General features: G+C 40.1%; 4 protein-coding genes across 6 annotated transcripts in view; 2 read left to right on the top strand and 2 right to left on the bottom strand.

Annotated features, from left to right (window-relative positions):
* Positions 1-1,379, bottom strand: part of LOC142367440 (major histocompatibility complex class I-related protein 1-like) — a 15,272-nt gene extending 13,893 nt beyond the window's left edge. The window contains exon 1 of the mRNA XM_075449410.1: positions 1,229-1,379. Coding sequence (XP_075305525.1) covers positions 1,229-1,280 — 52 coding nt within the window. The 5' untranslated portion in view covers positions 1,281-1,379. The remainder of the gene's footprint in view (positions 1-1,228) is intronic.
* Positions 1,380-31,947: 30,568 nt separating this feature from the next.
* LOC142368293 (major histocompatibility complex class I-related protein 1-like) lies at positions 31,948-37,335 on the bottom strand. 2 transcript variants are annotated; one of them, XM_075450422.1, is made up of 6 exons: positions 37,130-37,335; positions 34,429-34,695; positions 33,412-33,693; positions 32,761-33,060; positions 32,545-32,558; positions 31,948-32,172 (listed from the first exon to the last, which is right to left on the bottom strand). In XM_075450422.1, exons 1-5 carry the CDS (start codon positions 37,176-37,178, stop codon positions 32,554-32,556), a joined length of 903 nt encoding a protein of 300 aa, XP_075306537.1. In that variant the 5' UTR covers positions 37,179-37,335; the 3' UTR covers positions 31,948-32,172; positions 32,545-32,553. The 2 variants fall into 2 exon arrangements, with proteins under 2 accessions (XP_075306537.1, XP_075306536.1); XM_075450421.1 differs by lacking the exons at positions 31,948-32,172; positions 32,545-32,558 and having other exon boundaries at positions 32,750-33,060.
* A 1,579-nt stretch (positions 37,336-38,914) lies between these two features.
* tapbp.1 (TAP binding protein (tapasin), tandem duplicate 1) lies at positions 38,915-44,169 on the top strand. Its single transcript, XM_075449579.1, has 8 exons — positions 38,915-39,227; positions 40,330-40,521; positions 41,478-41,726; positions 41,808-42,167; positions 42,270-42,593; positions 43,012-43,113; positions 43,269-43,297; positions 43,417-44,169. Exons 1-8 carry the CDS (start codon positions 39,167-39,169, stop codon positions 43,426-43,428), a joined length of 1,329 nt encoding a protein of 442 aa, XP_075305694.1. The 5' UTR covers positions 38,915-39,166; the 3' UTR covers positions 43,429-44,169.
* A 1,063-nt stretch (positions 44,170-45,232) lies between these two features.
* On the top strand, positions 45,233-58,168 carry daxx (death-domain associated protein). Of its 2 annotated transcripts, none has more exons than XM_075449793.1 (11): positions 45,233-45,538; positions 47,200-47,457; positions 48,114-48,551; positions 50,070-50,201; positions 50,317-50,433; positions 50,578-50,809; positions 52,366-52,535; positions 52,937-53,093; positions 53,170-53,722; positions 53,953-54,079; positions 56,446-58,168. In XM_075449793.1, exons 2-11 carry the CDS (start codon positions 47,218-47,220, stop codon positions 56,503-56,505), a joined length of 2,226 nt encoding a protein of 741 aa, XP_075305908.1. In that variant the 5' UTR covers positions 45,233-45,538; positions 47,200-47,217; the 3' UTR covers positions 56,506-58,168. The 2 variants fall into 2 exon arrangements, with proteins under 2 accessions (XP_075305908.1, XP_075305909.1); XM_075449794.1 differs by lacking the exon at positions 45,233-45,538 and adding an exon at positions 45,762-46,328.
* Positions 58,169-60,948: the final 2,780 nt, after the last annotated feature.

Below are 60,948 nucleotides of genomic sequence, written 5' to 3' on the forward strand. Positions count from 1 at the left end.
CATACTGTAAAATTCTACCATACATTTATTTTCCATACTTTATTTAGACTTTCACACAAAATTCAAGACTTTTCAAGGTCTGGGAAACAGTGCTTCAAAATTCCATACTTATTAAGACTTTCAAGACTTGCGCAAGCACCCTGTAATGGTTAATCTGTTTCTCTGCACTTCTCCCACGTGGGTTAAAAAGTGGGTTATTTTACATATTTTATTGTGATTAGAATTTTCCATACAACACAATGATAAAATTATTGGATATTTCTCTTTTTTTTGCTTCCTTTTATGTGAACATGGCATTAAATTACACAGTTAATCACTTTGTTACTCGTTAATGATTTCAGACAGATAATCTGACAGAGTTACAGTTTCTAATTAACTTCAAACATATTTGGACTTTTCTGAAGAATAATTTCTTGTTACGTATATACTGATACCAAAATGAACCCAACCTTGATTTAATCACCAAATTATTGATCTAGATATAAAACAATGTTCATATTTTTAATTGATAGCTTTCAGGGTTGTGTAATTAGACAACACGAGTAAATCAAACTCTACATTTATCTAATCCTAACAATGTGCAACTGTGGTCAAATAAGAAAACATTTAAATTCATTAGAGAACGATGTTACAGCCCATCTTTACCAAGAAGGAAGCTGATTTCCTCTGGGAGGTCACAGTGTCTTTGAAAACAACTCTATAGATGTGAAATGTGTTTAACAGGAACAAAAATATAAATGTGGCAGCCTCCTGTGGACAGGTTTTCATACTGTGGAAATGTCTATAATTATTAGTGACGTAATCAATTAACTTCTAAACTGAACAGAAAATGATGATTTTCAGTTACAAATCATATTTACAATTATCAACCGATGAGATTTGATGAGAAAAGAGTAATTTTATTCTCGCGTTCTTCCCTTTGTCTCCCTTTTATCTTTATTTACAGCCATGTACAGTGAGGGGGACCCAGAGCGCCATTTCGATGCCATCTTGGACCATTTCCGAGTCGGAAACGTAAAGACTTCATAAAGACACATAAAGATATGAGCAAAAAACATTCTATAGTCTAAACTTTTAGGATAATTGATTTGTCAGCCGTTTAGTTTTTCAAAAACTAGTCGGTTTGACACAATAAATGGAAACGTCTGTTGGATCTCTCTCTATTTATATATGTAGAAAATATAATGAGAATATAAATAATATAATAAAATAAAACTCCTAAACTCACCAGCGGCCGCGCTGTGCATTCCAAGGAGGAAGAAGAAGATAAAACTCTTCATGTTGTCCGTAAATATCAGAACTTCTATCAACTTCTGCGCTTCGTAGTCCAATTTTAGTCCGTCTGTGCCTCCATTTTCAGAGTCAAAGCTAAAGTTTGATAGAAGGAAGGATAAAACAGAGAGAAGTCAACACCTACACTCTGTCTGAGCCAATAGGAATTTACAATGAGCCTCAACGTCACTTAAATCTGGGTCAAACTGACCAACATAGGTTTTATTCACGAAAGTGAAACTAAAATCCGTTTTTTTTTCTGCCTTTATGTAACCAGATGGAGAAACTTATGGGTTTCATCTGTAAAGCCCACATTTCTTCTTATAACAGGAGTGTTTAATCTTTGCTTCTTCCACCTTCTGTGTCAGATTTATTTCAGGTTAATGGGATCTAAAGTGCAGAAATGTTGTTTTCTCAGGGGTCACCAGTCCCTCTAAGCTGAACATTAACCTGTGCAGCTGATGATATCTTTGTGTTTGATAATGGCTGATGTGAGGAGACTGAAAACAGTTCAAATCATCAACAAATAAAGTTGTGTTTTGCTTCATGTCACAGTGACTCTCTGAGGTGAGGTGCTCCCTCCTGTGGTTCAAACTTTCAGTTCACTTTCTGTGTTTGGAGTCTAAAAAGTGTTGTTTCAGTTGTTTCTGCTCAAGATAGAGATCATACAGCAGCCTCACTTCAGTTTTACTACTGATATTACAAAAATATCACATTTCTACCCTGAAATAGAATGAAACAGCTTGTTAAACACAAACAGTTCTGTCAAACAGGCTAAATGCAGCTGAGGAGCCATGTGCACTGAAACCTGCCTGAAGGGAAATTTAACACCAGAGTGGATGTTTCAACACTTGATGCTGTTTTAAGTTTTCCTTCTGGTTGGAACTGTTAATATTTCTGAATTAATAACTCCTTAATGGACTTTATATGTATGATAAAATTCAGGTTTAAATGTTTTTAAAACATTGTAAAAATCACATTTTTTTATACAAACAAAGGTAGAACTGTATTCTGATTTTAATTCAAATCTCATTTTCTGTTTATTTTCTTGACACTGAAGCTCAAACCAGAAAATGACACTTCCTGGTCATTGCTGATAAGCACCATGGTCTAAATCAGCTGCATAAATAAAATGTGTATCTACTATTAAACTGTTTGGAAGGGCGTCATTGTAAGGACATGCTGTATTCTGAAATCATCATACCTTTAAAATATCCAATATATTTATGAAAAATGTTTCCTTTATGAAGCAATAAGATTAAAATAAACAATAAATAAATGTAAAAATAGTCGCTTTATTTTATAAAACCACCAAAGACATCCATCCATCCAACCATTTTCTGTAGCGCTGAATCCGTCGGTCGGGTCGCGGGGGGGCTGGAGCCTATCCCAGCAGTCAATGGGCGAGAGGCGGAGTACACCCTGGACAGGCCGCCAGTACCACCAAAGACAGAAAGTGTTTATTTTCCTTCACTTAAAAAAATATTTCACTGAACATTAACTACAAATAACCAATTCCTGTCTGTACATGAACCTTAAATCCATCCATCCATCCACCATCTTCCGCTGGTCCGGGGATCGGGTCGCGGGGGCAGCAGCTTGAGCAAAGGGACCCAGACGTCCCTGTCCCCGGCCACTTCCTCCAGCTCTTCTGGGGGGACCCCGAGGCGTTCCCAGGCCAGCCAAGAAACATAGTCTCTCCAACGTGTCCTGGGTCTTCCCCGGGGCCTCCTCTTGAACCTTAAATCTTCAACTTAAAATGGTCCCAGATTGTTGAAAGAGCGAAGCCAAACTCTGTCACATCCAGAAGTTTGCAGACGATACAGCCATCATGGGGTGTATCAGGGACGACCAAGAGGAGGAGGACAGGAGTCTGCTGAGGAGCTTCTTTCTCTGGTGCCACATGAACAACCTGCAGCTCAACACCTCAAAGACCAAGGAACTGACCTGTTGGCTTGATTGAGGGAGAGGAGGTGGAGGTGGAGGTTGTGGACACCTGCAAATATCTCGGGCTGCAAGCTGGACTGGGCAAGCAGCACAAGGCAGCTGTATAAGAAGGCCCAGAGCAGACTGTATTTCCTGAGGAGGCTGCAGGAAGCTCCTGTGGGTGTTTAACCAGACTGTGGTTCCCAACATCCTCTCCTGCGCTGCGGTGGCAGGGAGACCTCTGTTGGACTGTTCAAAATGCCAAAACAACACTTAATGTATACTATTAATAGAGCATATTACACAATACCATAATATGCTTTCTAATGTTTACTGTTCTCAGTGTTTATATAATTTTTTTATGGTGCTGCACTGCTGCTGGAGCCTTAATTTCCCAGAGGAGGCCTCCTGACCGATTGATGTGCCCTTAAAATAGGCAGAGTAATGAGGGAAGATGAATGAAAACGCACCACACTCGTTCTCCACTTCATTCATATGTAAATAAGTGAGGTAGAGAGGCCTAACCCTAAAGCCTGGTTAGTCGGTAACGCAAGACGCAAAGCAAGAAGAAACGCAAGCCCTTGCGCGGTTGCAAGCCCCCCCCCCCCTTGCGTGCTTGCGTGTGTCACCTCAATTTTCTAAACTTCACGCAAGACAAGACGCAAGCAGAGCTATAGAGTTGCCACTCTTTTTTTTTATTTTTTTTTATTTTATTTTTTTTTTTATTTTTATTTTTTTTATTTGTAACAACACATCAAAAACAAACATTGTAAAGGCGGGGTACAGTGCAACAACTAATCAAAAGAGGAAAAAAAATTATAAGTTGCCATTGAATCAATAGTCCTTTCGGCATTTCGGCTGTTCAGTCCTTCTAAAGAGTTCAAATAAAATTTGAGTTCGTTTTTGAAAGCAACAAAAGATGGTTTCCTTCCTCCCCATTTACATTTATGAATATGGTATTTTCCCAAGATTATAAAAAGATTTAAAATAAAGATATACGGTACACAAAAATCATCTCTTTCAAAGAAAAGTAAAATATCTTTCATACTTAAAGAAACATGACAAGACCATACCTCACAACACAGACGCTCAACCTCAATCCAAAAAAATCTTGAGTAAAAACATTCGTAAAATAAATGACAAATAGATTCAGACGTAATACCACAGAAAACACATAAATCTGGCAGATCAATTTTGAATCTTTGTAAAAGTGTGTTTGTGGGGTAAATTAAATGTAATATTTTAAATGAAACTTCCTTGACTTTATTATTTAGTACATATTTATTAAGGCCAGGCCAAATCTTATCCCAATCAACATAGGCAAACAAGCCATTCCAATAACTTTTACACCTTGGAGTAACAGGTATTTGTATCATCTGTCTTAACCATTTATTATTACATTTTCTATCTCTAATGTTTACACCATTAAGAAATAGATTACTGTAAATGTGTGGATTAGACTGCTCGCAGGGAGCTTGAGATAGTATTCTCATAAAACCATTAGGAATAGCATCAAATACAATACTGTACTCTCTAGGCTGAATTGGGACAGCAAATTTATTTAAAAATTCTGAATATGTAAGGAACAAACCTTGATTGTTAATTAATTGAGAAATAAACAAGATGTCATTACTAATCCAATTTTAAAAAAAAAATAGATTTCTTTTTAAAAGTAATGAGATGATTGTTCCAAATAATCTGTTTGTGAGGTGAGAAGTTGTGTGTGTAGGTCAAAAGCCAACAGAGGAGGACTTGTTTATGAAAATTAGACAACTTTATGGGGAGCTTATTGACCTGAAAATTACAGTGAAGAAGGAATTCTAAACCACCAACTTTTTGGAAGATCAGGTTTGGAATAAGGTACCATATCTTGTTCTTGTTTTTTATATAGTCTTTGATCCAATTTACTTTGAACATTATATTAGAGGAGTGAAAATCTAGTGCATTTAGTCCACCACGATCATAAGGATTACTTAGTATTTGTCTGTTTAGATAATGTGGTTTATTTTTCCAGATAAAGTTAAATAAGGATGAGTCTACTTCTTTGACAAAAGATTTTGGGGCATCGAGAACCCTAGCAGGATAAACTAATCGAGACAGACCTTCCGTTTTAGAAAGTAATATGCGTCCTTTAATAGAAAGGTCTCTCATTAACCATAAATTAAATCGTTTTTTAATTTTAGGGACGAGAGGATGAAAATTGCAGTTAACTCTTTCTGTCTGATCTTTACAGATGTTAATACCCAGATAGGTGACCTTATCTGATACGGGAATGCCTTCAAGTTCAGTAACAGTATAATTGTCTTTTAGTGGGAAGAGAGCACATTTTTTAATATTTAGGTGCAGTCCAGATATATTTGAAAATTCCTTGATACAATTAATGACCTTTTTTATCTGCATTTCATCCTTGAGGAAAATAGCTGTGTCATCAGCTAATTGGCAACATTTTATTTCTTTACCAGAGATATTAATGCCCTGAAAAGGGTTGTTAAATAAATGCATGGTCAACATTTCCATTACTAAAATAAATAAAAATGGTGCAGCAGGGTCACCTTGCTTTATACCTCTAGATATGCTGAATCTGTGAGTGGTACCACCTGGGAGTTTCACTGAGCTATTACAATTACTATATAAAGTTTTGATAGCCTTCTTAAAGAAATGACCAAACCCTGACAAATCTAAAACATCAAATAACGTGTTATGTCTTACTGTATCAAAAGCTTTATATATATCAATAAATAAAATAAAACTGTTGTCAGTCAAAAGTTCTCGATAATCAATTAAATCCAAAATTAATCTAATATTATTACTAATATGTCTACCTTTCATAAACCCAGATTGGCATTCATCTATAATTGAAGGAAGACAAAGCTTAAGACGTTGTGCAAAAATATGTGCAAATATTTTTGCATCATTGTTAATTAAAGTGATTGGCCTCCAGTTTTCAATCAATAAGCAATCTTTATTAGGCTTAGGTATCAGAGTAATTAGACCTTGGCACATAGATGTAGGGAGTTTTCCTATCTCTATAGCTTCTTTAAATACTTGCAACAGAAATTCAACAATGTTATCTTGTAATGCTTTGTAAAATTCACCTGTAATACCATCATTACCAGGGGATTTATTGTTTTTAAGTTGACTAATACTTTTCTTAATTTCATTCAAAGATATATTCTGGTCACATATATTTTTTTGTATCTGGTTTATTTGCCTAACATTCCTCAAGGACGACAAGAAGGGGAGTGCATTACACGTTGGGTCTGGCTCTGTGTATAATTTACTGAAAAATTCTTCAACAAAGACAGATATTTCCTGGGGATTTTCAGAAATAGAATCATTAATTTTTAATTGGTGTATGTTGTTAATGCTGGCATTTCTTTTTTCTAAATTATGAAAGTATTTAGTGTTCTTTTCACCTTGTTCTAGCCATTTACGCCTGGAGCGAACAAAGGCACCTTGCGCCAAGTTTTCATATATATTGTCTAATTGCAACTGCAGATCTGATAGCTTCTCAACATCCATTTGACACATAGAGTCTTTTTCATAAATGGCCATTATCTCCTTAAGAATGTTATCCTGTTGACTTCTTTTTATTCTGGCCATTTCCTTTCCTCTCATAATTGCAATGTTTCGAATCTGGAATTGAGTATATTCCCAGTGTTTTCCAAAAACTTGCTCTTCTTGAGCCTTGTTCCAGTTATCAGTGACAATATCTTTTACTGTTTCCATAAACACCGGATTTTTCAATAGGGTATTATTAAATTTCCATATGTTGAACTTTTGTGCAGTTGTAGAATCATCCATTTGTAAAGAAAGAGAGATAACCTTGTGGTCCGACAAAATTGATGGATTAATTTCTGTTTCGGTCACCTTGTCAATTAGTTCATTTGACACAAGCCAAAAATCAATCCTCGATTTTGTAGACATATCTTTGTTATTCCATGTGAACTTTGTTTGCCCTGGGTTTTTTGTTCTCCATATATCACAGCAGTTCAAGTGCAGACATATGTTTCTAAATTCACAGTAAGAACCTCCTATGGGTCTTGGTGGGAAACAGTCTTTAAGGGGGTCACTAATAGAATTCCAATCTCCTCCAAATATAAGTTTAGCATTAACAAAGGTATTAGTCAGAGCCAGAATCTGCTCCTCAAATTCTTCAAACAAATTCCTGTTTCTCACAGTACCATTGTAACCATAAATGTTACCCAAAATAAAAATATTGTTCATAAATTCGACTACAAGTATGATCCATCTTCCAAAGTTGTCACATATACTCTTACTGATGGTTCTCGTCACCGCCCACCGAAATTCTCGCGAGGGGAAACTGCTGTGCGTCCCGAGAAATTCCAGACCGAGGTTGCAGAACCATAACATGAAAAGTGGTTCGCGACCAGAGCAAAGCAACACGTCAAGACGATAGACGCAGAAGTATAATCCGCCCTTTACACATAGACATAATATAGGTAGACGTCTCATTGACTGCTTCAGCCCGTTGCCGTGACGTAAAACGTCGCCGCCATATTGCTTGGGGGGTCATTTGGACCAGAGGTCTGTCAAACAAGCGCAAGTTGCTGGGAGCATCGTTTTTTCTGGATAAAAATCACGATTGTCTTACATTTTGCAACCGATTTCACTGAGTCGTTTTTACATTCAATGGTGTATGATCTACGTGGAGTACCCCCCAAAAGATTTGTCTCAATGTTTGAATCTCGCTAATTAGGCTATAACCTCCATAGTAGACACATGTGCATATGTCTATAATAATCGCTGATACACGCTCACTTTTCTTGTACTCCCACAGCTCGTGCACAAATCTAAACTATCGAAATGGTGCTTCTTTAGCTACTACGTATTGACCATCATTAAGAGAAATGGCCTACAAATCAAATAGTGAGACACTGGCAGTCAGTCTGTTTTTTATAGTTGCGTTTCAAATATGTGCATTGAGAAACCACCTTGAACAGTGCAATTGACAATAAACAACATTACAAAAAAAGACAATGGTGAACAAACATCAAAACAGCTGCAGCTTTCTATATTTCTATAGCAGTAAAGTATGCATATCTCAAAATATTTAAATAGTCTAATATAAATACCATAATATATAATATAATATAATGACTCAGTATTATGTATTATGTGATGGAATAACATATGTGTATATATATATATATATATATATATATATATATATATATATATATATATATATATACAGTCAAGCCCGAAATTATTCATACCCCTGGCAAATTTTGACTTAAATGTACTTTTATTCAACCAGCAATTTTATTTTTGACCGGAAACGACACAGGCATCTCCCAGGAGATAAAATTTGCAAGGGGTATGAATAATTTCGGGCTTGACTGTATATATATACAATCATGCTCATAAGATTTTCACATCTAAGCAACAGTGCAATTGACAATAAAAAGTAATTTCCCAAACAAAAACTTCTGATACAGAAGACAAATGTAAACAAACATCAAAACACCTGCTGCTATTATAAATAAATACCATAATATTTCAATAGTTTAATTCTAATACACATATAGTAATATAAAATATAATATAATAATTTAAATATGTATGTATATATTTGTATATATAAGCTTGTATCTTGGAGCTAGAACCCTTTAAAAAGTATGGTTTTGCTAAGCCTTTTTCGGCTGTTGCCACTCTGTAATTCCAGTGTTTTGAGTTTGGCTATGTGGTGCAGCCTGAGTTTGTGAAATGTGGACACAACCAATGACAACAGTGAAAAGTGGTGGTTGTCTATACCAAACTGTGTGTCCTGAATGTGCTCCTTGAGCAGAAACACATCATCTGAGCCAATTTCAGCCCGGACAAACTGCTCTTTTACCGACACACTGACAGCTTGCCCCGATACAGACCGGCGATCTTGACGCAACTGACTCCCTAGCAAGATGGCGGCGACATTTAACGCGACCCAGAGGCGAAAGGGGCGTCTACCTATAATATGTCTATGGCCTTACATGGTATAATTTAGGGCGTGGAGTATGCAAATCTACTATCCTCGTGCACGTGAACTTAAGATACGCACGAGTGGGATTCATCATTTACGCAGGTCGTTTACACACTTTTTCCGAAGTTAAGAGCGCTTGTTGAATCTGACGTGGCGTGTTTGTACGAGACCTTCTTACGAGAAAAAAGTAAGAGAAATTTAGAATAAAAATACGAAAATGTTCTTGCATGAGGCCCATTGACTGCTGTACTCGCACCTTTCTTCCAACAGCCCAGAGCCACCTCTGCTTTATTGTTGCCTGTATTAGACATCCCATATTTTTCTTATATTAGCTTTATGAGATCTGCATTGTTGAGAATTTAATTCATGTTGTCTCATTAATCTTTCCACTAACACATGCCATCCTATCAGGGTGCAGAACAGCATTGACCCAGGGGAGGTATAGGTGGCGCCATGACAAGGTGTTGGCACAGCTCGCAGATATCCTGGAGCAAGAGAGGGGGAAGAAATGCCCAGCCAAAACAAAACCGCTGTTGAGTACCATCACCTTTGTAAAAGAGGGACAGAGACCAGGCGCCCAAGGCCAAGCCAAGCAGAATCTCCTGCAGACAGCCCAGGGATGGGGATTGGAGGTTGACTTAGGGAGGAAACTCCATTTCCCAGAGGCGGTGCCGTCAACAACTCTGAGACCAGATGTCATCATGTGGTCTCTAGAAGGTAAGAAGATCATCCTGGTGGAGTTAACAGTCCCGTGGGAAGAGAACTGTGAGGAGGCGGCAGAGAGAAAGAAGGAAAAGTACCAACAACTTGTCCAGGACTGCCGGGACAAGGGGTGGAGAACATGGCTGATGACAGTGGAAGTGGGTTGTCGAGGATTCCCAGCTCAATCAGCGTGGAATCTAATGACAAAGGTGGGATTGAGAGGCCACTTGAGGAAAGCAGCCGTTCGTAGGTTGGGAGAAGCGGCAGAGAAAGCCTCCTGTTGGCTCTGGCATAAGAGAGAGGACACTAGCTGGAAGCCTGGAGGAGGGGGGCAGTGACTTGGCCAAGCACTGCTGACCCGCCAACTGGAGAGTGTTGTGGTTAAGGGTCAAAACACTCTGAGAAGGTTGGGGACCACCTGATGACCCCTCCCCCAGGTCAAGGCTCGTCCATGAAAATGGATTGATAATAGCATCTTTGATGTATTACAGAACATTGGACCCCACTCTTCCTCTCCTGCTCCTTCTTATCTCATTCATCTGACCTCCCATCTGTCTGCAATCAGAACCTTCTTCATCCCTTTATTAGCAGTTTCTTATGTACAGATGTGTGTTAGCTTGGATGCACATGTGATGGGGTGCACTAGGTCATTTCCTGAACACACCCCTGTGTTCAGGCCACTCCCTTCCCCTGATTAGGCTGAGGGCATTTAAAGCACCTGTGGCCTCCTGACTTTGTCTGCCCAGAGTCAGGAAACCAGCCGGAGGGTCCTCAGCAGGACGTGCTGGAGAGCTAGCTGGTCGACGGACGTGACGTGGTGGGGATTTGAATTCGTAGTTCGGAGGAGTTGGAGGTTTGGAGTGACGTGGCGGTTGGCATAAACTGATTTGTGACTGGATTGTATGGCGTCTCAGGGTGAAGACGAGGGAGATGATGAAATGGATAATGGAGATTGGAGTCATGTATGTGGTAGTGGTAGGTCAGGAAAAGAGAGAAGGACGAAGGAAGATAATATGAGGGGAACGCAAAGTAGTAAGCGAAGTCTCGAAGGAAATAGCTCAGACGAAAATAATATAGTGTGTAAGAAGGTTGTCAGGGAGGAAACCAAAATAATTATAAAATTCAGGAAAGAAGATGAGGGTATTCAACTAAGTCCAATAAATTTATCGAGGGAACTAAAAAAGAAGTTTGGTGAGTTGATTCTGGCTAAGATTCTAAGAGATGGAAATCTGTTGATTATAGTGAGAGAGAGGTATAGGATACTTTGTGTCAAAAAAAAGATTTATGGGGGGTAATAAAAGTGTGATTTATGAGGGGGGTAATAAAACTGTCATTTATGAGAGGCAATAAATGACGTGTGACCTTTGATGTACGTATTCCCGGGCACATCAAAGGGTTAGCTAGGGGTAATAAAAGTGTTATTTATGAGGACGGTAATAAAAACGTCATTTATGAGAGGCAATAAATGACGTGTGACCTTTGACGTGTGACCTTTGATGTACTTTGATGTACGTATTTCCGGGTACGTCAAAGGGTTAGCTATATCATGTGGCAGAGGGGGTGGTTTAGGGGGGTTTGTATTCACAGTATTTGATTCTCACAGCGGGTGTCAGCGAATGGTCAGACATTTGGTTTTTCTACATTTGGCTTCAAAGGGGTCGTTATTAGTACAATGAGATAGAATGAAAAAACATAGTTATATGTAAATTGTCCCCATGACTTTAAGAACCAATGAGATGACAGGAGGGTGGGGTTTTGGTAATGGATAAAAACCCAGATGGGGTCTACGTGTAGAGAGCGACAACGTTGTGAAAGATAGCTGATTCACAATGAGTAGGACAAGGAGCCGTGCGGTTAAAGAAGAAGAAGAGAAATCTTCCCAAGCGGCGGAGCGTTTATTTACTCGGCGCTCTCTCATTTGTGAGACACCGGTAACGATATATCAAGATCCTCCACTGATACCAAATGCACCGAAAAGGAGTATGGTGTTCTTGTGCAGGACCCAGCAACCCCCGCCTGAATCTCTACATCAAGAATGGTCGTTGGAGTCCTATGGAATGCAGGGAAAATGGGGGTATGTGTTCAAGTATGAAACAGGCGACCTCTGTCTGTATCAGCTCGATGCGGATGATGAGAAGCTGGGACCCTTGACCAGTGTGGGCACGCTAACCTCCAACGACTGGGGAGTGTTGAAGCTAGCAACCCCCCGTTCTCCTGGAGGTTTGGATCCATCTGAGAATGCGACAACCGTGAAGGAAGACCCTGGAGAAATCAAGGGGGCGTCTGCAGCTAAACGCCCGAGATTGATGACACCTCTAAATGACATCGAGCTAGCCCAAAGAAGGATGGCTTTCAATGCGGTGTGGCAATCGAGAACAGCCGTCACTGGTCGCTGGTTCTTTCGTGCAAGCTACCGGAAACCTAATGAGAAGGATGACGCTGATCTTTTTGTTCTTGAGTGTTTTAACTCAGACTGTGGTGTGTTTAGGAGGGTGCTAGCAATACCTCGAGCTGCATGGGTGGACAAGATGAAAGAAATAGCGGATCGAATTTCCTTGCTCTTCCGGAGCTGTCAGAATTGGGTTGAAATTCTGGCAGTCAAGAAGACTCTGGCTCTATAGACACGCCTCCAATGAGGTGTTACCTCATCATCCTCCACCCCCCAAACATTAACCACACCCATTCCTCCAGGTTTATAAAAGAGACACTCCATCACACACTCTTACCCAGCGATCGAGACAAGGAACAGGATGAGAACTAATGCGCAGAAGACAATGTCAGGGGAGATCCCTGAATGCAGTTCACTGGAGACTTCTCCGACGATCTTGGTGCAGCCTGGGAGCCCGACAGCATCACCGCAGTCTGGATCACCAGACACTGGTAGATACAGCATGGAACCGTATCACCCTCCTTCACCGTCGCCTTCACCCGAAAACTTCTCCTCCTCCTCCTCTTCTCTCGAGATTGAGTTCTCCTCCACGGCACCTGATGACTGCGTCTTAACGCTCTACCGGGTAGGATCAAGCATCAACACCATGGCCATAACACCAGAGGAAGTTGAGTTTGACGAGCAGGAGGACTCCCAACTTCCATCAGGCCAGGGTGCATCGGCAGGCACTCAGGATGACCGTGGAGCGGAGGACGTGGATGGAAGAGGAGAGGGCGAGGATGAATTTGATGGGTGGGTGCACACAGGCTTCATCAAAGTTGTAAAAATTGCCGTGTTGCATCTCTTGAATGAGACCATCAAAAAATTCATGGTGGAGTGTTGCTACGGGTGCAGCGTGGACCATCCCAGTTTACGGCAACATCAGTGTAAGGATGTGGTGGAGGATGATTTCTTCCATACCAACTACTATAGACTGATGCGTGAACTTTATAATCAACGATTCGTTGCTTCTATTCAGCATCTTCTGACTGCGCGCAGGATTCGTGAAGACGATGGGAGAGTCAGGGCTGTGGCAGAAGCTTACTTGTATGAACTGACGCTGATGAAACAAATCTATACTCCTATTCAGGATATGTACGAGCAGTTGATTGGAGAGGATGCAGAGAAAATGCAGCAGCTTCAAACCATGACAAAGTTTTGGGAGGGTTGAAGGAGAGGGTTATAACTTCTTTTATTTTTTTCACTGACTCATTTTATAAATGTTTAGACTAGTGATGTAATCATGTGTGATGTTGTTATACCATCTAACTTTTTTTTTTTTTTTTTTTTTTTTTATGCTTTTTCATGAATATGTATATATGTGTGTGTGTGTGTGTGTGTAATAAAAAGATAACGTTGAAATATAGTTGCGTTTTATGTTTTTTATCAGTACATCTGTGAACCTGCATAAGACAAGATGACTGAAGAGAGATTAATGAAAAAGGTTTACTACGATCCCGGCTGCCCTGGTAGTTTTGGAGGAGTAGAGAGGTTACGTAAAACTGTACAGTATGAAAATGGTGAGAAAGTTACACGTGAAAAAGTTGAAGAGTTTTTATCAAAGCAGGACACGTATACTCTCCATAAACCCGCGAGAATACATTTTCCGAGAAATAGAGTTTTTGTCACTAGCCCTTTAAAGCAATTCCAGGCAGATCTCTGCGACATGCAGTCCCTGGCGGAACACAACGATGGTTATAATTACCTATTAACAGTTATTGATGTATTTTCAAAAAAGGCATACGTTCGCACTCTCAAGAGAAAAACCGCTGCAGAGGTGGTGAGGGGTTTTGAATCTGTTTTTAGAGAAAGTGAGACACCTAAAAAACTTCAAACAGATGCTGGTAAAGAATTTTTTAACAAGAAATTTAAGGCTTTATTAGAGCACCATAACATTAAACATTTCGCCACGCCTAGTGAAGTAAAAGCATCAGTGATTGAGAGGTTTAACCGGACTTTAAAATCGAGGATGTGGAGATTTTTTACTGCTAACAACACCCGTCGATACCTGGATGTCCTCCAGGATCTTGTGAAAAGTTACAACCATAGTTACCATTCAAGCATCAAAATGTTACCAGTGCAGGTGACTTTAGAAAATACCCTTCAAGTGTTTAAAAACCTGTACGGAAGTACTTCAGGTCAGCGACGTCCAGACACCAAGATGAGATTTAAAATAGGGGATAGTGTAAGAATATCTAAACTGCGAGGTGTGTTTGACAAAAAATATGAACAAAGTTATACAGATGAGGTGTTTACAGTGAGTGACCAGATTGCCCGATCTCCTCGTGTATACAAACTCAAAGATTTCGATGGAGAACCTATCGAGGGCTCCTTTTATGCGGAGGAGCTCCAGAAAGTCCAACTGAGTAAAGATAAGATGTACCAAGTGGAGGAGGTGTTAAAACGACGCACCGTCAGAGGTGTAAAACAGGTCTTTGTCCGCTGGAAAAACTGGCCCGAGAAATTCAACAGCTGGGTTAGAGCCGGCGACCTTTGCGGTATATAAGAGATGACTTCACCACCGCCCTCACCATTGACTTTACACCATGAACCGAACGGTAGAGGATGAAGGGTTTTATGTCACCCTGCCGTCTAATGCCAGTCTCAACGTTTTTAAGAATAATTCTAGCTCAAGCTTCCGTGTCGACTTGGCCCAACACATCGACTTACAGGGTTCGTGGCAGGTTGCCTTAACAGAGATTTCTTATCCACACACATGGCACAATGTTCCGAGGGGTCAGGCTTATTTTGAGTGGAGAAAGACGGGTGCGGAAAAGGTACACCGTCAGAATATAGGATGTGGGTACTTTAAAGATTTGTATCAACTCAGAGCAGAGATTGAGGGTCACCTTAGAAAAATAGATTCTGATATCTATCTCCAGCTAAATACGGTTGAAAATAGACTTATGTACCAGGCCGGCGGCCAGTATAATCTGCGTTTTTATCAACCAATGTGCTACATGTTAGGTGTAGAGCAGGGTAAATGGATCATGTTTGATACAAGGGTGGCACCTCACCCGATGGATTTAAAATCAGGTTTCTACCAGCTTTATTGTTACAGCGATGTGGTTGCCCCACAAATTGTTGGTGATGCGTACGCACCTCTCTTACGAACAGTTAGAGTAGAGGGGAAGTTTGGTGATATAATCACGCATACTTTTAACCCAGTCAACTATCTACCTGTAGCAAAGAGACACATTGAAAACATTCAGATCGAGATCAAAACAGATCAAAATGTTCCGGTAAATTTTACTTACGGGAAAACCATTGTGAGATTACATTTTCGACCGGTGAAAACGCAGCACGTTATGAAATGACGATCATTCAGTCGGATATCACAGAGAGAGTAAGACATCAAGCAAACGTTAAGCCAGAGGTGATACCTGTATCAGAAAAAACAAAACAAAAACAAAACGATAACGAGACACAGCAGCATGGTTAAAATGAACATGCGGGATGACCCGCACCGTTTTGTGAACTATTACCAAAACCAGGTCGGAGGAACTTTGCCAGGCTTTTACGGAGCACCTGTAATGTACGGTCGGGGGATAGGGTCTATTTTTTCAAAATTATTTCGCTTTGTTGCGCCCTTAGTTAAAAGAGGTTTCGCTATAGCTAAGCCGCATCTGAAAACAGCGGCTACAAATATTGCGTCAGATGTCGTGGGTAAAGCCATGAGGAAAATATCGGGTTCTACAGACACGGGTGGTCAGGAGGGGTCGGGGGTAATGGTTATGTCACGAAGACCTAGGAAGCGACCACCGGGTGAACGTGTGAGGAGAGTACAAATACAGAAGGCGGCTAAAAAGAAGAAGTCAGTTGGAAAAAACAGACCTAGGGGTAGGAAGTCAGCACGGAGGAGAGATATATTTCACTGAATCATAAAAAGAAAGAGCAGAGGGTGAGAATAAAACATGGCTCTTTTACATCACAAATCCCCTGAATGCACCCTGGCAGAACTGGACTTGTTTTCAGTACCCATGACCCAGCTATCTATCGAGGATAAGGTCTACACAGAAATTATGCCAATTTCCGCCATTACTGAGAACGGACCGATTGAGTTTTTTATACCTGGAGATGGTGAAAAATATCTTGATCTGAATGACACCTTGCTACATCTCCGTGTTAAGATTACCAATGCAGATGGAACTGACCTGGCGAACGATGCACCAGTGGGCCTCATCAATTATCCTCTCAATACACTTTTCAGTCAATGTGATGTTACTCTGGGGGATAGATTAATTTCACAATCCAGTGCCACACATCCTTATAGAGCCATGATTGAGACTTTACTCAACTTTTCTGAAGATACATTAAAGAGTCAGTTCAGCGCAGGTCTTTACTATAAAGATACAGCCGGTTCTGTTGACTCTGTAGTAACCAATAATGGTCCAAACAGAGGATTAAACCAGAGAGCGGCCTCTACAGCTAATTCCAGAGAAGTACATCTAATGGGGCCTCTCCACGGGGATGTCTTTTTCTGTGAGAGACTTCTGCTTAACTCTGTGGATATGAGAATTAAACTAACCAGGGCTAGTGAAGCCTTTTACCTCATGGGTGCTAGAGATTCAACTTTCCGATTGTTGATATTAGGTGCCTCTCTTTTTATCAAAAAAGTTGCAGTCTCCCCAGCGGTTCGTCTAGGTCATACATCAGCCTTAATGAGAGGAAATGCACTCTACCCTTTGTCACGTGTGAATGTGAAAACATACTCCATTCCTGAAAACTCGAGGATATGTAATCAGGAGAATCTCTTTTTGGGCACGATGCCTAAATATATAGTTTTAAGCATGGTGCATCACGAGGCATTCACGGGGAGACGTGACCTCTCACCTTTTAATTTTAAGCATATGGATATAGAATATCTAGCCCTCTGTCAAGATGGTAAACAAGTTCCCGCCAAGGCATTCCAGCCACAGTTCAACCAAGGCATTTCAGTCAGAGAATTTTACAACATGTTCACTGCTACCGGCCGTCATTTAAAAGACCTCCCTCTGAGTATCAGTCGTGACGAGTTTAACGATGGCTACACACTGTTTGTGTTCAATCTCAACCCTGCCGAAGATACAGAGGCGCTGTCACCTGTTTCCAACGGGAATTTAAGATTGGAAATGAGGTTTAGAATCCCTCTTCCTCATACCACTACTCTGATTGTTTACGCGTGTTACGATTCCATTTTGGAGATTAACTCAAGAAGACAGGTGCTGGTGGACTATTATTAAAAAAGAGTGAGCATGAATAACTATGAGATCGACACCCTGCTGCATCACCTACTGGGTGACCTGTTCTGCGGCGTGTGGGCGTGTGACCAGCTCCCCTTACTCACACAAACGTTTACAAAACCAGCCTACTTTATCGTGAACACGCCGCAGAACAGGTCACCCAGTAGGTGATGCAGCAGGGTGTCGATCTCATAGTTATTCATGCTCACTCTTTTTTAATAATAGTCCACCAGCACCTGTCTTCTTGAGTTAATCTCCAAAATGGAATCGTAACACGCGTAAACAATCAGAGTAGTGGTATGAGGAAGAGGGATTCTAAACCTCATTTCCAATCTTAAATTCCCGTTGGAAACAGGTGACAGCGCCTCTGTATCTTCGGCAGGGTTGAGATTGAACACAAACAGTGTGTAGCCATCGTTAAACTCGTCACGACTGATACTCAGAGGGAGGTCTTTTAAATGACGGCCGGTAGCAGTGAACATGTTGTAAAATTCTCTGACTGAAATGCCTTGGTTGAACTGTGGCTGGAATGCCTTGGCGGGAACTTGTTTACCATCTTGACAGAGGGCTAGATATTCTATATCCATATGCTTAAAATTAAAAGGTGAGAGGTCACGTCTCCCCGTGAATGCCTCCTGATGCACCATGCTTAAAACTATATATTTAGGCATCGTGCCCAAAAAGAGATTCTCCTGATTACATATCCTCGAGTTTTCAGGAATGGAGTATGTTTTCACATTCACTCGTGACAAAGGGTAGAGTGCATTTCCTCTCATTAAGGCTGATGTATGACCTAGACGAACCGCTGGGGAGACTGCAACTTTTTTGATAAAAAGAGAGGCACCTAATATCAACAATCGGAAAGTTGAATCTCTAGCACCCATGAGGTAAAAGGCTTCACTAGCCCTGGTTAGTTTAATTCTCATATCCACAGAGTTAAGCAGAAGTCTCTCACAGAAAAAGACATCCCCGTGGAGAGGCCCCATTAGATGTACTTCTCTGGAATTAGCTGTAGAGGCCGCTCTCTGGTTTAATCCTCTGTTTGGACCATTATTGGTTACTACAGAGTCAACAGAACCGGCTGTATCTTTATAGTAAAGACCTGCGCTGAACTGACTCTTTAATGTATCTTCAGAAAAGTTGAGTAAAGTCTCAATCATGGCTCTATAAGGATGTGTGGCACTGGATTGTGAAATTAATCTATCCCCCAGAGTAACATCACATTGACTGAAAAGTGTATTGAGAGGATAATTGATGAGGCCCACTGGTGCATCGTTCGCCAGGTCAGTTCCATCTGCATTGGTAATCTTAACACGGAGATGTAGCAAGGTGTCATTCAGATCAAGATATTTTTCACCATCTCCAGGTATAAAAAACTCAATCGGTCCGTTCTCAGTAATGGCGGAAATTGGCATAATTTCTGTGTAGACCTTATCCTCGATAGATAGCTGGGTCATGGGTACTGAAAACAAGTCCAGTTCTGCCAGGGTGCATTCAGGGGATTTGTGATGTAAAAGAGCCATGTTTTATTCTCACCCTCTGCTCTTTCTTTTTATGATTCAGTGAAATATATCTCTCCTCCGTGCTGACTTCCTACCCCTAGGTCTGTTTTTTCCAACTGACTTCTTCTTTTTAGCCGCCTTCTGTATTTGTACTCTCCTCACACGTTCACCCGGTGGTCGCTTCCTAGGTCTTCGTGACATAACCATTACCCCCGACCCCTCCTGACCACCCGTGTCTGTAGAACCCGATATTTTCCTCATGGCTTTACCTATGACATCTGACGCAATATTTGTAGCCGCTGTTTTCAGATGCGGCTTAGCTATAGCGAAACCTCTTTTAACTAAGGGCGCAACAAAGCGAAATAATTTTGAAAAAATAGACCCTATCCCCCGACCGTACATTACAGGTGCTCCGTAAAAGCCTGGCAAAGTTCCTCCGACCTGGTTTTGGTAATAGTTCACAAAACGGTGCGGGTCATCCCGCATGTTCATTTTAACCATGCTGCTGTGTCTCGTTATCGTTTTGTTTTTGTTTTGTTTTTTCTGATACAGGTATCACCTCTGGCTTAACGTTTGCTTGATGTCTTACTCTCTCTGTGATATCCGACTGAATGACCGTCATTTCATAACGCGCTGCGTTTTCACCGGTCGGAAATGTAATCTCACAATGGTTTTCCCGTAAGTAAAATTTACCGGAACATTTTGATCTGTTTTGATCTCGATCTGAATGTTTTCAATGTGTCTCTTTGCTACAGGTAGATAGTTGACTGGGTTAAAAGTATGCGTGATTATATCACCAAACTTCCCCTCTACTCTAACTGTTCGTAAGAGAGGTGCGTACGCATCACCAACAATTTGTGGGGCAACCACATCGCTGTAACAATAAAGCTGGTAGAAACCTGATTTTAAATCCATCGGGTGAGGTGCCACCCTTGTATCAAACATGATCCATTTACCCTGCTCTACACCTAACATGTAGCACATTGGTTGATAAAAACGCAGATTATACTGGCCGCCGGCCTGGTACATAAGTCTATTTTCAACCGTATTTAGCTGGAGATAGATATCAGAATCTATTTTTCTAAGGTGACCCTCAATCTCTGCCCTGAGTTGATACAAATCTTTAAAGTACCCACATCCTATATTCTGACGGTGTACCTTTTCCACACCCGTCTTTCTCCACTCAAAATAAGCCTGACCCCTCGGAACATTGTGCCATGTGTGTGGATAAGAAATCTCTGTTAAGGCAACCTGCCACGAACCCTGTAAGTCGATGTGTTGGGCCAAGTCGACACGGAAGCTTGAGCTAGAATTATTCTTAAAAACGTTGAGACTGGCATTAGACGGCAGGGTGACATAAAACCCTTCGTCCTCTACCGTTCGGTTCATGGTGTAAAGTCAATGGTGAGGGCGGTGGTGAAGTCATCTCTTATATACCGCAAAGGTCGCCGGCTCTAACCCAGCTGTTGAATTTCTCGGGCCAGTTTTTCCAGCGGACAAAGACCTGTTTTACACCTCTGACGGTGCGTCGTTTTAACACCTCCTCCACTTGGTACATCTTATCTTTACTCAGTTGGACTTTCTGGAGCTCCTCCGCATAAAAGGAGCCCTCGATAGGTTCTCCATCGAAATCTTTGAGTTTGTATACACGAGGAGATCGGGCAATCTGGTCACTCACTGTAAACACCTCATCTGTATAACTTTGTTCATATTTTTTGTCAAACACACCTCGCAGTTTAGATATTCTTACACTATCCCCTATTTTAAATCTCATCTTGGTGTCTGGACGTCGCTGACCTGAAGTACTTCCGTACAGGTTTTTAAACACTTGAAGGGTATTTTCTAAAGTCACCTGCACTGGTAACATTTTGATGCTTGAATGGTAACTATGGTTGTAACTTTTCACAAGATCCTGGAGGACATCCAGGTATCGACGGGTGTTGTTAGCAGTAAAAAATCTCCACATCCTCGATTTTAAAGTCCGGTTAAACCTCTCAATCACTGATGCTTTTACTTCACTAGGCGTGGCGAAATGTTTAATGTTATGGTGCTCTAATAAAGCCTTAAATTTCTTGTTAAAAAATTCTTTACCAGCATCTGTTTGAAGTTTTTTAGGTGTCTCACTTTCTCTAAAAACAGATTCAAAACCCCTCACCACCTCTGCAGCGGTTTTTCTCTTGAGAGTGCGAACGTATGCCTTTTTTGAAAATACATCAATAACTGTTAATAGGTAATTATAACCATCGTTGTGTTCCGCCAGGGACTGCATGTCGCAGAGATCTGCCTGGAATTGCTTTAAAGGGCTAGTGACAAAAACTCTATTTCTCGGAAAATGTATTCTCGCGGGTTTATGGAGAGTATACGTGTCCTGCTTTGATAAAAACTCTTCAACTTTTTCACGTGTAACTTTCTCACCATTTTCATACTGTACAGTTTTACGTAACCTCTCTACTCCTCCAAAACTACCAGGGCAGCCGGGATCGTAGTAAACCTTTTTCATTAATCTCTCTTCAGTCATCTTGTCTTATGCAGGTTCACAGATGTACTGATAAAAAACATAAAACGCAACTATATTTCAACGTTATCTTTTTATTACACACACACACACACACACACATATACATATTCATGAAAAAGCATAAAAAAAAAAAAAAAAAAAAAAAAAGTTAGATGGTATAACAACATCACACATGATTACATCACTAGTCTAAACATTTATAAAATGAGTCAGTGAAAAAAATAAAAGAAGTTATAACCCTCTCCTTCAACCCTCCCAAAACTTTGTCATGGTTTGAAGCTGCTGCATTTTCTCTGCATCCTCTCCAATCAACTGCTCGTACATATCCTGAATAGGAGTATAGATTTGTTTCATCAGCGTCAGTTCATACAAGTAAGCTTCTGCCACAGCCCTGACTCTCCCATCGTCTTCACGAATCCTGCGCGCAGTCAGAAGATGCTGAATAGAAGCAACGAATCGTTGATTATAAAGTTCACGCATCAGTCTATAGTAGTTGGTATGGAAGAAATCATCCTCCACCACATCCTTACACTGATGTTGCCGTAAACTGGGATGGTCCACGCTGCACCCGTAGCAACACTCCACCATGAATTTTTTGATGGTCTCATTCAAGAGATGCAACACGGCAATTTTTACAACTTTGATGAAGCCTGTGTGCACCCACCCATCAAATTCATCCTCGCCCTCTCCTCTTCCATCCACGTCCTCCGCTCCACGGTCATCCTGAGTGCCTGCCGATGCACCCTGGCCTGATGGAAGTTGGGAGTCCTCCTGCTCGTCAAACTCAACTTCCTCTGGTGTTATGGCCATGGTGTTGATGCTTGATCCTACCCGGTAGAGCGTTAAGACGCAGTCATCAGGTGCCGTGGAGGAGAACTCAATCTCGAGAGAAGAGGAGGAGGAGGAGAAGTTTTCGGGTGAAGGCGACGGTGAAGGAGGGTGATACGGTTCCATGCTGTATCTACCAGTGTCTGGTGATCCAGACTGCGGTGATGCTGTCGGGCTCCCAGGCTGCACCAAGATCGTCGGAGAAGTCTCCAGTGAACTGCATTCAGGGATCTCCCCTGACATTGTCTTCTGCGCATTAGTTCTCATCCTGTTCCTTGTCTCGATCGCTGGGTAAGAGTGTGTGATGGAGTGTCTCTTTTATAAACCTGGAGGAATGGGTGTGGTTAATGTTTGGGGGGTGGAGGATGATGAGGTAACACCTCATTGGAGGCGTGTCTATAGAGCCAGAGTCTTCTTGACTGCCAGAATTTCAACCCAATTCTGACAGCTCCGGAAGAGCAAGGAAATTCGATCCGCTATTTCTTTCATCTTGTCCACCCATGCAGCTCGAGGTATTGCTAGCACCCTCCTAAACACACCACAGTCTGAGTTAAAACACTCAAGAACAAAAAGATCAGCGTCATCCTTCTCATTAGGTTTCCGGTAGCTTGCACGAAAGAACCAGCGACCAGTGACGGCTGTTCTCGATTGCCACACCGCATTGAAAGCCATCCTTCTTTGGGCTAGCTCGATGTCATTTAGAGGTGTCATCAATCTCGGGCGTTTAGCTGCAGACGCCCCCTTGATTTCTCCAGGGTCTTCCTTCACGGTTGTCGCATTCTCAGATGGATCCAAACCTCCAGGAGAACGGGGGGTTGCTAGCTTCAACACTCCCCAGTCGTTGGAGGTTAGCGTGCCCACACTGGTCAAGGGTCCCAGCTTCTCATCATCCGCATCGAGCTGATACAGACAGAGGTCGCCTGTTTCATACTTGAACACATACCCCCATTTTCCTTGCATTCCATAGGACTCCAACGACCATTCTTGATGTAGAGATTCAGGCGGGGGTTGCTGGGTCCTGCACAAGAACACCATACTCCTTTTCGGTGCATTTGGTATCAGTGGAGGATCTTGATATATCGTTACCGGTGTCTCACAAATGAGAGAGCGCCGAGTAAATAACCGCTCCGTCGCTTGGGAAGATTTCTCTTCTTCTTTAACCGCACGGCTCCTTGTCCTACTCATTGTGAATCAGCTATCTTTCACAACGTTGTCGCTCTCTACACGTAGACCCCATCTGGGTTTTTATCCATTACCAAAACCCCACCCTCCTGTCATCTCATTGGTTCTTAAAGTCATGGGGACAATTTACATATAACTATGTTTTTTCATTCTATCTCATTGTACTAATAACGACCCCTTTGAAGCCAAATGTAGAAAAACCAAATGTCTGACCATTCGCTGACACCCGCTGTGAGAATCAAATACTGTGAATACAAACCCCCCTAAACCACCCCCTCTGCCACATGATATAGCTAACCCTTTGACGTACCCGGAAATACGTACATCAAAGTACATCAAAGGTCACACGTCAAAGGTCACACGTCATTTATTGCCTCTCATAAATGACGTTTTTATTACCGTCCTCATAAATAACACTTTTATTACCCCTAGCTAACCCTTTGATGTGCCCGGGAATACGTACATCAAAGGTCACACGTCATTTATTGCCTCTCATAAATGACAGTTTTATTACCCCCCTCATAAATCACACTTTTATTACCCCCCATAAATCTTTTTTTGACACAAAGTATCCTATACCTCTCTCTATAGTGGGGAGTGAAGAGCAGAAAAATAAAGTGATGAATAGTCAGAACATTTGCAAAAAAATGGTGAATGAGATAAAGATATTGGGAGAAGCTAAAATAGCTAGAGGAGTAATTTATGGAATACCGGTGGATGAAGATCTTGAAAAGTTAAAGCGTAGTATTAGTGGAAATGAGATAAGCAACATTAAAAGATTAATGAGAACAGTGGAAGGAAAGAGAGTGGAAAGCCTGTCAGTGATGGTAGAATTTCAAGGAGAAGTTCTTCCAGAAAAGATAAGAGTTGGATGTATGGTCTTTCCTGTTAGGCCATACAATTCTCCTCCGCTAAGATGTTATAAATGTCAGAGATATGGACATGTAGCAGCAGCATGTAAGGGGAAACAAAGATGTCCAAAGTGTGGAGGGGAGCATGGATATGAAGAGTGTAAAAATGAAAAGGATATTTGCTGTAACTGTGGAGGGCAACACAGGGTGACTTATGGAGGATGCGAAGTTAGAAGAAAAGCAGTGGAAATAGAACAGGTTAAAGTTACTCAAAATATAAGCTATGCAGAAGCTGCAAAGAGAATGAAGAAGCCAAGACAGGTGTCAGGGGAAACTATTATAAATACAACATCAGAACAAAGACAGATGAGAACAGATACAGTGATGACAGCTGAGATGAATACAACAGCAGAACAAAGACAGATAAGAACAGATACAGGGTTGACAGCTGAGAAGATTATGTTGTTCATTGCATATGTAATTAACTGTACAGAGCAAGTAAAATATAAAACAGAAAAAATCAAAATAATAGTGAAAGGAGCAGAGAAATTCTTTGGGATAAAGGACATATCTTGGGAGCACATAAATAAAAAGTTGGGGGGAGAAGGGAAGACAGGAGGACAGGTAGATAGAATATAATGTTCATCCTGCAGTGGAATGCCAGGAGTTTAATTGCTAATGGACAGGAGTTTAAGGGATTTCTTAAAGAATTTAAAAAAGAGTTGGATATTATATGTATTCAGGAAACTTGGCTTAAACCAAGTTTAGATTTTGTTATTAAAGGATATGAAAGTGTTAGAAGAGATAGAGAGGGAGGGTCTGGAGGAGGATGTATAATATTTATAAAAAATGGAGTTCAATTTAGAGTAGTAGCTAAAGGAAAAGAATTAGAATATATTATTATTGAAATTTGGACAATAAATGGGAACATTAAAATAATAAATTTTTATAATCCATGTAAAAAACTATCTTTAGAGGTAATGGAGGAACTTGGGAAGTATTTAGAGGGTAAAGTGATTTGGTGTGGGGACTTTAATGGGCATAACTCATTATGGGGTAGTTATAATGATTATAATGGGGAAGTAATTGAAGAAATAATGGATGTTAGAAATTTGGTAGTATTAAATGATGGGAGTGGAACAAGAATTAATTTTAGAAATAATACAGAGTCAGCCATTGATTTGACAATAGTGTCAAATTCTTTAGCAGGTAAAAGTTTATGGAAAGTACTTAATGAAACAACTATAGGAAGTGATCATTACCCTATTATGATAGAAGTTAAAATGCATATAGAGAAATATTGTGTAAATGAGATGAAAAAATGGTGTTTTAGATCTGCAAATTGGAAAATGTTTAGGAATAATAGTGAATTAAAAATACGAAAAGTGGATGTAAATAGTAGTATTGAGGATTTGAATTTTAATATATGTAATGCTATAGTAGAAGCGGCTCATCAAACTATAAGGATAAAAGGAGGGAAAAAGGAAAGGAAGTTGGTACCATGGTGGACAATGGAATGTACTGCAGCTATTAAGAAACGAAATAAAGCGTTTAAAGTATTAAAGAAAAATCAAAACCCTCAGAATTTGAATGAATACAAAAAATTACAGGCGATGGTAAGAAGAACTGTTAAAAATGTAAAAAGAGATTATTGGAGGAGTTTTTGTAACTCAATAGGGAGGGAGACAGAAATATCTAAGGTATGGACAATGATTAAAAGAATGAAAGGAATTAAAAGAGTGACTGGATATCCAGTATTAAATAATGGAGAAATAGCAGCAGTGACAGATAAAGATAAGGCAGAGATGTTAGCAAAAGTGTTTGTTAAAATTCATAGTTCTGAAAATATCAGTGTAGACGGGAAAAAAGGGAGAGAAAAAACAATTCTGGAAAATAAGGAGCTATTGGAAAAAATGGTAGAATCGGATGATGTATTGAATATGGCATTTACAATAATGGAATTAAATAGGGCACTTAAAAAATGTAAATTAACAGCACCAGGGAAAGATCAGATTTGTTATGTAATGGTAAGTAATTTAAGTGAATTTTCTAAAAACATATTATTGGAATTGTATAATCGAATTTGGGAGGAGGGAGAAATACCAAAAAGTTGGAAAGAAGCTGTGGTTATACCAATTAGAAAGCCAGGGAAAGATGAATCAAAACCAGAAAATTATAGACCAATAGCGTTAACATCGAATATATGTAAAATAATGGAGAGAATGATAAATGAAAGATTGATATATTATATAGAAAGTAAAGGACTTATAACAGAGGTTCAAAGTGGATTTAGAAAAGGGAGGAGTACAATGGATCCAATAATAGGTTTAGAGCATGAAATTAGGAAGGCTCAAGTAAATAAAGAGAGTGTAGTAGCAGTATTTTTTGATATTGAAAGAGCGTATGATATGATGTGGAGGGAAGGGTTATTAGTTAAAATTAGAAGAATGGGTATAAGTGGTAACATGTTTAAATGGATTAAAACATTTTTAGAAGAAAGAAAAATACAAGTGAGAATAGGGAAGGAATATTCTGAAAATTTGAATATAGAAAATGGGACACCACAAGGAAGCATAGTAAGTCCAGTATTATTTTCTGTGATAGTAAATGATATGTTTAAGGAATCAGAAGGAGGAATGGGTTGTTCACTGTTTGCTGATGATGGAGCAATGTGGAAAAGAGGAAGGAATTTAAAATTTATTGTAAAGAAGCTACAGGAAGCAATTTCAATGGTGGAAAAGTGGTCATATAAATGGGGATTTAGGTTTTCTGTGGAAAAAACTAAAATAATGTTTTTTACAAGGAAAAGAGTGGATGGAGAAATTAAGTTGAAAATATATGGTCAGGAATTGGAAAGAGTTAAGCAATTTAAATTTCTTGGGTTATGGTTGGATGAAAGAATGACTTGGGGTGTACACATTAAGAAAATAATAGATAAATGTAGGAAGGTTTTGAATATAATGAGATGTTTAGTTGGTACTGAGTGGGGGGCTGATAGAAGGTCATTGAAAGCTATTTATACAGGTTTAATTAGGTCAGTATTGGATTATGGGAGTATAGTGTATAATTCAGCTGCAGATACAAATCTAAAAAAGTTAAATACTATACAATATCAGGCTTTAAGAATATGTACAGGTGCCTTTAAAACATCTCCTATAGCAGCAATACAGGTGGAAATGGGTGAAATGCCTCTAAAAATGAGAAGGGAACAATTATCCTTAAACTACTGGTCAAAATTACAAGGTCAGAAAAAAGATAATCCAACAGTAAAAGTGTTAGAAACAGGGTGGGAAAAAGGAAAAATTAAAAGTTATGGAACAATAGTAAATGCTAAAAGTAGGGAAAAATATTTAGATAAAATAGATATAAGTCAAACGATTCCATTACATACAGTTCCACCATGGATAATACCTGAAGCAAAAGTAGATTTATCATTATTAGAAAAGAAGAATAGAAAAAATTTTAGTTTGAATAAATATATTGTACAGGAACATATAAATCAATATTATAATTATGTACATATATATACTGATGCATCCAAAACTGTAGATGATAGGATAGGGATAGGTATGATTGTACCGCAATTTAAAATTAAAGTGGGGAAAAGGGTAAGTGATGGAGTATCAGTATATACTGGAGAAATGATTGCGGTACTTTTAGCAGTTCAATGGATAGAAGAGGTTAAACCATTAAAGTCAATTATATGTTCAGATTCAAGTTCTTCATTAGTTAGTATTCAAAATAGTAAGTCAGAAAGTAGACCAGATGTATTAATAGAAATAGAACAAACACTATATAGAATTAATATGATGGGGCTTATAGTTCATTTTATATGGGTACCAGCGCATTATGGAGTTGAGGGAAATGAAATGGCAGATAGAATGGCAAAACAGAGTGTAAAAAGAGTAATGATTGATATTAATGTAAGAATGAGTGTAAAAGAGGTAAAGGGTATTATAAAACAAAAAATGGAAGAGAGATGGCAAAAGTTATGGGAGGAAGAAAGAAAAGGTCGTTGGTTGTTTAAAATACAAAGGAAAATAGGGAAAATGAGAAGAACAGAAAGAAGTAGGAGAGAGGAGATCATTATAACAAGACTTAGAATTGGACATAATGGATTAAATAAAAACTTATATATGATAGGAAAACATCAATCAGGGAAATGTGAGTGTGGGGAAGATGAGACAATAGAACATGTTATGATAAATTGTAGGAATTATCAGGTTCAGAGAAATAATTTAATTAGAAAGCTTAGTAGGATGAAAATGAAATTAGATATAGTAGATTTATTGCAAAAAGAATCAGGAAACAGATGTTATCAGGTAATTTTTTATTATTTAAAACGGTGTAGGTTATATAATAGAATATAGTATAGATAAAGTATATAAATGAGGGTATATGAGTAGGGAGTATGTAAAAGTGTAGGCATAAATAGATATATGGGTGTATAGATGAGTGTTGACGTATAGGTATATATATATATATAGGTGTGTGAATATATATGTATATATATATATATATATATATATATATATATATATGTATAAATAAATATATATTGAACGGGTATATATAGATATAGGGATATAGATAAATGTCATGTGATCCACACTCCATATCAGTAGGTGGCGGTACTAAAAGTTGTTTGCCAACCGCCAATATAAAATCTGAAAGAGAGAGAGAGAGACTTTGTCTGCCTCTTTCTCCTCTGGCTGTTGCTGGTCTTGGTTTCCTCTCCCTTTTGGCCTAGTCTTACTGGTGTCTGCATCTAGGTAGGAAGAAAGATATATATATGAACTGTGTGTTACAAGAAAGTGGTACTAATTTGAATTTTCCTTTTTCTTATAGTTGGAAGCACACCTTGCAGTGGCTTAGCCTGTGCACCTTTTTATCTAGGTTGTCGGCTGCTGTTTTGCCTGGGTTTTAGCTTGCTTTTAAGATTATTTCGGACCAACTGGCGTTTTTAATTGTTTAATATTGTGTTTTTCTCTTTTCTTTTAGTGGCATTAGTCGGCTTTAGCGGAGGCTAGGCACGGTAGTGTGGTTCCCCTTCACAAGTTTGTAGTGTTAAAGTTCACTGGGACACAGTTTGCAGTGCTGCACCATTTTGTTATGATTGCTGAGAGCACGCGTGGTGAGTAAGTTGTTGCACTCCTGGAACACACCCTTTGGTAGGCTGCCTCCCTATAGCTGGCTTCTGTTCACCCCTTTTGTTAATTTCAGCATAAGTGTTTTTCTTTTTTAAAGAATAAATTTTAGTGCTTGTAAAAGATATTTGTTAATAAATGTTATATTTTCATAAGTTGAGTTATTTTGTGCCATTAATTCCTTTTCTTTTCAGATCTTCATTTAGTAATTATTTTGATTGAAATTAATAAACATCTTATTTTGGAACCACGTTTCTGTCCTGTATATTTGGGTACTGAACTTGTGTTGTCCGCTTGTTGTAAGAGATTTCCTGGGCTGAAATCCCCCAGGTGGCGTTGTCCTTCACCTCCCCTCGCCACACACGCATAATAATTATACCCTTTCCTGTCATATGGTTTAACTGCACACAACTCCTCTTTTGGCAGACCCTGGCCTGCACGGTGGTGTGGTGGTTAGCACTATTACCTCAGAGCAAGAGGGTTGAAGGTTCAATTCCCAGCTGGGGCCTTTCTGTGTGGAGTTTGCATGTTCTCCCCATGTATGCTTGGGTTCTCTCCAGGTACTCCAGCTTCCTCCCACTGTCCAAAAAACATGCAAATTGGCTTAATTGGTGTCTCCAAGTTGTCCTTGAGAGTGAGTGTGCTTGGTTCTGTTTGTTGTTTGTCTCCATATGTCCCTGTGATGGACTGACAGCCTGGGTGTACCCTGCCTCTCACCCAATGACAGCTGGGAAAGGCTCCAGCCTCCCCTGCGACCCTAAAAGGGAATAAGTTGGTATAGAAAATAGATGGATGGACAAGCACAAGCTGCTTGTCACTCGTCTTAATGTACTCAGACATTTCACCTCCACTGTCTTTATAAAGCACAGTCCTTCTTTCTCTTTCTTCTGTGTATCATGTTCAACTTCTGACTAATCTCTCCATGCACATTCAATTTGTTACATCTTTGCCATATGTTACAGTCTGATCTTCATCCCTGGTCTGAGCATCATCAACAATGTTTCTGGCACAGATGATCAGCTGTGGTCACCTCTGGAACTACAGCTGTATCATCTTAATCCTTCTCTAGACTTGTATTGCTGGGATACATTTTCTGTTACTGCCATATAGTAAAGCCTGTTTCTAAAAAACAACTTGTCATTCAGTATTATCCCTGTACAAAGTGTGTTTGAAATAATCTACAGTTCTGTAAAATAACATCAATACATTTAAATAAAAAAAATACATATGACAGCTTTTAATATCATTATTTTCTGTTTCTATATTTTTACAAGATACTAAAGCTACATGACCTAAAACTTCTTTTTGTTCAAAGTTTTCAGTTAAGAATCATTTCTACAGATAAAGGCCATGTTCATTTAATCTGTGACACCAGTAAATACTCATCAGGCAGCATTTATGAAACTGCAGCGTCACTCTGTTGGACATGTTGATGCTATAAAGAATTATAAAAAGACACAGAAATTTGGCTTTTTGGAGACTTTATTTAAAGGCAAGAAAACTTCCAAAATTAAAAGAAGAGACATAAAACTGACATTTCTCCATTAAAACCAACACAGGAAGTGATTTGAGCCCAACGGCTGAAGTTTCAAATGTTTACAAATCAAAATAAATCCCTTTTCCCAAAATATCTTCAATGCACGATGAAAAGCATAAAATAATTAAAATCTCAGATAAATTTATATCAAATCAAAGATAAAAGAAAACCTCTACTTTGGAGTAAATTTTAAATCAAACTTAAAATCATCATTTACTTCAACCTAATAAAATCAAAACAGAAGTTTTATCACAAAGAAACATGAAAGCAGAATATTTACACATTTGTAATATAATTTGGGCCAATGTTCATATCTGTTATCTGTGCACATACATGAGCAGTATCTGTAATGTTATTTTCCATTCTTATAGATTCTCTGGAAATAAACTAATAAGTGGCATTAACCAGACAGTAATTCTGTTTAATTACTGAGAATCGAGATATTCATGAGATTAATGCAAAACTAAGAAGTTTCCATCCTGATCCTCATCAAACAGGAACAATTTACCATCAGGAGTAACTCAGATAAACCAGTTACACTGACTGCTGTCTAAAATCTGCACTTTAAACGTCATGTTTTTAGCTGTTTATGATTGATACCATCATGTTTTCAGACCCTAATAATATAGATTTATAGACTAGATGGATGCATGCATGTTGTCCGTCTCTTTAGTTGTTTTTATGTAAGTGTGTATGCTTATCATCAATATTGATAACTGACTGATTAAAATACAAGAAAACCCCAAAACCAGGAATAAAAGTCTGTAAGTTGTAGAACTACACAAAGACAATTAGATGCTGATTATTTTTGCTTATTTGAAGAATATTGCGATTAATATTTTCTGTCTCTTCTTGTAAGAATATAAAGAAACTCTTTGATTTACCAGAATTTAAACAGTTAAACAATGGAAACGACCTCATTCATCATGATACCAAATCCAAATATTTGCCAAATTTCAATAACTAAGAATTTATAGCCACTTCTCTCATCAAATGTGCAAAACAAATTAATTCATGGTTTACAGAGAAGAGGGTGGTGATGTCGTTCCTTATTTCAGTGCAAACTTCATAAACCTGGAGAGACACAAAGATAAAAGATTACACAAAACAGAAATCACTGTTTGTATGTAGGTCTAAATTTAAAGTGTTCATATGACCTGAAAAATAATTTTACCTTGAACAGTGTTTACCTAGAATGCTTTTTAAGCAGAAAAACTCTTGTTAATTAGTTTAAACCATAAATGTACATTGATTTTCACCGTCAGATGTGAACATTTCTGAATAAAATCCTTTGTTTATTTCTTCAAATAATCTGTCAACTTTACATCATTTAGTTTAAACAGTAATGTGAGAATATAACTTAAAGTCGGACTTATTTAACAGCTTTTGTTACTACACAATTAGTTTGAGATCAGATGATTTATACAAAATAAATGTATCACTTACCAGATGGAACTAGGCTGAAAGTAAAAGAAGAAAAAGCTCATTATTACAGCTGTTACAGATTTAACATTCTCATACAGATCATGTCTTACAGCATCTTGTAATATTCACATTCTCATGAAAATGGCTCAGAGTCGTTCACTGCTTATTTCTAATTGAACCTGATTTTGTAATGGAAATTTTTCTTCTTCCAATTCTATGAGGTCAGTTAAGTCTGACCTGTGTTGGTCTTGATTTTTGTTTTCTCCAGCTTAGTGGCGATGTCTTCCGCTCCAGAGAGCTGAAACAAACATTCGTACTTCATCCACTCTTCAGTTGGAACAGATGACAGATCCAAGTCAGCGCTCATCTGGAAGGTTCCATCATTGTTGGGGAGGACCTCTCCTCTGACCACACCCTCATGAATCTCATCTCCATCTTTCCTCCAGAACAGATCAGCTCTGTTAGGATAGAAACCTGTAGCATGGCAGCTGACTGGAGAGGAGGCAGACTTCTGGAGGAGAGACACTGAGGGGAGCTCTGAGGAGGAAACACAAAGTTTGTAGCTTCTGCTTTCATTGGGCGAGATGCAGGTTACGCCCTCGACGGGTCACCAGTCCATCACAGGGCCACACAGAGACAAACAACCATGCACACTCACTCCTAGGGTCAATTTAGAGTCACCAATTAGCCGAACGTGCATGTTTTTGGATGGTGGGAGGAAGTCGGAGTACCCGGAAAGAGAACCCACGCACACACGGGGAGAACATGCAAACTCCACACAGAAAGGCCCCAGCTGGGATTCATACCAGGAACACTCATGCTGTGAGTCGACAGTATTAAAAACCACACCACCGCACAATCTGTACACTGATTCAGGTGGGATTCTACCTGTTCTCATCAGAGAGCTCCTCCCATAGTTCACATACTTCTTCAGCCAGTCAGGACAGATCTGGTTCAGATAATTCTTCTCCTGTGCCATCACAGCTCTGTCTCTGTCCCACTTGTGTTTGGTGATGACAGCCTGCGGTGTTGGAGCGATCCATGTTTCTGTCTGCAGGTCCAGTAATATGAAGTCTTCTCCATCATAACCAAACTGATCATAACCTCTACGAACCTGGTCAGTCTCATCATCCCACTCACAGCCGTACATTCTCTGGAAAATGTGAACACCTGACAGAGGGAGACAGCAAACCACAGAGAAAACTCAACTCAGAGTAAAACCGATGGCAGGAGGTATCTTTTTGGTTCTGCTCATTCTAAAACAAACTTAATATATTTGAAAAAGAAATAACGCTGAAGTTTTCAGTTTCTGTGATATATGCTGAAATATTTTTTTTAAAAGAGGGACTTTTAGAAGATTTCTTGAAAAGTTTTAAACAGCTGAGATGAGGCCCCTCTGTGCCTCTGACAGCAGGACCATCATCACTGCTCTCCTCCTCAGAGACCGTCTTATAAACTTCTCTCTCAGCAGCGTTCAGGCGAGCAGGACGCAGTAAACCCTTAAAAGGTGAAGCTTCTGCAGCCTTCCTCAGGTGTTCTGTCCTCTGCACAGGAAGTCAGCTTCGTTCAGTCTGAGAGAAATGAGTCCGATCTAACAGAAGGCTCCGCAGTCGCTCGTATGAATGAACAGACTCACCTCTCCAGTCTGCTGTGTTTCTTTCTGCTGCCAGATTTTAATTTCCAGCGTTCGTCTCCTGTTTTTCGCTCGTGTTGCTGTGCGCGTCACTCACCTGCAGCTGCCTTCATGTTTTCTATGTAAAGTTTATAATATAATCCCAGAGCATCTAAATGTGTGTGCCCTCTTGTGTGTGCACTTTTACAGGACTAAAACAAAAAAAAAAACACACAATCATATAAAAAAAGCCAAAAATAAATATTACCAATAAACACGAAACATAAACAAACCTTCAGCTTGATTGAAGCGCTGCATTGCAATTTGAACGTTGGCTTTAAAGGTCTGCTGGTGACCCACACAGGTCTGAGTCTGGCTCTCCCAGTACTGTGGATCCTCTGCAGTAGCTGCAGTCATCCAGTCTTGTTTGGGTACGTTTCTGTTGGTGATGCTGTCACAGTGACTTATCTGAACATCATCGACCAACCCAACAGACACATACTCTGGGAAGCCTGAGACTCCAGATGAAGCAGTGTAGAAATACTTCAACAAGTGAGTGACTGTAAAAAAAAAAAGAAGAAGAAATTAATGAGCTATGAACTAGATTGTAGGCTTCTTGATTAAAGTTTTTACTGAGAAATGTTATTGTGAAACACTCCAGAAACACTTTCAAGACATCAAAACTGCTTCTGATGTGAAGATAACAAAAGAATAAACACACAGTTTAGTTAACTTTTTGTTGCTCTATAATGTTAAAGGAACTCGTTCATAAATAACATGAACTTAACATGAATTAATTAAAAATCTGAATCTAAAGTGAAGTTCTATGCAGAGGACACATTTAATCTATAAGAGCAAATCAGCAGAAAATCGGCATGTTACTGTAAATTTAAAAAATGTAATAAATATGATGTAGGAATAATGAAACTGGACAACAACAAATTACAGAAACAGTTCAGGGTTTTCTGTTAGTTATGAAAGCTGAGTGGGGAATTTTCTTTTATTATGACGTCTGAAAACTGAGAAGATGTGTGTGATGTTAGGCAGTTTTTAGGAGCTTTAATTTTGAAATAAAACACCAGATTGTAGCAAAATTTTCAGGGGGCCTCTGAGAAGGTCTACTTTCAATCAAAAGTAAAATGTGCCGAAAATGAATAAGATACTGGAATTTTCCTATCATCATGGCTCCGAATATGGAAATTATAGGTAATATTGGACAGTTTATTGGGGCTTTAATTTTGAAACACAACATCATATTGGTATAATTTCTTTAAGGGTCTTTCTGAGGAGCTCTGCCCCTAATCTGATAAAATAAAGTGGTCTTGAAATCAATTCAATTCAATTCAATTCAGTTTTATTTATATAGCGCCAAATTACAACAAATGTCACCTCAAGGCACTTAAATAGTATAGTCCAATTCAAGCCAATTGGAATTCAATTCATAATCATAATCAGGGAGATTTATTTTAAGATGTACATGAATATATACAGAATAAGAAAAATATTTGAAATATAAAACCAGATTTTACACATTTTTTAAATATAAAAACAGATTTTTCTTGACAGATTCCCAGAGCTGGTATACTGTGGTATACTCTCTGGTAGGTGAGCCTTTATATTTACGTTTAATTTTAAAATGTACCACCAGATTGAGATGATATTGTAGTGTATTGCTGTGGTGTATTGGGAATCTTATGTATGAAATGTAACGGGGATCTAATTTTAAAAATCAAAATTCCCGAGTATTGTGGGAGTATGAGGTGCCTAATGTAAAAAGTTAACTAAGAAGTTATAGTTCACAAATTTTGAGTACTTATCTACATTTCCTCACATTTAAAATGAAAATTAACCTAAAATAACACTGTTAACGTACTTTTAAACAACATGTATAGAGCTCAAATATAAAGCCGACATTTAAATATGAAATCTAATATATAAACATATCTAAATATAAACATTATATCTAAATGTAAATGTTATAACTAAATCTGTTAAATCTAAATCTTAAACGTAAATGTTTTGAAAATATGCTAATTGACCTGCGCATTGTTGTACGCTCAACCAATACACACGGAGAGAAACACACAATCCCCGCCCACAACTGTTGGCTGGATGAGAGATGAGATGAGAGATGAAAGTCATGTTTGACTTTTGGTTTGGGTCAAGAGTTGTGGGCGGGGTTATGTCTGTGTGCGTATTGGTCAAAGATTGGTCAAGGGGCGGGGTCAATTTGCATGTTTTCGAAACATTTAGATTTAAATCAAATAATAGACACGCTTTATATAATTGAGCTGTGTACATGTTTACAAGTCAATTCTAGGTTAAGTTTAATCTTAAATGTGAGGAAAATGTGTTAAATATGAATTTAAGGTCAATTTAGATCAATTATATCAAATTTGCAAGCAATAACTTTTACTAAATGTTTACATTAAGCACCCCATATAGGAATGACACCATATACAGTTTTAATTCTCATTACTATTTATAATATTTTTCAATGTGCAAATCACTGGCCAAATGTGAAATACCATTCAGATGTAGCATGCTTTTACTTTGAAAATTGCTCTTAATTTTGAATACCGAAATCTCCATAAAGTGCGCACAATAAAACAGCGAAAGTGGGTCAGCAACTTTATGAAACACATTTAAGTGAAAGAGTCCTCCGTGTCGCTCTGTTTTGGACAACATATTATTCATTTAAGTCTCTCACATCTTTATTTTTTGTCTTATTTTCTTCTGCACTTTGTATAGAGTTAGTACACTCTACCTTTAAAGTAACGGGAAAATATATATTTTTAAGTTGATCTTGACTTTCATTCCAATAGTTCCTCGTTTTCAGGCTTATAAATAGTCAAATAAGGAGGTTTCGTAATCTTATGAACTTACAGAACTTGTTCTTTCATCAGTGACTGTCATGTAAACCTAAAATTTACAGACATAAATATACGTTTATTTGTTAGTTACAGTAAATCCAGTGCACAACGGTGAACTCACAAGCCGTCACCCCGTGTATTCCTAGGAAAAGCAGGAAAATGAGCTTCATCGTGACCTGCAGTGTCGGTTGCGAGCTAATCTTTAAATCCTGCAAGTTAAAAATAAAGAGTTAAAGTTTGTTATAAAAAGAGTTAAACTGAAGTGAGCGTTGATCTGGTTAAAATTTAAACAGAAAAACAACATGTTCAGTGAGTCCGTCACCACGGAAGTATCCTCAGTGATGTAGTTGATATACTTCTATCTGACCAATAGGAATTAAAACATTACTATGAGTCATGAGTCATCAGGTAAAATCTAAGTGCTGGGGTTGTCGGTGGTAAATTAAACTAAACTGAGTTGAAGGTGTTGTCAATTTATTTAACAATTATGTCCCTAAATATGGTATAAATAATCAAAATGTTGTAGATATTCACGCAGTAATATATGACATAACCAATATTCTTATTGTTTATAATTTCATACCGGTTGAAAAAGTTGTAAAAGGTTGATAAATCCTTTATAAATTGAGTTCCTTAAAGATAACACAAAGCACCACAATGAAAACAAGATAAGAGAGAAGAGAAGTGATTTAACACACCATTTGACTTAGAAACACACAGAACTCCCACAGAATAACAGAATGACAACATTTACTGTGAAACACTTTCTCTGGCATTGTGTGTCATTACATTAAAGTAACCCCTACATTCGGACAGTACATGTTATATATGTATATATCTATCTATGATTCTGATGTTTTAATGGTATTATAAACACAGATTCCTCAATGCTGTAATTATTTGGATGAGGCAGAATTAATGAGTCACACTGAAACTACCTTGATTCTAACTTAATAAACTTAACTCTTCTGTTTCTCTGTCAAACCCTGTTAGTGCTTTTCTGGTATGTGGTAAAACAACAAACTAATAACTGGTTTCAACAACAGCTATGTGTGGCAAGGCATTTCTAATCCTGCATGCACTTGTAGAAGTCTCTGACAGCGTTAGAGCTCCACCACTGGCCTGAACAGCACACATCACAGAGCGCCTTTCTTGGAAATCACGTGATGAGTCTGTTTGGTTTTGTTTTTGTGTGCATGACACCCAGACACACACACCAGAAAAACAGACATGTTTGTTATCTGATCTGTCAACACTAGATCAGTATTTTGTCCTACTAGTTTTGCCACATTTCTTTGGTGATAGAAGAGCATCAGTAAACATTCAGCCATGTTAGACTGAAACATGACAATCCTTTAATAAATAGCTTGAACACCTACATATTGCTTCTTTTCTAATAATGTAAACACAACATGTAATGGCAAGACAGATATATTCATTTATCATCTTTCCACATCATTTTTAACTTAAATTTATCCACATGTGGCCGTTTCTGTTTTTCTTGTCCTCATTTCACCCCGTTCTCACAGGCCGGAGTCTACTCCTGACACCTCACAACCTTAGATGTTCACTTGCTTCTCCCTTTAATCATTATTTTCTGGATTTAATGTGTCAAGTGAGCATAAATCAGTCATCCACATATTCTGACCAACCGTAGCCAGGAAATAAATCTGTTCCAGGGCATTTTTGACAAATAAGCAGGCTTAGGAAGTAAGGAAAGGAAACGTTGGTGTGAGTAGGGAACGCGTCCCGATCCAGTACTGCTTGTGTTGTGCAGAGCCGTTTATAGAGACGGCTCTGGTATTGTGTGGCAGTTGGGGCCCTCTTGTGGTTGTAATTTGGAACTTGTTGGTCTACTGATTAAACTATTGCTGAAATATGTTGGTTAAAACTCGTTTTTTTCGGTTTCCAATCATTTATATATTTTTTGCATAATTGTATTTACATGGCAGCCTTGCAGTGAAGTATTTAATTTTGAAATTATGACTGGAATTTGTCATTTTTACCCAGCTAACTCACAATGTATGAGAAAGTGAAACTAAACATGAGGTCGGGCTTGCAGGGGAAAACCAGCCAGCCTCTCACTCACTTTCGTCCCTCTAAGTGCAGACTTTATCTGTAAAGAATAGACCCGAGAGCGGAGGGAACATTACCAACCATGACGAACTTTTCTACGATTTATAAACTATCACTGGTTGCCGTTGCCTGCCTCATCCACGGTAAGCTAAAAACGCTAATTTCTGTTTTATTACACCGACAAAATGCAGCGTGATACAGAAGAATTATCTTTATGCGTACAGTAATGTTCCATATGGCATATAAGGTGCGCTAATTTCCGTTTTTATACGACCTATGCATGAACGAATCAGCAATGGTGGCTAAAGCTTCTGCACATTTAAGCGATTAAAAGAGTAAAAATGTGTGTTTAGTGAGCCATGTACATGCCGAATTTAACACAAGGTCAAGTTATTTTGTAAAACGTCTTAATTCATGTCTTAGCCGTATATTTGTTTGTGCTTACAGAGGATAATGTTAAAATTAGTCATTTGAAAATGGAGTTTGGTGTAAAGTGTCGTCACGACAAAAAAAAAAACCCAGCTGATATTTCAGCCATTTTTTAGCTGAACACGAATTTGTTTACTTAAGTTTGTCATTTGATTAAGATACTGAAGGTGTGAATAGGAAATAGATTTTAAAAACTAACTGCTGTTCAGTGTAGATTAAATCCATTTTGTTCTTTGTAAAACATTGAAGCTTTTAGTTATGTAAGGTCTAATGTGGCATTTTATATTTTACATTTCTTGTGCCATTTGTTCTTTTGTCCTCCACTTAGTTTCCTCAAATGTTTTAAGGACACACTGCACACCATGCTGAGATATGCCACGTTTTCAGCTAACAGCTCTTTGGGAATCACCTTGTTGCTGCAGAAATCCTGTTTTCTGTCTGTCAGACTGTGTTATCTTTGCTGTTTTTCACAGATGCAGCTAAAGAAATGGGAACAAATTATGTGTCTTTGTGACAGGCTGCTGGGAACAAAGTGCCTAAAGATCCAGTTTAAAATGGCCTCTTTGTTAAGTTGTCTGTTATTGCTCAAGCCGACTAAAATATTGTAAGAATGTCTGGCTGCTTGGGAGCAAAATATAAAGAAATGATGGGCACATACACATGTTTTAGGTTCTAATTCTTTGGAAAATATCTAAGGAACCCCAGCATGTTACTGTGGAATATATTGTCATAATGTAATGTAATCCGACTGCAACTCTCCTGCTTTGTGGTGTTGTTGACTGACCGTCAGTGTCTTGTTGAATCTTTTGGCTGAAGCCTGCAGCAGCAGCTGTCCAGTGTTGGAGTGCTGGTTCGTGCAGGAGAAGGTGGGTCGAGGAGGAGGTCTAACCGGGGCGACAACGCAGGAGAAAGCCCTGCTTCACATCAGAAGGGACGCACAAAGCCAGGGTGCAGAGTCCCAGCGGGCTCCATCGGACATCAACCCCGACAGAGTCTACACTTTTACTGGTGAGTTCAGCACGAGTCTGAAGAGGGTGTGGGGCCACACATTCGTCTGCAAGATGTAGAAGATTTTTCCATTCTTCCGTGTGGGTCCTGTCACAGGGATGGCCTCCGTGACACATTTTTCCAGCAGCCTTTTGGCTTTTCCAGGTGATCTGCACTAAGCTACAGATGGGTAGTTTGCTCAGGTTTCCCCTGGTGGTGGAGGCCTCTAGTTACTTAGAAGTTACTGAGTTTCTGTGACCTCACAGACTGTAACTATTCGCTTGAATTTCTTTAATTTTCCACACGATCAGAACTCTTTGGAGATGATTTTGAAACCAAACAGGTTAACAAACAGGTTATGAATATAAGACTTTGATTTTAATTAGACTATTATTGTCTTAAAGTCGAACCCAGAGGTCCACAGACCTTCCTTCCACACAGATATGTCATATTTGATCATTTTCCTCAATAGATAAACCACAAAGTGTGTTATTTTGTCTATTTATTTGACATTTTTAAAAAGCTTTTAGGTTTCCTGATGATGTTTAAGGTCATAGAGCTGTAAAATCCATCACCCCATACCCCCACACATCCACCTCCACCCATAGACTGATTATTATAAACCCCTGCAGACAGAGACTCACAGTGCACTGCACTTTTATCTGACTTACTTATGCTGCAATATGTGCAATACAGTCATACAACAATCGGATTGCACTGGAACTTTTTACTTTAACTCATACTATTTTTAATCTCTTGTATATTATTTAGATATCTTTATACTGTGTGCCTTATATCTTTTCTGTATCCAAAGCCAAGAGCTCCTGAACTAAATTTCATTCTGCCTGCATAGTGACAATAAAGATTCTTGATTCTTGATATTGATGCAGCTTTCTCAAACATTCTCAAACCGCTTTAACATGTAAGTCTTTGTGTCCATGTGAATGTATTTTCACCCCACATCCTCTCCGTCTCAGACCCAGCTGCCACTCTGTGCCAGCGGGCTCTCAGCTCTCCCAGAGGCTCAGTCAAGAAGCCCCAGTGTGAGGTCAACCCCTTCCTGCCGCAGCCCTCCAGCCTCAAATGGGTCACCACACTCACAGAGTCGGCCCTCAGCCCCGTTTACCTGGAGGCTGAATGGTTTTCGTCCTCCTTTCAGGGCCTCGATGACCAGCTGGGTGTTTCCACCATCACACGAGCTCCCACGGGATCTAAAGAGCACAATGGTAAAGACGCACGCCAATTAGAGTGAACGATAATTACAATGTTCTTCGTTTGTGTCTGAGTTATGTGGTTGGTTTCCTCAGTGATCCTGAGCGTGACCAGTAAAACCATGTCTGCGCAGTCCAGACTCGGGGTACCCGTTACGCTGGACTGTGGCTTCTGGGCCGACCCTTCCTCGCCTCTCTCCTCGACGGGCTTTGCTGTGGAGTGGCGTTACCAGTTCAGAGGCGACGGACGAGTCGTTCTGGCCTACGACGGCAAGACGGACCGCGTGGCCGATACTCAAGAAGAGGGGGCCACGCTGGACTTTGAGGGTTTGCATGAGCGGGGAAATGTGTCCCTGACCCTGCAGGAGGCGAAAGTGAGTCACTCCGGGACGTATATCTGCACGGTGTATCTGCCGTACCTGCTGGCTCAGGTTGCAATGGAGCTTGAGATCGTAGGTGAGCGGAAAGATTTCTCATGTCTCTGCTTTACTGAAATAAACTGGTTATTCTGTTAGAAACTGTGATAAACACTAACTTTCTCTCTTCCCCTTTACCCAGAACCTCCATCCCTCTCCATCCACCCGTCCCCGCTGCCGCTCGCCGTTCCAGGTCAGACCGTAAACATCCAGTGTGAGGCGTCCGGCTTCGCCCCCCTCCCTCTGGAGCTGAGCTGGGAGTTTAAAGGCGCAGATGGGACGTCCAGGCCCCTGGGAGCGGGCAGCGTGTCGGGCCACCGGCAGGCCTGGGACGGCACCTTCAGCCAGAGCACCAGGCTGGAGCTGGACACATCTAAACTGGACCTGGGCACAGGAGGGGAGGTCACCTGTGTGGCTGTTCATGCTGGAGGCACACGGCGGGCCAGCGCCATCCTCAACGTCATCGGTAACGCGTCCGAACCGTCACTGAGCTTCTATCTAGTGGATACAGATAGATATAGATTATTATGACTCACCGTCATCTGAAAGACCGTTTTAGAGTTTGTTTTACACCTAAATGTTGCAGTTTTTACATTTATTTGAACTGTTTCAGCAGCTGTTAGTGACAGACGTGTCTCTAACTTTACATTATCAACTCTCAGATGCATATGAGCACTTTTTCCTGAGATCGTATCATCCAGTCCTGGATTTATCTGCTAATGGTTGCTTTATGATATGAGACAATGAAAACACACAGACAATAAAGTCATGATCGGATGCACCTATGTTCCTAGATGACAGGCTGGTAGGATGAATTGTTTATTAGGAAAAAGATTGAATAAAATCAGTCAAGACTTTGAGTTTTTTTGTTTTTTTCTTTCCAGGGTTCAGTGGCCCTTCCATTGAGGACTCAATGGCGATGGTTGGAGTGGCGTTGGTGCTCTACGGCCTCATCAAGTTGGTCTCATGGACCTTTATCAGCTCAGGTAGCGTTTATTCATTCCAAGACACAAACAGTCTGGTCACTATTAGGATCAACTAAGTTAGAAAACAAAGAACAGAAAGTAGAAGGTTAACTTCATATTCAAAGTTTCTCTTTTTCTGTTTCTGATTCTTTGTTTTTTTATTTTTCTTTGTTTAGGCTCAGATACGGCCGGTACACCAGATAAGGTGATGTCACTTTTCTGACTCTTTAGAGATAAAAATCTGGAGCTTTTTTTTTGCTAAAGATACATCTGAGCTGCTACTTGGTGCTTCCTCTTCTAACTTTCTCCTTCTCCCCCTCACAGAAGGAGAAGTAAAGACGAATGAAGTCAGCTGAAGTTTGTCATTAAACCACTGAATGTTGATCTCGGATGGGATGCAGCAGCAGCTCTTCAGACCTTCTTCTGCTGATGATGATGTTGTTTCTTTACAGCCGGTATGGTCGGTGAAGATGTGTGTATAGACCATAGAAGTTGTGTTTTCTTTATCTTGAGTTGCTGAGCTTTGGGTCTACTAGTATTTTCGCCATTTTGTAGTTAAGGCCACTGTTTGATGGGGAGAAATTTCTGAAATTAGCTTCAGCTTACTGTAAATGTTGGGATGTACGTGTCTTTAAAGTGATGGAGCTGTCTCATCAGGTTGGCTCCCTTTGTTTAATTAAACATCACAAAAGGTGGAAAGGTGCAAAAAAAAAAGAAGTTTGAAATGGTGACATGTTGAAATATCAGCTTCAGATTGGAGATGTTATCAAGTCATGCTTTCCACTTTACCGTGTCATTAATCACACGAGTCTTTGTGTTTTAATCATAAAATGAATATTCGACTAAAGTCCAAACTGACTGTTTTTGTAAATACAGAGAATGGAACAGCTGTTTTTTTTCACTTTGTTGTTAAATGTGTTTGTAAGAAAGATGCTTTAATAATGCAAAAATGTACTGAAATTAAAGAAATGTGAAGGAAGAGACAAACAGCATTTTTTTCTGCTGCATGTTGAATTAAAAATCTGCTTCAGAATTAAATAAACTGCATTTTAATTTAAATAAAAGTATTTCTTGAAACAGTTGCTTCTTTAATATTTATACCCCCCCCCCACACGAGCTGCTTCATTCTTTAACCCATAAAGACTAGATGCTTTATATTAGAATATATTATATTTATATATTTACTTACTTTTTTGTCATTACTTAAGACGCATTACAGTATTTGTGTTAATGTGGAAGATTTAAATTTATAAAATGAAATGAATACAAAAAATAAATACATGGCTAAATAATTAAGATTGTATGAGCATAAATGCAACAGAAGTCTATTATAATTATGAAAAATTATTTATTAGAATCTGAAATAAATGCTTTTTTTCTGCTTTAATTTGAAACTATCTGTTTACTCTTGTTTATTTATTTACTTTGCGACTCAGTTTTCAATTTAATTATTTTTTAACTGGAATATATCTAATTTCTTTCTTTCTTCATTTTTCTGCTTTGTTTATTTCTGTATTGTTTTTTTTTTTACATTGTATTGATCTATTTATTCCTTCCAAATTATTTTCTAAATTTATTTTATTTTGATTTCACCATACATTTTTTAAATCAAATAAATTTTATTTATAGATCTATTTACTTCTCTGTCATATCCTGTTCCCATTTTCTCCCTCTATTTACTACCCCAAGCCCATTTATTTCCGTATTTACTTTTTACATCTGTCACACAATCTGAAAGAGCGCCAACTCATTTGTTTGGTGAATACAAAATTAAATTAAGAAATTTCAGATTTGTTTAAGCAAATAACACACATATTATCATCACGGAGACGTTAAAGGCAATGAGCCAGGATACATATTTTTACAAGCAGGCTCTGAAATTAGATGAAATGTTTTACACTGTTACACTTTCCGGAAATAAGATTTTTTATTTTTTTTTACTCCGGTCTTCCTATTGTTCATCAGTAGATGGCGGTAATGCATCTACAAGTACCTGTCAGCCACCAACAACACTAGAAGAAGAAGAAGAAGATGTCGCTTTCTACTCTGTGAGCAAGTCGTCCAATGGCAGACAGTATTACTCATGGTGAAACATCGACCGTCCAATCAGAGGTATCCATGCTGATTGCAGTTAAGCGGGTACTCTTTTGGTATCGACTCGAGAGCATAGCTAAGTTTACGAGCTTTGTTTTGATGAGAAGGATGTATGTGTGATTAAAATTCCGATCGTACAGAGATTCTCGATTTTTAAAAAATATTTGGTTATATAATTCAAAATAAACCAGGGGCCTCCTCTAATCTGTACGTTTCTTTTTTTACCAGAAAAAAGTCACAGTATTTACTAGCTGCTAATGCTAATGTCGGCTAACTGAAAGCATTTTCACTATGTGCTACTCTGGAGCGTTTTTCTCCTTTGTTATCACGTCAAGCAGTTCATAGATAAGCGGTGAGTGCATTATAGTATGTGGCAAACTGCATTTCTTATTGTTTGCTTACACCTAATTTGCCTTTTGTTACATTCTGAATCATCAGTCTTTGAGTTTCACTTCTCACCTTAAGTGTTTTGCTGATGTCTTGTTTGTCCCATGGCTGTATAATGGTAATGATGTCCCTTCAACATGGCAACTTTAGCTAGAAGCAACTTCTAACTGGTGAATATCCTGTTTACTCATCGGTAATACAAAATGTATAGTACAAGTTCACGGAGGTGTGTTTAAATAGCTTTCAAACCCTTAAAACCAAGAAGATGGGATGTTACGCACATTCATAGATGTATATCTACTTCCTTATATACCAACAAACAAGCTAAAACTTTTACCAGTGTGGATAACAATCACGAAACATCACTTTACCGTAATTTACTACCTTGGTAATTAAAGAACACCCCAAATTGTGCTGGAATAAAATGAAAAACTGGTGCAAAAGTTTTGCCCATTCACTTATTTGAGGGCAATACTGTTGTTTGACTTGATAGTTATGATAAAATGTATTCACATTTATTGTAAACACTTGATGAATCTAATTCAATACTTTTTGCATCCCTGAAGGGAAATTATATTGCTGCTCTATTAATTAATATGTTATTGTTATAGATTTATGACTAAATAAAGCTAAAAAATCAGTTGACGTGCTGTTGGGAAGTTGAAGCGCAGGTGTGGCTGAAACCTTGAGAGATCACCATAACTTGGCAACAACTGAGCTGATGATGTCACACCCAGTGTAGACAGGTAACACAGGTGAGCTCTCTTAGAAGGCACCGTGGACAGAAACTCTCAGCCAACAGTTCAGCATCTCTCTGTCCATACAGCATGAAAGCCAAGTAGAGAGATGTTAGTTGGTCCTCGTTTTCTACTAGAATACTCATTGTGTTTATCATCTTGTGCTTTTAACTCTGCTTGGATTCAATGACATCTGTGAAGTAGCGCTACGAAGTGTTTATCCAGATGCTAATAAATAATCTGATCATATTTCAGAGCATCTATTGACATTAACCTCTTGGGAGAGCCAAACCTAGCTACTTGTTTTTGTTTATAATGGAGCAATAAGATGGTCCTCAAAGGCATTAATGCTCTAAATGTCTAAACTGTATGTGGTCACTAAAGTTGAACTTTGGGAAGACTGTTGTTATTTATCTTGTCATATCTGTCCTTACAGTTTTTATTTTCTAACTTTCATTGCCAATAAATGGCTCTTCTGTCTGTGTTTTAAACAATGATTGGACTCATTCAAAAAGTGCAGCGAACAATCAATAACTCTTTCATTCTGGTTACTTTGTTCGACGGTTAATCATCTTCTCAACGTCTCAGCATCACACAGTTCTTATAGGTTTTTGTTAGATGATTTTAAGTTTGCAGTCAGATTTCAGTCAGATGATGTTTACTGAGTCCAATAAACATGTAATTATCTGAGCATCGTAAAGGGGATTTTAACCTGTTACTTTTCTGCAAGTAAGAAGGTTTAACAAATGAAAACTGTTGTTCGAATATATTATTTTGGGGCGCTAAAGTTTCATCGTACCGAGATATTAAATAGTTCTATGTTTGTGTGTCATTCTGTACTTTCAGTCAAACTGATCACCTTCTCCATGTTTGTATGTTCTGAAAACAGAACTATTCTACAGTTTCTATGGCAGTGGCTTCCGCCGCCATGGCAGATAAGATCATAGTCCTCGATGATGAGGACGAAGAGGAGAGCCCTCAGCCTTCTCGCTCTGCCGCCAACTCGTACTCTGAGCGTCAAACCAAAAATGTCTCGCTACTCAAAGATCGGCAGCCGTCCCCCACCCACATAATACACTCACCTTTTGCCTCAGCGAAGAAGGACGCGCACGTTCTGCAGGCGGAGAATCAGAAGCTGTTCACCGAGGTAAGCCAACATTTCTGTCTCCCCTGTCTCCTCTGTCTCGGTCAGCATGATGCCATTCCTGATTGTTTCCTGATTCAGAATCATACGGTAGAAGGAGCATGTCCTCTGTAAGTTCTTCTTCATAGTCTTTTTTCTGCTGCTCTACAATAGTGGAGACGTTCAAATACATAAACAGTCATTAAGGAGCTTCATCTGCCATTTGTGTCATGGGTTAAACATCATGTCCTCACTGGTGTACTTACTGTAGCCCTAAAATATTTCCCGCTGTGATAAGTCTGCTCTAAATGATCTGCCCTCCATTTTTTGTTTCTGATAACAGCTTTACGGTCAGTAAAAGTCATTATCATACAGGTCAAAAATAAACCCCTAACATCTGGCTTTTTTCTTTGATTTCTAAGGGCACAGTGGTGAAAGTATAACACCTGCAGAGTCGGCTTGTAGCTGCATTTGGAAGTTTATCAGCAGCATCTCACTTGGAGGTTTCCAAACTCTTAGATAACAAAGAGATTTAAAAATAAGACTAAAGACAGAAAGTTATGCTGATCTGCAAACATGGCCTGCAACATACTGCAGGGTTTCCCCTTCCTGCTGTATAAACTTATTTTAGCTTATTTAACTGTGCCTGACTCTTTCTTTTTTCCATATCTTTCCTCCAGTTTGTGGAGCACTGTTCAGGTCTCACTAAGGACTGCCCCGAGGTCTTGTCCTTCCTCCAAATGAAACATACTAAGGCCTGCCCCGAATACCTGACCTCCGTGGAGTTCAGGAACACCCTGGGACGATGTTTGACTCGCGTCCAGGCCAACCAGTCCAAAACATTTGTTTATATCAATGAACTATGTACTGTGCTCAGGCAACACACAGTCAAGAAGAGGCTCGCCCTCAAGCCTTCTACCTCTACATCGGTCACTCTCCAGTCTACCTCTGTGTCGCTCAAAAGCAAAGACAAGGCTACAGGTGAGGTGGATGAAGAGGAAAACAGGGTAAATCCAGCAGCAGAGGAAGAGAAACCTTCCACCTCAGGACTGCAGGAGGACAGTAAAGAGGAAGATCCAGCAGCAGAGAAAAAAGCTAAGAGGGCATCCAGGAAACAGGTCAGTGATGACACTCAATGTTTGATTATTTCTCTTGATTTGAATCCATCTTCATTTTTTTCAGAATAAGTTAAACTGTCTTTAAAGTACATTGAGATGACTTGCTGTGAATTAGAGACATGCTGTAAACTGAACAGAATAGAGAATGTCAGTTTACACAGCACATGCTCTGAGGCTGTCCACAGTTTCTTTGTTTCTACGCTCTCATAATCAATTTCTACTCTTCACAACCAAAAACTAAACATTTCTGTCCACTACAAGTTGAATAAAGTCATTTCTAATGAGTTTGATTATCAACATAGGACTTATAAAACCCACTGCGTATGGCTTTATAAAATAAACACACGACTGGATGCATTAGAATTAATTTACTTAATTAATTTACTGGTCAAAAAAGGAAGGAGTTTGATTTAGTGGAGTATCGTATTTCTGTAAAATGTTGGCTCATTAATAAGCAGATCTCACTTTCAGCAGCGTCTTTCATTTCTTCCCGTATGAGGTCCATCTTCTCTCCCCTTTTCCTTTCTCTATCCCTTCCCTTCTCTATTAGATTTGTGTTTTTTTTAGCCAAACAACCAGGTAATAAAGGCAGGAGGTATCAGTAGCCCCTTTCACACTGCGACCCGCTACCTTAGTGGGTCCAAATTGCACCTTCGACCCGCGTCGAGCAATGTGAACGCTTGGCGTGTCAGGGTGACCCGTGTCGCCAGAAGCCGAGTTCAGGGGGAGTTGCCTAGTGGCAGAGCGTCACACGAAACACATAAAATGCTGGGCGTGTACAATGACGTAGGCACAAGCCATGCGTCGGAGGTAGGGTGAAATACACCTGTCTGCATCAAATTTTTCAAACAAACGATGGCGGGACACCTTGAGAACTCGTTTTTGCAATTGTATATGCAGTTCATGGAGATGTTACTTTACAGTGCGTCTTGCTGCGTGGGAAACCGCGCTCTCCCATCTTTCTCGCCAGCCGTTCCAGCAGAGGTCCATCCTTCACCGTCCCCGACATGTGGCGGTAAATAACGTCCTCTGCTCGGGGGCTAAGGAGCTCGCGGACCTCCTTGTCTTCCCAGTTGGCCATATTAAAAAATGTCTCCAACTTGATGTAGGCTAAAACAGAGTAAAACTTGTCCTCACCTGTCGCTGTTGTTCTGAATCAGCTGTCCATTCTGTCTTTTAAACTCCTCACGTCACGCCCACGTCCGACCCGCGTCGATTGCGTTCACATCAAACTCGGCTCGGCAAAAAGACTAGGGTCCGACGCGGGTCGAAAGGCGAGTCGAGTTGATGCGGCAGCCCGGGTCGGCAGTGTGAACGCAACAGCGGACACGCTAAATTCGCGAATTAAACGCGGGTTATTCAGCAGTGTGAAAGGGACTAGTGAGAGAAATCCTTAAAAAAATGGTGCACCTGTCCCAACATGGTGTGACTACATGGAACATGGTCTCTGTTGAATAAAAGCAGCTGAAATAAGATTGATAAAGGCTTATTCTTGATGTCTGTTCTGAATTCTCTCAGATCGCCTACTTGGAGAACCTTCTGAAGGTCTACAACAACGAGATCTGCCATCTGCAGCAAGCTGAGCTGAGCCTGGACGACCTGGAAGGTGAAGACTCCACATACATCCAGGAGCACAAACTCAAACGGAAGGTCAGGCCAGGGTCCGATGGATGGAGCTTCGGCTACAGATTAAAGTTGGAACAAGGTTATTTTCTACCAGTGTGACAGCTATTCACTCCTCTCCCCTCTTTTCCTTCTCCTCCAGATGATGAAAATCTATGAAAAGCTGTGTGAACTGAAGGGCTGCAGCACTCTAACAGGCCGGGTTATTGAACAGAGAATTCCCTACAACAGCACCCGTTACCCTGAGATCAACAGGAGGGTGAGCTGCCAGCTGTTGCTTTCACTTTCATTCATGAACCTTAGCTACAAAATCCGGTCTAACGATAACTTTTACACCTCAGTGCTTAGCGCTTTTATGTGGGTGTGAACGCTCCTGACTGTGTCCTCTACATTCTCCTGTCAGATCGAGCGCTTTATTAACAGTCCCGAGGCCCATAGGAACCCCCCAGATTACCCGGACATCCTTCAGCAGGTATCGCGCGCCAACGCCCGCCACAACCTGTGCTTGAACAAAAAGCAGCTGAGCCAGATCGCTCAGGATGCCTTCAGAGAAACCGGCAGCCACATGCAGGAGCGACGCCACCTGGACCTGGTGTATAACTTCGGCTCACACCTCACGGACGGCTACAAGCCCGGTGAGAATTTTCTTTAAGCTCATAGCTACTTTAAAATGTGCTTATACTTGGTGCAGTGGAGGTGTTGAAAAGATTAAGACATTTTGAGAGATAAATAGAACAGCCTCAGAGGTGATTGTGGACTTATATAAGTAACACCAGAATGTGTGAATCTGAATAAAGTAAATCACGTCTGCTTGTCACTGATGGATGGCTGTAAAAGTGGCTGATTACGTTGACCTTTTAGGTCCGTTTTTATTTCTGAATTCAACTGTGAGGAGCAACAAACTGGATTGCCTGCATGTTGTTGGAGTAGCTGTTCCGTCAGGGTGGGGTGTGACACCCCTGCATCTGTCCGGGGGTGAAACAGCTGCTTCTGCAGGAGGTTGTGTCACAAACAGATTCACATGTATTTTTAGAAGCTGACGGTGCTGTTATTGCCGCCCTGCTGCGTTATAGAGATAACTGGAGCAGCACGGAGACGCTCCCTGTGGCTGCGGTGAGCTGTGAGACGTCGGGTTTTACTCTGAGCTTGTTATCACGTCCTACATTAGCAGGAATTAGCATCTCCTGCTGACTTCAGATGGCTTTTATGGTCCCTCCAGCTGTAAATATTCGACTTGTTTGTTTGTTCTCTGGCGAGTGACCTGCATTATTATTATTGTTATCAGCTCAGTGTGAGCCACATCATCATCATTATTTTTTATGACATGGAAGAAAAGGAGTTTTTCGGTTTAGAACAAAGACTTTTACGACCCCTGTGGCAGTTGTGTGAAAGGTTTGTGCTCAGAATGTCCTGCAGGCACCATATTACACACATTTCTATTGTTGATATTGTTGGTCTTTGGTTAGATTGGTGTGTTACATTCGAACCTACACTTATCCTTAACCTTACACCTCTGTTTCCACGACCGAGGCGCGTCCACTGCAGAGCTATTTCAACCCCACATTCAACCTCTGCCCTTCCACAAAGGACACAGTCGCCCCTTTTCAACCAAAATGCTTCCAGTTCAGGGCTGCTTTGGTTTTCCACAGCCGGAGCCACATCATTCCATCACTGTAAACATCTCTTCCAGCATGTGTTTGACCCTTCCTGTAGGATATAAAAACACCAGCTGAGGATATTTAAACACCCAATCCTGTTGATAAATGGAGCTACAAACTGTTGCAGACAGATTGTGAATGCAGCAGCGAGCTCGTGTGTTTCCACTGCTGCCGTTTGCTCTGGTTTCAGTACTGCTGGTTCAGTGCTGGAGCCAGAGCTTTAGGGGTCAGACCTCAAACCAGAACTGGAACAACTTTAGTGGGGGAAAAGCTCTTCAGTCCCACCTTGAAACAAACTCTGAGAAAAGGGCTGAAGATCTACCACGGCTTTAAACATAAAGTAATTTAAATATGTGTTCAGAAAGTTTATTCTTTGTCTTCGTCCACACCTCACTGAACAAAATGTCTTCGTCTACATGCCCCTCCCTGCACGATGCAGAGAGAATACATTCTTATTATTACTTTGTCTTACTTTCTGTGTTCTCATGTCAGCATGTTGCCCCCCCCACGCTTACACTCCTCTCCCTCTGAAGCCACAGACCCGGCTCTTTCTGACTCCACTCTGATGCGAAAGCTGCGGTCGAACAGGGAAGTGGCTATAACCCACCTGGACGAGGTCATCACCAAATATGCTGTCCAGCAGGACGACACCGAGGAGCAGGAGAGGCGCAAACGACTGGATAAAGACGGCAAGGACAAAGAGGTGAAGCCGGAAAATCATCCCATTTTTGGTCTGTTAGTAATCTGACTGAGCCAATAGGAATCCTGTAAAGTCGCTATTTATTCAGCAACCTTTGTGAGTAAGCTTTGTTTAAGGTTATATGATGAAGTGGTCATTGAATCAATGGCTGCTTATTAATACAGAATGTCACATATGGAGCCTAGTGGCCGTCTTGAAAATATTGAACTTACAGTAGTTATTTGAAGCAGTGAGGACAGAGTAACTGCTGATGAAGAGGAAACTGTGAAATTAAAATGCAGCATAATGAAGTTTATTTGGAACCAGAGGAGGATTTCTGATGTTTAGCGTAGATTACAGGAACCGCAGCAGAGCTTTTGTTCCTTTTTTCAAACCTGTCGGGACACAACTTCCTTCTTTTCCAGGCTCACAAATCAGAAAAGGAAGCAGGGACTAAAGAGGCAAATGGAGTGGCAGCAGAGGAAGAGGAGGAAGAGGACGAGGATGAGGATGAAGATGATGAGTCATCAGATCCGGACATAGAGGAGGAGATCCAGGCCAGCACTCAGCAGGATGGACCAGGTTAGACTGGTTCTGTCGGCTTTGGCGATAAAACCAGCCGCTTCTTTTATTCCCGCTAATTTTCTTCTTTCTGCAGATGACGACAACGAGGATGATGACGGTAACGAGGCAGAGCAGGCGAGTGAGGGCGACAACAAGGAGGATCAGACGTATAATCAGCCGGGAAGTGTTTCTGCAGGTGAGGAGGGAAGCATGAAAGAAGAAGAGGAGCCCATCACCAGTGGAAGTCCCGTCTCTGATGAAACCAAGTCGCAGATCTCTCCGCTGTCCGACATCCCCTCCCCCAGAGACAGCCCCAGCCAATCAGAGCCCACGCAGGCTGACGAGCAGCAGCCCAACGGCGACCCGGACCCGGCGCGGGAGCTCGTCGACTCCTCCAATCAAGTTTCAATCGTGCTCGTAAAAACCAACAAAGTCAGTAGGGACCCCGCAGACGTCTCCTCGGCAGCAGCCAATGGGGAGCCTTCTCCTGCGCCTCAAACCGTCACCGTAGAGCAGTGTGACACGCAGACGACCAACGGCACGTCGACATCTCCCAACCCCCGAGCCACGAGGAGCCGGAAGAGGAAGAGGGACGAAATGACGTCAGGGAACACCAGAAATCTAAAGCACATAATCGTCCGTGACAGGTACGGCGGCGGCGTTGGTCCGGAAATATTATTTACTGCTCATCATGTGACTGAATGATGACTTATTATTCAGAGTAGAACATTTGTTTAACCGTCGGGTCCCATTGTCACCAACAGGATATCCATGAAATGCCTGAAATTCCTCAGATCTGTTAGATTCTCTGGATTCATTCATAAGTGGATTTTCATGTAGCTGATTTTCTTCTCTCCCCGTCCTTCCTCCTCCTCAGTGAGACAGATATCCCCCTGGATATGGGCGTTATTAGCTACAGTTGTCCGCAGTCCACACGAGCAGACACTCCGACTCAGGATCTGGTCAGCAGCTCACAGACGACGCCGCCTCCCAAAATGAACAAGGTGGGGAAACATGGCTGTTGGATGACAGAGTGATGTTTGCTGATCACAACTTTATTGTCACTTCAAACAGAAATCTGCCTCTAAAATCAGGTGATTTAGTTCAAAACGATCTCTCTCCTTTAATCTAGAAACAACAAATCAACTTTTTTAACATCCGTCAGCTACATTAAAACAAATGAAAACAAATCATTTGAAAAACTCCAGGTGGACATATTTAACGTGGACCGGTTGAGCTTTTATCTTCTTTTATCTTCAGGTAGTGCGCCGCTCTCTCTTTGCTTTGACATCAGAGTGTGCGTCCGTCTCCCCTGACAGAGACATGTCAGTGAGATGGCGCCTGTGCCAACGTTATTAAAGGGATAGTTCGCCTCTTTTGACATGAAGCTATATGACATCCCATATTAGTAATATCATTTATGAACATTTTCTTACCCCCTGCTGCGTCCTGTGAGCCGAGTTCCAGCCTCGTTTTGGCGTTGATGAAGGTAGTCCGGCTAGTTGGCTGGGGTTTAAAAAATAAATCGTCTTGCTTCTCAAAACAATATGCGTTCAAAAGAGTAATAAATTTGCATCACAAAACTGTTGTGCAGGAAAAAGTCAGACCTCACAATCGCTTGGCCCTATTTTCTCTACCGTCATATCACTGCCTGCTGTGTAAACCTTGCGGACCGAAGTGCAGACCGAGCAGCAAACATCGTAAGAGGCGCGGCTGTCGGCAGGCGGCAGCACTGCAGGGACATCTAATATGGGATGTCATACAGCTTCATGTCAAAAGAGGCGAACTATTCCTTTAACAGGACTTTTTGCACATAAATGACTTCAGTTACTCACTGAAGAACCAAAGAGTCAGGATTTGCTACAGAGCTAAATGTCACACACTCCAACACATAAGCAGCCCTTAGACTAAGGCTGTGTTCGAAACCGCCTACTACATACTACATACTTGAAAACGGCATACTCATCTATCAGACAGTATGCAGAGCGTTTACACACAGTGCACTTCACTCCTGCCCGAGCCGAAATCAGCCGGCCTGATTTCGCTTAAGCTATAAACTCTGTAAATATATAACTTTAGAAACATTTGAAACATTTTCAGGCGAGAAAGTAGTCATTTAGACCCCCAATGTGTTGAAAATCTGACAAATACCGGCTATTTACAATTTTGTTCCCACGAATTCGGCGCTAAAGCTAGCCGCAGTGAGCAACGCACTTCCGGTTATGCCGTTTTGACTGCTCTCGTCCCGTTAACTGAATTTGACCGTTCAAATGGCGATGGGCGACGTCACGTTACGTTGCATCTTGGGTAGTTTGAGTGTGACAAGTAACCTCATGATGAATACTCAACATTTCGGCGAATCTAGTATGCATCTAGTGTACATCCGAGAACTTAAAAAAGTATGACTAGTAGGAATAGTAGGAATAGTAGGAGAAGTAGGCGGTTTCGAACACAGCCTAAATCTAATGCTTATTCATGGCTGACGGCTTCAAAGCTGCAACTCCAGAACACTTTGATTCAGTCGACCAAATGAACTGAAAATCATTCATCACCACCATGAATTATGTCAACAGATAACAGAAAGAGGTAAATAGGATGAGCTCCAAATGTTTTCACTCCTTACCTCAGGCGTGGGAAATAAGCACCGCGTTGAAACTCTAGCTGCCTCGCTAGACGCCCGCCACGCTCCCGGTGCAAATGCGGCGGAACAGTCCTGCCTCAACAGGCCGATGCTCTCGGTTTAAGAGCCTCGATGTGTTTACACGAAGAAGGAGGAAAAAAAACTAGATGAATTAGCATTTCCATCCCGGCGTCGGGTTAGCTTAACCTCCGACCCCTCCTGAGTCACATGACCCTGGACAGAACAGCTGATCTCCGTCCTCTTGGCAAGACATCTTTATTTATACAGCACATTTCATACCACAGGCAACTCAGTGTGCTTTACATAAAGACAAGGCATTTAAAAGAACAGCATAAAAACAAGCAATTTAAAGAGAATTAAAAAAAAAAGAATTAAAATTAAAACACAGTTAAAAGCAGTCAAAGAACAGGGGGGAAAATAAATAAATATATATATATATATATATAAAACAATTAAGAGGAGGCAAAGAGGCAAAGATCAGGCAGCATTTGATACTGAACAAAATATTTAGTTCTGTTTGATTTTAAGCTCAAAGTCCACAGAGATGAAACGATAAACACCAGAAAATGTTGTTTTTTCTTTCTACCAGTTTCACCTGATTTCACCAGCAGCTCACAGCGAGGACAGTTCTCCTGAGATGTTTGAAAAACTCTAACCTTTTTCCACCTCACAGGACTGTTGTCTGTTAACCTCAGAATAACCGGCTAAATGTTGTGTGCGTGTCTCCAGGTCAACGTGGCGACTCAGTGTGACCCAGATGAGATCATCGTCCTGTCGGACTCGGAGTGACATCTTCCACCTCTCGTCTCTGCCGGCCCGTAAGAAGAGGAAAGGCTGTGGAAACACTCTTGTAAATCTTTTTTTTAAAGAGTTTATTCGCTCGCGTAAGTCGGTCACATGTTGCCAAACAGAAGCCACGGCACCGGTTTCTGTTTCAGGACGCGTTCCAGCTGTCGCTGAACACTCAGAGTTCAGCTCTCACAGGACGTCGCCGACGTTAAAGAGCGTCTCACACTGCAGTTTCCATTCTCTCCATCAGGACAGCGCTCGCTGGCGTACACGCCTTCGATTCTCACTCTTCAATTGTGTGTTTTTTGGTAATTTAAACCCTGAACTTTATCGGCTTTAGGTAAGAATCAGTGCCTGATGCTAGAACTGTGCAGTCGAATGCGCCGCCCGTGTCGGCGGCGTCGCGTCGGCAAACCGCCGCTTTGTTTACATTTTTATATCAACTGAGAGTTTCTTCCATAAAGCAGAGGGAAGCTTAGACTTTAAGATGATTTTTCAGAAGACGTCTTAGTTGCTTTTGCTATTTCTAGTGATTTTTGAGTGAGTGAGCTGTGTGGTGGTTTGTGCTGTAATGTTATAAACGTGTAGACGGCAGCAGCTTTCCATTTGTTTCCCCTCAAAATAGGTTTAAAATTAAATAAGATGCCCCACTTTATAGTTTCCAAGGAGTTATTTTTATTTTTCTCACCGTCAGCAAACTGTTCCCATTAATTCCCATTTTTAAGCAGCTTTTTTTTAAGCAGACGAGCGTTACGGAAGCTTCCTAAAGTTTGCCTTAAAAGAAGTCTTGACGCTTGTTGTGAGCCGTTTTTTTCCACAGAATAAACGTGGTCAGGCCTCACAGATGGGAAAGGATAATCACGATGCCACGCAGCCTGGTTCATTCGCTCCAAACAGGCGACAGAACTGTCACAAGCATTAAAACCCAGAGCGGGTTCAGATGAATCCGCCTCTGAAAGTAGTCCCAGGCGGACCAAGAGCTACAGCAACCAGACATGTTGACGGCCCAGTAGCTTTAGAGCAAAATGTTTAATCAGGTTAAGGTTCAGTTTCCCCATCACGACGCTGATGAATTCGATCCGTTCGGCCCAAACATTTAAAACCAACAGAAAAATCAATGGGTCCGCTGGGCTCTGTTAACAATATTCTGACTCTTATATAATCATCATTATTCTTCAGTGTCGGTGCCACTTTTTAGGTTTTTCTTGCTTTTCTTTGGCGCTCTGATAAGTTTCCTGGTCCCTGAAACATCTGAAGCGTCGGTTTATTGTTGCACTTACCAACTGGAATTTCACTTATAAGATTCTTGTCGCCAGTATGTTTGGTTCCCATTAAAACCAGGAGCTGATTGTCCCAGTATACCAACACTGCTGTGGTACGGTGATGGATGTTTGGGACCATTTTCAATATTTTTACCCCTCCAATAATCCTCATTCTCGTAGTCTTTTTCCTCCTGAATCCTGTTTTCCTTCAGTTTGCCCTCACTGGTGAAATTATTTTGGGGTAAAAGCTCTTTTCAGAGTTCTTAATATTGAGCTGGAACGTTGTTTTCTTTGGGACACTCTGGCCTCATTTATGCAGAGGAGGAATCCATCATTCACTGTGAATTTTTCCCTTTTTTTTTTTTTTTAAATTTAAATAAATGATAGATTTTGTTATAAAACGGCTTCTGTGTTGCTGATTTGGACCTAAACTTGTCATTTAACAGTGGAATGAGATGCTCTTCAGGACTTCTGCACACTCTGGACGGGCCTATAAGAGGTTTCTCTATGAGAAGATACACAAAGTTTCAATCTGGTGCATTTTCATTTCAGCTTTGTGACTTTAAAACACAATCACGTGCTTTTTATTTTCATATTTATGAGCAAGACCTTCCAGTTCTGCAGCTGAATCACAACCAAACCCACATTTTTCCGTCTTTTCTAAACCCCACCGAGGCTCCTGTTTGACCTTTGACCTTAGCTGCAACACTGGTCTGCGTTTTACTTCCACTTCTCACATCTGTGGTGATCCAGCATGTCCGTCTGTCACGTGGCTTCTATTAATGTGTGAGAAAGGACGACTGGCTGGTTAATTAATCGAGTACTGATGTGAAAAAGGCCCAAATGTGTCCCCCTCAGACCAAAAGAGAAAGAAAAGCCACCTCAAACCTTTTCTGTGCACCTCTTTGTGGTCATGTTCTAGCTTTTTTGATCATTTTGGTTGTTTTCTGTCTCTGTGACTTATCATTTATCACTTTATTGTTTTATTTCCCCACTAAGAAAAGAGGTGAAGCAGACAGATGATACACTGCTGCTCAAAGACCCAACAAGCCCAGCCAGCTTTGGATTCCCAGCTCACCTTTAAAAGTGCAAAGTTTCCTTTATTTTTTTCATTTAGGAGTTTTTCACTTGTTAATCACAGTTAAAATAGTCACTGAATAATTGATCAAGTTAAAGCAGAACAAATTAAGAATCACTTTAATTCAAATCAGATCTTTTATCATCATTTAAGACGTTGTGAGATGGATTTGAGTCATTTTGCACTTATTTTTTTTCCCATCTGTTCCTCTTTGGGGTCATTCTGTCTCATTTGGTTGATTTAACGTCTCTCTTGGATATATTTTCTATTTTTGAGGACAAAAAACCCCAAAGTTCTCTTACTTTTTTACCTTTTTTTCCGATTCATTATGAAATGAATAGAAAAATAGATCAAACAAAATGTAAAAAAAGGACACGATTAATACAGACAGAGGTTGGATATTTTCCCCAAATAATTTATTAGTCCATAACGTAGATACATGTCATAGGTGATTATTGATGATTTGTAGTATTTTACATTATTAGTTCCACTCACACTCACAATCAGCTGGTCAGTCAGAATTCTGTCATAGCTTAACCTACAAAAGTCTGGTTTTCAGCAGCATCTCTGAGCCTTTCAGAGGACTCCTCCCATCTTTTTACGTCTCACATTTAGAGCTCCGTCCACAGAAACTAAGTGTAGTGCAGCTGCACACTGTGGGTTCAGCGTGTTCGATAAAACAGCTGCAGAAACGACACTAAATGCCACCCATCGCTCCGGTATCAAAAATAACAATAAAAGGCATCCCGCAGCCTCCTGGAGGCCTTAAGCTAATAAGACATTTTTCATTTCAGAGGGAGTGATAAAAGGTCAAATTTAGATTTTAATCAGACACAAACTGCTGCTCTTCTGCCTCAGGTTAACAGCTGGTCTGAGTAAGTTTCCGGTTCGGGACTGATTCACACATTAGTGACAGAAAACACGTGTTGTTTATGAGTAAACACAAATAAATGCGCTCATCCGGCTCTCATACTTTCATCATCAAAGTAATCGACATGCAGATGATGTAAACCCCGTACAGAGTTGGCACACTTCAAATGTATTGAATTCACCTAAAATACGAGACGATCGGACTGGTGTCGCTCACACTCTGGACTTTCGAGCATCCGGTGTTCCCTCTGTACCAAAATGACTCGAACACAGCGGAGGCTCAGAACAACACTCCCAAACTGAGCCTTCACAGAAGGTAAAACATGAACTCTGCAGCTCCACGTGTGAAAAACGCCTCCGAAGGCCTTTAAGAGGTCGCGTGTTAAATTAATTTACCTTTGATTAGGTTAAAATATGTTAACAAAACTCAAAAATGACATAAAAAACACAGACTGCAGGTGTGTGTGACCATCATCAGCCCGTAGCAGCACCAGATATGACCACAAGGGGGCACAAATCTATGAAAGAAAGGACATCAAAGACTAAAAAAAACAGAAGTTGTTTCACTTGCTTCAACACATCTGTGCAGGATTCACATCAGTCTGACATCTTTCTGTCTTCACGTGGAAAAAACTGTCTGAACATGGCTGCACAGCGCCTCCTTGTGGAGAATATGCAGCTCAAACAGTTTAATATTAAGGTGGTGTTCAAATTAAAGTAGTGTTGAGGTGTTCATGACTTATTTTCAGTGATGTGAGGAAGATAAAAAAACAATTCAAATGAATTCTCTGGTGAACAGATGCAGTGAACACATGGTAATAAAATGGTCCTGAACAAATAACGCAGGACTAAATCAAACTCACCTCTGACTGTTTATTCAGTTCTCAGCTTCTAATGCTGAACAGGGAGCACATTTAATGATACTCAGTTAATTAATGATTCACTTTGTCTAGATCGCACTCTCACTAAAAGCCTCATGTTCCCTCTTTTTTTTATTATTTTCTCTAATCTGTCTAAAAAAATTCAAAGGTGTTCATTTTACAAACTAATTCACTAAAATCACTGATGGTGTCAAACAGTGCTGTCATACTACAGCCACAAGGGTCAAAATCCTATTTAAAATGTCAGGTTTTCACAGAAAAATGGCCTCTGTTGAAAGTCATTCAGCTGAAAACTGAAAATCTGACTCGAGTTTCCTCATCCTGACATTTTAAATTAGTCGCCACGTAATCA

Source organism: Odontesthes bonariensis, chromosome 18 (assembly GCF_027942865.1).
Source record: "Odontesthes bonariensis isolate fOdoBon6 chromosome 18, fOdoBon6.hap1, whole genome shotgun sequence".
Classification (NCBI taxonomy): domain Eukaryota; kingdom Metazoa; phylum Chordata; class Actinopteri; order Atheriniformes; family Atherinopsidae; genus Odontesthes; species Odontesthes bonariensis.

What these genes read in the sequence shown, in the direction of transcription:
- LOC142368293 (XM_075450421.1), bottom strand. Translation starts at nt 37,178, where the DNA reads ATGAAGCTCATTTTCCTGCTTTTCCTAGGAATACACGGGGTGACGGCT. An exon ending in AATACACGGGGTGACGGCTT is followed by an intron (nt 34,696 to 37,129) that starts GTGAGTTCACCG and finishes TTTTTTTTACAG; the next exon opens with TCACTCACTTGTTGAAGTAT. An exon ending in GCGCTTCAATCAAGCTGAAG is followed by an intron (nt 33,694 to 34,428) that starts GTTTGTTTATGT and finishes TCCCTCTGTCAG; the next exon opens with GTGTTCACATTTTCCAGAGA.
- tapbp.1 (XM_075449579.1), top strand. Translation starts at nt 39,167, where the DNA reads ATGACGAACTTTTCTACGATTTATAAACTATCACTGGTTGCCGTTGCC. An exon ending in CGTTGCCTGCCTCATCCACG is followed by an intron (nt 39,228 to 40,329) that starts GTAAGCTAAAAA and finishes TTTTGGCTGAAG; the next exon opens with CCTGCAGCAGCAGCTGTCCA. An exon ending in AATGGAGCTTGAGATCGTAG is followed by an intron (nt 42,168 to 42,269) that starts GTGAGCGGAAAG and finishes CCCTTTACCCAG; the next exon opens with AACCTCCATCCCTCTCCATC.
- daxx (XM_075449793.1), top strand. Translation starts at nt 47,218, where the DNA reads ATGGCAGTGGCTTCCGCCGCCATGGCAGATAAGATCATAGTCCTCGAT. An exon ending in CACGGACGGCTACAAGCCCG is followed by an intron (nt 50,810 to 52,365) that starts GTGAGAATTTTC and finishes CTCCCTCTGAAG; the next exon opens with CCACAGACCCGGCTCTTTCT. An exon ending in CACTCAGCAGGATGGACCAG is followed by an intron (nt 53,094 to 53,169) that starts GTTAGACTGGTT and finishes TTCTTTCTGCAG; the next exon opens with ATGACGACAACGAGGATGAT.